The sequence below is a fragment of the Rhinolophus ferrumequinum genome, chromosome 12 (assembly GCF_004115265.2).
Source record: "Rhinolophus ferrumequinum isolate MPI-CBG mRhiFer1 chromosome 12, mRhiFer1_v1.p, whole genome shotgun sequence".
Taxonomy (NCBI): domain Eukaryota; kingdom Metazoa; phylum Chordata; class Mammalia; order Chiroptera; family Rhinolophidae; genus Rhinolophus; species Rhinolophus ferrumequinum.
In genome coordinates, this window is record NC_046295.1 from 44,792,251 (window position 1) to 44,864,339 (window position 72,089).

Genomic DNA, 72,089 nt, shown 5'->3' on the forward strand with positions numbered 1-72,089 from the left:
TCATCAGTTTTATGTGTCAATTATCATTTATGTGCTGAAACATACCCAAATTTACACCTGCAGCCCAGACTTTCCCCTTCAAATCTAGAGTCATACATGAAAGTACCTACAAGACATTTCACTTGAACATCTAATAGGCATCTCACATTTTGTAAACCCAAACAACTTCTGATCTTTCCCCCATAAACTTTTATGTTACGGAGATGGCTTCTTTCTTAAGACTAAGGGACCAACCTCTGTTGGCTTCAAATTTTTATTCTTCAGTTTCTTCACCTCTTTTAGCCTCCACAGAGTTGAAGAGAGTAATGGCCTTGCTCTGAATTAGGCTTTGGCTTAAGGGAATTTGTGGCTAGTTTGACCTTCTATCCAGACCACTAAAACTGTCTCGATATCAAAAGAAAACTTTCACTTTTTTATCATTCATGTGTTCACTGGAGTAGCACTTTAAATTTCCTTCGAGAGTTTTTCCTTTATATTCACAACTTGGTTAATTTTTTGGTGCAAGAGACCTAGCCTTGGCCTATTTTAGTTTTTAACATGCCTTCCTTACTAAGCTTAGTCATTTCTAGTTTTTGGTTTAAAGTGATATATGTGTAACTCTACATTTCACTTGAACACTTAAAAGCCATTGTAGCATTATTAATTGAACTAATTTCAGTAGTATTGTGTCTCAGGGAATAGGGAGGCCTGAAGAGAGGGAGAGAGATGGGAATGGCCCAGTCGGTGGAGAAATCAAATAACACATAACATTTATCAATTAAGTTTGATGTTTTGTGTGGGTGTGGTTCATGGAATCCCAAAACATTTACAATGGTAACATCAAAGATCAATGATCACAGATCACCATAAGAATATAGTAATAATGGAAAAGTTTCAAATATTGCAAGAATTACCAAAATATGACACAGAGACATGAAATGAGTAAATGCTGTTAGAAAAATGGCACTGATAGACTTGACTATGCAGTGTTGCCCAAACCTTCAATTTGAAACAAAAAAAAAAGAAAAGAAAAAAGGAAAAAAAAGTAATATCTGTGAAGCACAATAAGCAAAGTGCAATAAAATGAGGTGTGTGTGTGTGTGTGTGTGTGTGTGTATGGAGAGAGAGAGAGAGTTATTTTTAGATTCAGCTCTGACATGTAAAGATCTTGGAAGTTGTCAGTCCTGTCCCAAAAGGAAAAGTTGAATAACTGAAAATCAACCAACATTTCAGGGACTCAGATGAAATCTGGAGAGACGACAAATCCCGAGCGTCATAGCTCAGATATGCTCATATGGAGCCATAAACTGGTATGTGAACTTAGATGGTAATTTTGATAAGTTGCTGGAGGCTGAGTGTGAACAAGTGTGAGTGAGAAACTTCTAAAAGCCTCAGTCTTAAGGGGACACCCACCACTTCATGGATTTTACCCTCAGGAACTCTACCCAGTTCTCATGATAAGGAGTCAAACAGATACCCTTTTGGCTCTGGCAGGAGCTAAAGAAGAGCAATCTTTATGAAATACACACAGAGCATTTTCCTTAACAAATGCCGTTCTGAGAGAAAAGAATGCGTTCTGAGAAAAAGACTTCAATTGGGTCTTATCTCATCTGCTACAGGTGGACTTTCTCTCACTGTAGTCCTTTCTAGTCTTCCTTAATCTTCCAGGCTTATTAAGGAGCAGAAGAAAGTTAAGAAATACTTTTGAAGGTCACTACTAGGGGACATAGGCACAGTAAAAGACTTAGATTTAGTCATGATATTATGAAACTCTTCCCCCTACGCCAAACACCTTACCACCCCACCAATGGAACTCCAGCATAGAACAGGAGGTTTCACCTGAAAGATCTATATGACAAGATTTGGAGCAGAAGTACTTAGTGAAGCCCAAAGTCAACAGGGGAGACAAAAACAATGATGTAGAGAAACTTGAGTCTGTGGCACCTGTAGCTACAGCAATATTAAACACAGCCAAAATCCTAGTAAAATTAGCTAAATACTCACACTAAAACCCTATCACTAAGTTCCTATTACCTAGTATAACACATCAGACTTTAAACAAAAACATTACAGGGTATGCATAAGACAAGGAAAGACCATTTGAAGAAACAAAGCAAGCAATCTAAAGGAAATACTAGAAATAGAAAAACACTGTAACAGAAATGAAGAATGATTTTTTATGGACTCATCAATAGACTGGACATGGCCAAGGAAAGAGTCAGTGAGCCTGGAGATGGGTCAATAGAACCTTCCCATATTGAAATGCACAGAGAGAAAAAAAATTTTTTTTTTTAAATCCACACATAAGAGAACATCCAAAAACTCTGCATATTTATGCAAAAAGTATAAATTGGAATACCAGAAAAAAAAGGAAGAGTGAATGAAGAAATATTTGAAGTAATAATGTATGGGAACATTCTAAAAGTAAATGACAGAATCCAAACCACATATATATGAAATTTGAAAGCCCTGAGCATGATAAATTCAAAACAAAACCTACATCTAAGCCTATCATATTCAAATTACGGAAAACCAAAGACAAAGAGAAAATCTTGAAAGAAGCCAGAGAGGCAAAATCACCTTACCTATAAAGGAACAAGGGTAAGAATTTCAGAGGACTTTTCTTAGAAACTAAGCAAGCAAGAGGAGAGAGGAGTAAAATATTTAAAGTGTTGAAAAAAAAGACATTTGATCTACAATTCTATGATCAGTGAAGCTTAATCTTCAAAATCGAAGGAAAGATTAAAAACTGTTGAGCTCTGTGTATTACCTATTTTCCTAGCTGCATTTATATGGCTTCTTACTTAATTGTCCTGGGTTTTCCAGAAAAATCAATCAATCATTGTCATTGATTGTGCTTATCCCCAACACTATTTTTATATCTCCTTCCATTTTTTAATAGCATTGCCAAAAACTTGAGATGGATGATGAATAATATTTGTGATGAAGGACATCTTTATCTTGTTTCTATCTTCAGTAAGATTATTTTTAGTATTTACCCATTGAGTATGATACTTGCTTTGACATTACAAAGGTATATACTTTATTTCTGGGCATAAAAATATGTATACATATTTCTATATATGATTATCAGCTTTTCTTGATCAAGAGATTGTCTTTTAGATTGTTGATAAAACAACCAGAAATTGCTATACTTAACCTTGAACATTGAGGAAGTTTTACTTGACAAAGTATGGGGATCTTGGAAAGTGTTGGCAATATTATTTAAGAATGTCTAATTGCCATAGAAGCGATAATGCCGGTTTCGGATATCAAGAAATTTTAAAAAATATATGTTATTAAAAGGGATAGAGGACTGACAGTCCTCAAAATTAAGCTTCTACAAACAAGCACATATTATTTTGTTAAGGAAATAAAGGGCACCAGAAACTAATGTGGCTACACAGGAAGAAGACCAAAGGGCACATGACCAAAAAGAAGGAAACTGAATAATCAAAAGTAAGCATAAGACTTATAAATCTATGTTCAGGTAAATTAGAATAAGGGAAAGTTCAGCTTTATCACTTGAGGCACATGAGAAAATATTTATAAATGAGAGATGAAAATCTGAAATATTCAATTGGAATTTTCCTTTTTAAACTTTCTATCAGATAAAAAAAGATTTTCAATCTAGAATAGATGGAACAAAGTTGATTCAGAAGAGGATTATCTTGTGTTTGGAAATAAGCAAAGGTTTTATAAATGGAGCAGACAGCATAGAGAATAACTAATACGGCAAATGAAAGAATCAGAACTCAAAATGATATCTAATTTCATTAATGTGTTGAAATTGCACAATTATATAAATTTCTGCATTAGGTTAAAATAATACAGCTACTTAAATATAAGTTAGAGGAAAAATCTTCAATGCAATATAATTTCAGGACTTTAGGCTACCACAAATTCAGTATGATATAACTGGCAAAAAAAAGTGGAAGGAAAGAAGGGAAAGGAGGATGGAAGAAAGGAAGGAAAGAAAGAAGGAAGGAAGGAAGGAAGGAAGGAAGGAAGGAAGGAAGGAAGGAAGGAAGGAAGGAAGGAAGGAAGGAAGGAAGGAAAAAAAAAAAAAAAAAAAAAAAGGAAGGAAGGAAGGAGCCAAATGGGAAGAAAGAAGATTATGCAAGCTCAGGATGGACCTATATATCATTCAGAACAAGAAGCTTCGTCTTATAGACTATACATTGTCCAGAACATCTTGAATCATGTGGGTCACACTGCATTTTAAAAGTATTTCCACATAAGTGTATTAGAAGTGGATGGCTAGGATCGAGAAATATCTAGAAACCATGTCATTTAGGAAATAATGAAGAACTGGGTTCCTTTTACTGGGGAAAAAAAAAATTGAGATGTGGGGATGAAAACTGTAGCTATATTAGATATCAGAAAGAAAGTCATATGGAAGATTGATTTATTTTTTATAGTTTTAGCAGGAAAAAATGAGGGATCGAGTTGCAGAAGTACAGATTTCAACTTCATATAAACATTTTCAAAATGTGTTGGCTACCCTGTGGAATGAGTGACTTATGCGCAAAATAGCCAATAAAATGTAGTCAACTATTTCTCTTCTACTATCACCCATATCCTATTAATTGTAAAATTCTGCAAATATCTATCCTTAACGAAATGAACTCTATCCATTCTCTTTCTGGAAACTATTTCAGATCTCATCAGGTTTTTCTCTCTTGTGTACTTCTTAGTCATTGCCTCCCTGATTCTGTCCAACTCCACTGTGTACCTTGAGCCAACTTTCTAATATTATGTCTCATACTAAACTCTCCTGCTCATAGCACTTTAATTGTCCACAGGAAAATATCCAAATTCCTTAGCTCTGTGTTGTGATGTGTCTCCTTCTACATTCATAAACCATTATATCACAATTTCACTACAAATATGTATATAATTCAGCATACTTTCTTCAGCCACATTTTGAATCCTATTTATTCTATATAGTATTTTGAATCCTATTATTCTATGTTATGCATTGCCTTTACACATCTTGTTACCTGTGACTAGCATGACTTCTACTTATTTCACCAGGCTAATTTCCACCTAGTTTATTTAAGGACACAGATATCTAGAAGCTAGGGTCGCAGGGAAGCTGGGCCCGGATGCCGCTAGCCGAAGGGGGAGAAAAAAAAGAGCTGAGAAAGAGCACCGAGAGAGAGACAGAAAGAAGGGACGCCAGGAGCCAGGGGGCCAAGGCCGAGGGGGCAGGGACAGGTGGATAGGGAGGAAAGAGAAAAGTAGGGAGAACAAAAGAGAAAAGAGGAGTAAGATAAAAAGAGGGCAGGGGAGTACAAGTATTTTACCTTCACTATATTTTAATTTAGATATAAATAAAGAAATATATACATAGCACACATAATCACAGTGCAAAAGTAATTTTATGTCATTGGTGCCTCCCTTGCTAAACTATAAAATCCCAGGGAAGAAAATATAACTCCCATTTTGCCCAAAGTTCAATTCATTGCTTGCTTGTAGAATAAAGGGATGGATAAATAAATGAGTAAACAAATATGTGAACAGACTTATAGACTTCCAGAATTTATTGGGTGGGTAGAGCAAAGTTCAAAGCTTCCTTCCAATGTCAAGAGTCCATGTCACCGTTTACTTACGTAATATAGTCTAGTGAAGTGTTCATTTCCAGGATAAATAAATACTTTGGTTAAGACTACTTTGTAACTGTATTTAGAAAACTAAAATATAATGTTTAGTATAATGGAATCTTCATTAAAATAGAAAGCAATTACTTAACATGATGAACAAAATGGACCTTTATCCTTTGTCCTTTTAGGAGTATATTTAACTTTACTGCAAACAGAATTACTTATTTTTAATGAGTAGATCTCAGTGATTCCAGAGACTCTAAATAGTGGCTTAGACAGTGCCTCTCCAAAATTCATCTCTACCCAGTACCTCAGATTATATGACCTTATTTGGAAATAGGGTTTTTGCAGATGTAATTAGTTAAGTAAAGGTGAGGTCATACTGGATTAGTGTGGGACCCAAATCTAATAACTCGTGCCCTTTTAAAAACAAAAATGGACACACAGAGATGCACATTGGGAAGCAATCCCTGTGAGAACAGCAGAGGTTGCAGTGATTTAGCTATAATCCAGGGAATGCCACAGATTGCTAATCACCACCACAAGATAGAAGAGAGGCAAGGAATATTTTCTCCCTCAGAAACCTCCAGAACGAAGCAACTATGCGGACAACTTGATTTTGGACTCCTGGCCTCCTAAATCATGAGACAATAAACTTTTGTTATATTAAACTACTCAGATTATGATAATTTGTTAGCACAGCTCTAGACAACTAAGACACTATATTTCACATTGAAAAAAAAAGTCATGATCAAAGTCAAAGGGATGTTGAACTCATTAATGGTCTCATGATTTTTCATTCAAAACTCATAAATAATGATGTGAATATATGTAACAAGTGGTGACACTGAAGCGAAGGCCCGTCCACTTTATCTGGTAGCATTCAATTTTATTCTGAGGTTTCCCTTTATTGTGGATAATCTCCCCTCACCACACACTGTTCCTCATGGGACTTTTTGGTTTGTTGACTCACTCCAATTGGGCTGACTCTATGGGAAAGCTCTCAGCCCTTGCACTTCCTTTGGGGATCAGGGCTTAAAGAACTATTTGTGATATATCAATCACAGGCTGTTAGAACACAAAGGGTACACTAGAAGTAGGTTTTTGAAGAGAGATTAATAATGAAACACTTTATGAAGACATGGGTAGAAGGCAGGGAAACCAGACGGGACAGTCTATTAGGAGCAGCTGTATTTTAACACTTAACGCCCAAATGGGCCATGGGAGGGAAGGATTACAGGGACCTGGGAAGGGAGAATTCTATGGAGATGGCTATGAAACTGGATGAAGGCCTTTGTGACATTTATCTAGTTCACAGATAATGCCTGTGAAGGGGGGAGGTGGGATCTGTAAATATTTTGACTTCACTCTCCTTCTCTGGCCCAGAGCAAAAGGAAGTCAATTTCTGGAGGCACAGAACAAAGTGGAAAACAGTTGAAGAGTAGTGAGTATATGAAAGGACAAATAAAGAGATCCAGTGAGTCAGAATCACTCTCACAGCAGACATCTTATGTAGACGGTGAGGCTTTTATACATTAATGAAGCTCATTCTATTTGCCTTTCGTGAGACTGGGAAAACAAGCTTCCCAGACAGCCATGCGTTACTTGCATGTGACATTCACTCTTCCGCAGATATTACTTTCGACTAAGATACTTGTTCTCACTTTACTGGGGTGTATGATAGAGTATGTGAGGATACACATAACTGAAAAGTAAATTTTCTTTGGGGGACACAAAGTTTTACGAGGAGATGAATTACATGGTGTACTACTAAATGATGGAATATTTATTTTTAGCTGCACCTACTGCCAACTTTGTAATTCTTGAGTTTGGGCAGCTGGACGTGAAGCCTGCTGAGCCCCAGTGGACAGTGTAAACAGATAGCAAAGTAATTGAGTTGGAAAAAAAACAAAAACAAAACAAAACTCATTCAATGATTAGAAATATTTGAAAGTAAATAAATTATTTCCAATAATTTCTTATTCTAGGAAATTCTATCTTCCTGGAATGGGTTTCAGAGATAAGATACCATAAACTTAGTAGAATTTGAAGGACAGCTTGATATCTGTCAACCCACCCATTCAACAACAGCAATGAAAATGGTTTATTTCTTGCCTTCTACACAGCTAAAATCCCTCTGGTCTCTGAAATAGAAAGCAAGAGTGAGTGAGGTTTTGGAGGAGGGACATTAAACTCAGCTTGCATACTCCAGGGCTGATTTTGAAAGCAGGCCCTCTTTATGAGGGGATATGAAAAGAGCACAGATAAAATCTTTGGATTCCAAACCTTATACTCACTTTAGTCCCCAGACGCTGTGACCCAATCCATTCTATGCCTCTGGCGACTTCTCAGAGACTATATTAATTTCACAGCTTCATCAGCTATCAGTCTCACTTCTGTGGCATCACTGAGGTTTAGTTATGTGAAGGGAGCCTGTTAGCTCATTCTTTCTCTATCATGTCGGGAAATCTGGGTCTCCTTTTCAATATTTTAGTTTGGTTTTAAATCACTTTCAGTGTTTTTTGATTGCTTTTGTTTTTCAAAATCATACAATGATCGTTTTTAAATAAACTCAGCATTCTGGAAGTGAATCATTGGCAAGAGTATCGAAAACTCTGCTGACAATCAGTGGCTCCACTTGAAAAGCTGCAACTTGCATGACCTTTTACTGCCTCTTTTCATAAACTCCGGGAAAGTCAAGGAAATTATTGGGTCACTTGGATGTTATTATCCATGTTTTCTACTGTCTTTGACTTTTTATACCACAGTTTTCCAGGGTGTTAACAGAGTAATACAGATAGTCAAGTACAAGCTTTACTGCTTTATCCCAAAATCTAATATTTGAAGTCATATAGTTTCTGCTTATTACTGATATTAACTAATTTCCCCCAAATATAACAAGGAGCAGACATCAAATCATCTGAAATGACACTTCACTTCAGTGAGCAAAAAAAAAAAAAAAAAGATTTAGTCAATCTTCAAATTTGAGGCAAGTATACCAAGAGAGCTACCTCAAATAATTTTTCCTTTTCTCAAGAACAGCGACAAACAAAGCCACCTTGTACTAAAAAGAATGATCAAGCTTTGTGAAAAAAGATTAAACAAGCATTTTTAGAGTTGTCATTGTTAGGGCACTACGCAAAATTAAGATCACATAAAACCTCTAATAGCATCTATTAATTGCCTGAAGACTGTTAAGTCTTGCAGATCAAGGAGGAGCGATGCTTGTGCTTGCTGGCCACATTTTATAGGCTCCTCCGTCTGGCTCTTTTACAACCACCATCGCCTGTAAATGCTTTGTTCCAACGTAAAGAATTGAACCAAGTGTAACTCCTTTTTTTTCTCCCCAGCTGAGTTTTGGCAAGCAGACTTTAAGTTACTTGCACACTAGGGAACATAGCACTAAAGAAAGCATATGAAAGTAATGTACCTAAGGAAAAGGTAAATGATAATAACCGGTGCACAACTTTTATGACTTGGGCCTTTTAAAGTGAAAAGCACTTTTCTATAACAATAAATGTTCTGTGTTATATAATGTTGCAATAACACACTAAATTACGAACAATGGTTGTAATTTTCCTCACTGAAACAAAATGTGTTCAGAATCAGAAAATTAATATTTTTTCCTTTAAAAATATTGTCAAACTCCAAAAATGAATATTTGAAGCACTATTGACTCATAAGTCATGGTTGGACATGTTTTTTCTTGTTATTTGTTTTAGTTGAGAATCTTATATATAAGCAGCTATAGCCATTGGTTAGAGAGTGAGGAATGACCCCAGAGACTTATATTTAATTCTGTTTGGGAAACTTATGACATTCTATGTGTGGAAAAGAAATTCTCATTATTCAGCTTAGACTGTAGATAGCACTTGGTACTAATGAAATCTTTATTCTCTAAGTCTGTCATGTATAAGACCAAATACAGTGAGTCATCATATAACTCCTTCATTCTGCTCCTAGAAACAAATAGAAGCTCTAGGGAACATACCATTTTATCAAAATACACACAAAAAAACGTCTTAGGTCATTCAAAGAGGCATCAGAAATTCTTTCAATGCAACTTTCATTAATTGAACCCTTTACATGACAACCAGCTTATTTCACACAAGGCAGTAGTTTTCTTAACTACTACATGAACATCAAAGAAAAATTTGGGTGTATGAACACATTCATATTCCCCAAATGCAGTGGCATGAGAGGGCTTTAGCCACCCCCACTGTCTTTATCAGCATTCCTCAATACCCAAAATAAACACAAATAAGATAAAACAGTATGTGCTTCGCAAAAACACTTCAAGACATGTCATCTAACTCTCACTTACAAATCAACAGTATCTTTCTATATAGAAATTCTGAAGTCATTGTTTTTAATGTTGTTTGAGGTCATAACTACAAAATATGGCTAAGGTCCCAGGACAATGGTTTGTCCTGAAGTAGTCGTAATATAATCTTTTGTTCTTTATTACCAGAGAAAAATAATTATTGTTTCTTACCAACCAAATAATATTTTTAATAAGTGTGTTTCTATAAGAGTAGATTTTACTCATCCTTGATTTTTTTAATTAAAAAAACTTAAATTGAGGTATAATTAACATATAGCATTATGTTAGTTTCAGGTGTACACCGTAATGATTTGGTATTTGTGAAATGATCACAATAAGTCTAGTGAACATTAGTCACAATACATAGTTACAATGGTTTTCTTGTGATGCAGACTTTTAAGATTTACTTTCTTAACAATTTTCAAATATGCAATACTATATTATTAACTATAACTGTTATTAACTGTATAGTTAATTCCATACATTACATCCTCATGACTTTATAATTGGAAGTTTGTATCTTTTGACCCCCTTCACCCATTTTGCCCATCTCTAACACCCCTACCCACCCCTCTGGCAACCACCATCTAGGTGAGACCATACAGTATTTATCTTTCTCTGTCTGACTTATTTCACTTAGCATAATGCCCTCAAGGACCATCATGTTGTCTCAAATGACAAGATTTCATTCTTTTTATGGTGGAATAATGTTTCTATATAGAGAGAGTGATATAGATATAGATATAAATGATATAGATACACAAATAATCTGACAAGATAAATACATACATACATACACACACACATACACATACATTTTTCTTTATCCTTTCATCCATAGATAGACATGTAGATTGTGTCTATGTCTTGGCTATTGTAAATAATGCTGCAATGAACAAGGTGGGGGGAAGTTCATATACATTTTTGAGTTAGTGTTTTCATTAGAAATTTATGTACTCCATACTTTTGTTGAGTTTCTTGTCTAAACAGAGCACATATTGCAACAGTTTAGCAAATCAATGATCCTTCAGCTAGTTTGTCAAATGTTTAAAAAGAATTATTAAAAAGAAGAATGAGATATTATGATAAAAAAACCCATAATATTTGGTGTCATTTTTATTTTTTCTCTTATAACCACAAAGAGAAAATGACTTTTGCATCATTTTCAGTAACAAAGAATAAAGGAATCTCAATATAAAGATTATAAAATATGGCCAGCGCCCATGGGGTACTCCTACTTGCCATGCTCATAACAGCCACTGTTAACAAACCATGTCATTCTTTCCTCCTGAGCCTAGGCAGAACTTCCAGTCTGTCTGAGTATGTCACTCCAATCAGCTACTATCAATTAATGAAAGTTGGTATTCATATTGAAACACTTTTGTCTTTTCTGTTCAGTGGTTAAACATTTTCTTCATCTTTTTTTATACCAGTTATAAAAGATTCAACACTCACTGGCTCTTTGCTGAATAAAATGTCTTTTAATCACAGTCTACTTCTTAAGAGATGTTTCTTATTTGAGTAATTTAAAAACCATCATGTATTAGACTATGACATAACAGAGTATGGGCCATGCAGATAGTTTGGTAGTGTCAGAAGAAGAGAGAGCCATAATTTTGTTTGTCCCATTGCAAATATTTTGAAATAAAAGTTAATAATGATTTACAAAGAAATTTTATTATAGTCTTAATCATGAACTTAAGGATCGGACATCTGCTTTAATAACTTTAACATTAATTTCTTTTCAATGTAAATTTAAGCTGGAGTTTGCATTCAAAACATTTTTATATCATTTATTCTTTATTGCTTAAGTTTGTAAAATATGTTTTTTTCAGGATTATTGTGTTATGTAATATTCTGCAGGCCTAAAGATTGACTGTGGCTCAAAGTGACTTATTGAATCAGAGTATAATTAGTAATCCCTTTCATTGATGTGAAATTGTTAAATATTAAGATTATTTTTACAGTTATTAATCTTTAAAATATATTTACTTGTATCATCTCATGTGTCTACCAAATCCTCTTGTATACAAAAGTCAAATATTTGAGCAACATGGCGCTAAAGAATCCTTTGGGTCCAACTGATCTCTAAAATTCCATGATTTTAGATTTGATCTTCCTTCAATTCAATGTTGGTTAAAATGTGATGAGATTTGTGAGATTTTTATATGCGTATTCTGGTATATTTTTGGAAAGCTGTTAGAAAACTGTAACCTATAAATAAAGCTGACGTTACCTTTATGTAAAGTATACTTAAAAATTCTTATCCTAATATTTGCACAATATGTGATGTTTAGAGACAATGTGATTAAAATAAAATACAGTATTTTTTATGTTGGCAATATGGCAAGGAGGTAGCTTATTTGTTTGTTCTTTATTAAAAAATAATAAGAAACAACACATGTTTTAAGAGACCCTCAGGCACTTGAGAGTGGATAATGGAGCTATCTGTTAAATTTGAGAAATAGATCAGTAATAACAATTAAGACTTGTTTATCTTGTCAGATTTGAGAAATGAAAGCTACTCTTTGGATCAGACCCCTGGGAATCTAGAAATTATGAAAGAATTTATTTCTCCGTTAGTACCAATACATACATTGCACCATCTTTAGAAACTTTAAAAATACTGCATCTGTAACAAATCTATTTTGCATTTAAAGTTGTTTCATACCAACTTAAGAGAAAAACTCACTTTTTGCACAGGTGACTGCCTTTGAAAATAACATTTCTTGTAGTACATAGTGAAAAAGATTTGCTTTATTATCACAGGGCTTATGTCTTCTTGCCAAAGGGAAGAGGAAAACAATAAGAAGGAAAATTTGGAGTAAACTTCATAAAAGAAGATATGTAAGCAGCTCACAAACACAGGAAAATGTTTCTAATGTGGAAATGTTATCTTTACCATGTATACCACAAAATATCACTTTACCCCCCACTACTATAGCTAAAATTAAAAGACTGACAACAACAAATATTAGTACAAATGTGGAGCAACTAGAACTCTCAGACATTGCTGGTTGGAGAGAAAAATGGTATAACCATTTTGGAAACCTCATTTGTAGTATCTTATAAAAGGTAAACATCTACACACCCTAAGACTGAAATTCTGCTCTTACCTGTTTACTCAAAAGTAAGGAAAACAAATGTCCAATGTCTTGGAGAAACAACAGACACAGTTCTTTTTCATAAGAATTAAAGCCAAATGCAGCTCATTAGCAGATCTTCTGAGATTTACTTAGGCTATCCTCTTCTTGCACTCATGCTGATTTGCTATTCCTAAGCTCATCTTCCTTGGTTCTCTGTGCACTGACTCATTACTACTTCTTTCTTTCACATACACAGTAAACACAAATTTTTGGTGTGACGCTTGAACTCTCTTTCATACTTGATGCTTGTTTTACATTCCCCAAAGACTGCCATGAGCATAAACTACTCTTATCTTGTCTCCCAGCCTCTCAGGAGCTGTAACAGCTGGATCACCCAATTTCTTGTCCAGGATAATGTGCTAAGAAAATAAAGTGGAAAGAATTAGTGACCAAACAATTTTTTTCTCGGTTTTGTTTTGTTTGATTTTTAGATTTTACTCAGTCTCTTGTTTTTACGTTTTTTAAATCTAATATATCATCCTCTTTGCTTTCATTTTTGTTTGCCTCCACAGCACATTTTGTTGCTCTTATGTTTATTATTTTCTATTTTCTTTCCCTGCTCTTCCCTTTGTACTGTAGTTCAATCTGGCCATTTTCAACCTGTGGTTATTTCTTTTCCACAGTTCCCTTCACTAGATTCACTAGGTTCTTTATTTTTTAAGATGATCACATTTTCGTAAGAGCTGTGGGTTCTCCTTCCCAGAAGCAAACTTTCAAATAAGGATGTGAGCGAGTGCAAAATGTTTAGTTGGGAATTGATTCCACGAAGTGGCACTAGGGGGGGTGGGGCAGTGAGATAGAGAAAGAAAACTTGTAGGAAGGGAGTTGTTAACAAGCGGATGGGCAACTGAGGTGCGATTCTGAGGGGGACTTCTGGGAGACAACATAAATCGTTCCTCAGAGTAACCTCACCTAAAGATTAAGGAAAACGGCATATTTATTCACAAATTCTGATTCCTCACTGAGGGCTGCCCCCAAGATTGTTAACCATACATCCTGCCTCCCAGCACTCCCAGTTTGACCCAGGAATGAGCAGAGTATGCTCTTGTGCACAGAGAAATCACACAGGTAGAGAATCACAGGTGATAGAAGGAAGGAACATTTAACATGTACTAGAGAATGAGTGCTGATGGTTACGATAGGGCATTGCTAGGGTCTACTGAAACAGCCTTTTAAAATTCAAACTTTTAGGGTTGAATGTTTACTACATTGTAAATCCACAGGTAACATTTTGAAAGGTACTTTAGGGACATGGAAATGAGACCAACAGAAGAATAAAAAGAGCGCAAGTGCGTTTCTCTGTTTTTCTGAAATATGAACACCAAGATATGTCAAGATATGTGTTTCTATTTGAATACATGAAAATAGATGTATTCTTTATAGTGGTGAATAGAAACTGCAAATAACTATTTTGAACATTTTATAATACACTTTCAAACATATATCCTCGCTTAGTCTTAGTTACTTTCCATATTGCTCAATTTGCTTTATTCAGTCATTTTTTTTTTTGGGGGGGGGGCATGGTCACATTTCAAAAAACACAGGATAATGTTAAATGCTTAAAAGTACAAACTGTTCCAGCAGTCTTTGTGCTAACACTGCATTATCCATGATAGAACATTGAGAGCCAAAATATGGGGGGTTTTTTCTTGTTAAAATCAGATGTAAAATATAACCTAATTAAGCCATATAAAATTGAGGCTTCAGTGAGAGAACTGTAAAAGCTTCCTCAGAGGAGAGCTCTGACTGTCAAAAGCAGCTCTTCTTAACATAGCATGTTCAAATCTCACGGTTCTTTCCTCTTCTTGGTAGTCCAACACCCCAAACTGAATTAAAGGGACCCATATTGAATTAAGAGGTCTTAAGTTTCAACAAAGCAAATACGAATTAGACTGCATGCTAGGTCAGAGAAGACCAGACCATTTTATACTTAGAGAACTGATGCATTCAAGTGAAGAATAGTTCAGTTTATAGACTATCGACAGTCAGTATTTTAATCCCTCTGTTAGTAATATGCCTTCCTAGAATTTGGTGTAGTGGATTATGATACTTTTGTGATGTGAACTGAAGATTTACCCCCTTAGACTTTAGTCTCTAAATGCCATCACTCACGTGCTTCTATAGTTTGGGGGGAACTGTCCACTTCTCAAAAAAAATCCAGCACTGATTCTAACACTGTGCCAACGAAGACCAGCCATGACAACATTCTGAGAGATAGGGGTACCAGAGATGGACTCACATCAGGACTCACATGGTGTTTTTTTAGTCAGTAATGTATTTTTCAACGGTCCAGACAGTGTTCTTGAATAAACCTGGTTTTTCTGAATCTCATCCTTGACAACTTTTTGCTTCTCTTTTCCCTCCTTTGGATATCTATTTTTTTATTGGATGCAGGGAAAAAAAATTGTATCTTTCCTTTCAATTGTTTTTCAAATCTCAAATTTCCAGCCTTTGAGGCTACCATTTTTTTCTCTAACTTCTTTCAACTTCTCATTCCTCTCCCCACATCTTGGTGATGATCTCCTCTTTGGATGTTCCTGGCACCTTGCAGTAAGAAAAGGGAGTCTTCAAGGAGATTATTGCACTGTGAGATCAGGAGTCCCAGGATCTCTGAGCTCCACAGCAAACTAAATATTTATACAACTGATCTCTGTCAAACTCAAATATGCTGAGGACATTTTAATCTATGTGATATCGCGGTGAGCAAAGGGTAATGAACCTGAGCTCATCAAGCTTGTAGTCTAGTAGATTAGACAATAGAAAGAGAATTTTAGTGTGCTGGGTAGATAAGTGTTTCAAAGGAAAGTGCAAGTATTATAGTACAGATGAACTATAGAAAAGAATTTGAGTGCAGATTTGGAAAGAGAGCAACCCATTAATGTGAAGGGATTGATTGGCCATTATCTAGACTCAAAATAATCTGTCATGTATGCATGAATGTTAAGATATATTACATTTATTGGCTAAAATATAGGCATTTTTAAATGGGTTGCTCAGCTAAAATTGGGTTATACAAAATTAATCTCAGCTTTTCATAATTTCTCTTTCATGATATATTTTATTTCTGCGTTTAACCAAAATATTTTGTGCCTTTTTTTATAATAACGTTTTTCTTATTCATATCTAAGACAATGTGATTAAGACTGTAAAATGCTACAAACAGATCATTTTTTCCTGCTATTTTTTTTCCCCTTAAATAAAATATATCACATAAAATATTCCAATCAATAATGAAATTACTGTATATTCCCTAATGTATTGAAATTTAACTGAAATAAAATATTCACTGATACAAATCAATATTTCAGCCCCATTAACAACTAGGGTTTCAATTTCCTCAGGGCATCTAATGTACTATTTAAAACTTTTACCCTCCCACTCTTGTCCTTGAATGTTTAAGGATTTATTTACGTATTTCTTCATTAACCCAACATGCATTTATTGAGTGCCTGCTAGAAACTGATCAATTCTCTGTATGTTGACCTTATACAAAATCATGCAAAAGAGTGTTCCTGGATTGTCTTGTGCAGTGATGCAGCAAGATGTAATGGATATTCACTATTTTAATAACTCTTGTCATGCTGTTTTAATATTGCTCTAAGCTACTTTTTTGAACATTTTAATTTATTGTATTCTTTACTTATTACAGTTGCACCCTGAGGCTAGCTAGTGAAGGATGCCATTTTGAAAATCTAAGAAATAAATACAAGTTGAATTGCCAACACATTTATTGTTTTGTTTTCAGATTTCTGGGAAACAGAAAGTTATGAGGGATTTAAAGAAACATTATTATGAGCACGTATCTTATTCAACATTCCGTGGATAACACTTTTAATGTGGTAAATTGGTATTAAAGAAACCTAGTCCAACACCCCCAAAGTTATTTGCTATCTCAGATCACGTGTATACTCTGGAGAAAAAACAAAAGTGTTAATCACTGTTATTATTCAGCTCCTTTTGGGGTTTAAATTACTTGAGCATGAGAACTGGTAAAATACACATGGATAGCAATGTTGAGTCATTTCCACTATTTTCAATAATTTACTCTGGCTTCTTAGGGCAAGCCATTTTGAGAACTCAGTGTCACCCACACTGGTTAATAAATAATTCATGTTGGTAATTAAAGAATAAATATGACATACAGATTTTTATCAGTGAGTGTTGGTCAATGAAATCCTGGAGATAATAGAATTGCCCTTAAAATTTTCCAGGTTTCCTAATTGTCTAAAAGTTAAAATGGATACATTAAATAACATAACTCCATGTGCGAACAATCCATCTATATTAGTATGCTTCTTTCTTCAAAGAGAAGCTGGGAAAACCTATGTAGACACTACTAAGTAGGTCCAGTTTTTAGTCTCATATATTTTGATTCATTTATTCTTTACTATGACCCAGTAACATACTTATATTTGAAAAATAAATATTAAAAATAAATACATATTCAAAAGAGAAAATAAGTGACCCTTTAAGTCAGATACAGGCTAGAGAGTTTTAAGACAATTATTTTATATGTATACTTCTTACTGCTGAGGCCAACCGTGCAACATACACTTGATCCATATTTTATTTATCAGGAACATAAAAATGTTATTCTACTTGTAAAATCCAATTATTAAACCTTTATTGCAAAAGAGACAGTGTTTAACATTTAGTAATTAATGCAGTCACTTCAGAGATTTGACTAAGATAAACATTAATAACCAAAATGGAACATTAGCAGCCAATATGTGTGTACAGACAGATAAAATATGTGTGGGTTCTAACTCAGTTCAAACAACATTTATTGAATTTCCTTTATCATTCTAATGTAAATGTAAAAATCAATATTTATATTCTAGGCAAATAGCAATGAACACATTTCTGCCAAAAAAGTTACACAGGAGAGCTTTGTCAAAAAAGCTGAAAGTAAATTGATCAGACAACAAAGAATGAGATTTCCATTTCTTGGAACTCCATTAAGGAACAGTTGCTCTTTATCAAAGATTTCAATATGAAAAATATGAAAATGCAGATTTTAATATTTAAACAGTTCTGATTAGCAAGAATGAATGTGTTGCTTTCCATTACTGTAGGCATCCTCACCATGTAAATACAGAAGCTGTTCAGCATTTCCAAGTGCCCATCAAAGGATGAAATCTGGATAGTTACTATGAAGTCCTTTCTGAAATTAATTTGTCCACAATCACAATGACAATATCCGGGGGTAACTCGGCCTGACATTCGTATCTTCCCCTGGTATAACTTTAATTGTCTGACGTTCTCACCAAAATCATTGATTAGATTTATGCTTTCTGTCAGACAAGCAATGCAAAATTATTCTTTACAGTGTACAGCTTTTCCTCTTTTGTAGGACTCAGGATCCATCAGCAACGAATATATTACCAGTCTTGATATTTCATATATATAAATATTAAAGATTGATGAATATTTCAACTTACTGATGCCATCAGATCCATCACTGTTGGATCTGCGGGCTCTGTACAGCCTGACTGGAGACTTTGTCTCTGGTACACACACCTTGGGTGGTTGAGGTTTCTTAGAAATTTATTATTCAAAATGTGGGCCAATGATGAGCAGTGTGGCTTTCACTGGGGAACTTGTTAGAATGTCGACTCTTAAGCCCCATTCCATATCTAGTAAGTCAGAAATTATAGGTTAATAATTTATAGTTGATTTGTGTGCACACTGAAGTTTGAGAGGCACTGCCCATGAGAAAACTTGTTATATGATAGTTTCTGGCTGCATTTGAATATGAAAACAATAACTGTTTCTTATGCCTTCTTTCCAGGAATACCTATACAATTATAGGTATACACCTAAATCGTATTCCGTAAGCTAAGGCAAGATCTGTGGTTACTATAACAAACTATATCAGATTATTTGAGTTTCTTATGTTTTATAAGGATAAATAGAAAATAAAATCTAACATTAAGAAATTCAGGATGCTCCTGAACCACTCTCACCACCCCAGTGACTAGATGTGAGAAGAATTAGAATGAGAGTTCACTTTGCTTACTTCTCAGAAGATGAAGACTATTGGAGCTGTGTGAACAGTTGTGGATGCAGTTTTGGTGTAGCATCTAATGTAACTGAGAGCCTGATTCCTGGAAAAGAGATGTGACTCACAGACATGACTTAGGTCATTTTTAGCTTTCAGTAAATAGTATATTAGAATCCTTCTGTTCTAGTGAGAAAATTTCAACCAGATTAAGGTAAAATTAGCTCATTTTACTGGATATTCCAGTTATCTGCTCGGTTATGTTTGTTATGCTCAGTTATCTGAGGTTATCTGCTTCAGATGGTCAAGAAATACCACTAACTAATTAGTTTCCATCTGCCTCCCTCCCTCCCATTCCTTCTTTCCTTTCTGCTACACTCCCTCCTATCTAACATGTTTCCCCGAAAATATGACCGGGTCTTATATTAATTTTTTCTCCATTAGGGCTTATGTTCAGGGATGTCATCCTGAAACATCATGCTAGGGCTTATTTTATGGTTAGGTCTTATTTCAGGGAAGCATGGTAGTATTTACCTACCTACCTACCTACTGGTTAATAAATAATTTATATTGATATTTGATATGTATCAAATCTGCCTCCCTTCATGTTGACTTCATGCTCAGGTGTCCAGGGACAACGATGGCTTCTGAAAGTTTCCCAAGCTTGCCTAGGTTAAAAATCTTAGTCTTGTTGAGAGACCTAAATCCCCAGAATCTATGTGTCACTGTAAAAAGACTTTGTCCCCATGTAGATCATATGCCCTCACTTGTAACAACCATACTCTCCAGAGAATGAGTATAATTTACAGCAGTGTGATTTGTGTGCCAAGACTTGGTGACGTGGGGTGGGGAATTGGTAAGGGGAAGGATAGACTGTTTTTCTTAGTCAAATACATATGGGAGGGACACCTTCCTAAATGGAAGGATACTGATCACAAAACAATAGAAATGCATTAAGGTATCTCCATATAATTATGTTTAAATCATTTTGCCAAAAATGGGAACCCTTTTCCCTATTTCTGTTTTGAAAATAAATAAAGGTTTCAAACTGACTACTCCCCACAACTCCAGAAGGATGTGCCCCTTAATGTAACATAGTCATTTTGGAAGGTCATTTTAAATAAAAAGCAACCTTTTGTCAATATTTGTTTTCACTTTTGAAAACTAACACACATATACGTTTTCAAAACGGCTACAGTAAGAAGCGCTATTGTGACTAAGTATTAACACATATTTTTTATTGCACCTAATAATAAACACTTGTTAATAAAATCTATTACTAGTAAATAGATTACTAATAGCCTATTAATGATACATAATGCTATGATGTTTTATTTAAATTATCTGATTGAATTGCTAAGAGCACTATGAATAGGGTACAAAACTTCAATGTGCAGTGTATGAGACCAAATTTTAAGTAAATATCCCTTACTTATAAATACTTCAGAAATATATATTAACAACTTAATGCAGTTTTTTAAAAATTAACATTGCAACATAAGGCGAATTTTGAGTATGCTTGGTAGAATCCAAAAGTATATAAGAATATATAATTGCATAGTCAATTAAGCAAATTCTGGAGCAGCCGTTGTCTCGTTGAATACTAATCTATATGCCTTAATGCATCTTAAAGTGCCCCCCAGGCCAAAAGGCCTGGGACCCAACATCCTCTGTGTTTGTGATTTACTGCAGGTAAGACTGCTTAACGAAAAACATTGAAGTTTATCTTTCATTCATCAAGTATTCAACACATACAAAACACTTCCTGCAAACTTAATCTTATATCACCTTGTTAGATTTCAGAAACTGTCACTATTTACTATTTTAACAAAGGTTTTGGTAGGCAGCCTCAAAGTATAAGGGCCGTCCAAAAACTTGCGTTTTATATCCAGTTTATTGATTTATTTTTCCTATAAAACATTGTGATAGATTTGCAAAAAATTTAGGTATGTTTGAAATGCTGTTTTTGACTACAAATTATATGCAAAAACTCTAAAGTAGAATATTATTTACATTATACATATGTCAATTGTATAAATAGGCTAGGCACTCCTAAGAGCTTTACATATATTATTGTTGACAATCCTCACAACAAACCTAAGACATTGATGTTAGTATTACACACACTCTACAGAGTCACAGGATGGCTAAGTAACTTGCTCAAGGTAATGGTGGAGCTGGAACTTGAGTCCTGTTAGTTGAGCTCCGAGTCTTAAACATCTGCAGTAATACTTCCCTTTGTGGTTGGAGGAGACCTCTGGGACAGACAGGGATAATAGGGTTCAAATACAGGGACCAAGATTCTAACTATCTGCACATGATTTCGTATGCTAAGACTGTAGTCAATTGATGGTACTAAAACTTCAAACATCAACCTACCATGGAGCATCTTCATGAACCAGTTCAAACAGAATCCTTTGGGAGCATCCTCAGTTTATACATATCTGGTCATGAATTCATAAAATAGTTTTGATCTGCATGCTTTAACAATTCTGTTACAGGCAACATTTGAAAAAGAGATTATATTCTTTATCTCTCTCTGCCTTCTCCTGCTCTCCTCTCTCTCTCTCTCTCTCCTCTCTCTCTCTCTCTCTCTCTCTCTCTCTCTCTCTCTCTCTCTCTCTCGTCAATTTCTTTTGAAGAAGTAATCTCATTATCATACTCTGCCAGACCTGTTCATGAACAGGGGTGGACACAAGAATCAAATAGAATCAACAAGAGATCCCTCTCAGTTTTATATACAAAGATTTGGAAAAATAAGAAACTCTTTCCTCTGTGATTGATGAGACCAGAGAAGGTGAGACTAAAATCTATTAGCAGCCATTTTTCTTGCTACATTTAGAAAACACTTTGATAGAGAATAATTAGATGGAAAAAGAAGAAGTCTGGGATAGAGAGAGGAAGAGGAAATGACTTGATTACATTTTCTCAGAACCAGACTTACAGGGAGCCAGCTTTGCCCTGGACTTCACAGTTATTTGAACTAGCAAATTCCCTTTATATCTAAGCAAGTTTGATTGTATTCCAGTCATGCACAACTCTAGGATGTGAGGAGTTCAAACTCAGTCTGAGTCAAGTCCAAAGACTGTGAATGACTCAATGTAATTTTTAGCATGTAATCCCCTGAAATTAAACAAATCGGTTTACTTTTTAAGTGAGTAACAAGCAGTGACCCATGATTTTAAAACTGGACAATGATCCCCAAGCCACCAATTGCCAGAAGTGTTGGTTAGTAAAGCAGTGCAGATACTAGAAAAAAAATTCTCCCCTATACTTTTCTCAAGGATGACAATCTTTTCTCAAGTAGAGGAACCAGGTATAGTTAAACTGGCTAGGAAATCTATGCATGACAAAAGCAAGAAGTTCTTTTTATCCTTGCCCAACAGTATGTTTTTTCACCTTCTTCCCTTTACCCAATAGTAAGAATTTAACTGCAGATTTCCTCTTTTTGCTTTACCTTTGTATTTTGCTCATGTAGGGATCATTAAAATTTTCATTACATTTAGGTTCAGGGTAATGACGAGCAACATTCAGGCCTAAGCATATTTCCCAGAAATAATTAATGAATTTAGGTCTAGTAGAAAAATAGACATGATTTGGGTTATTACCTTCTGAGAAGAAAAAGTTTCAGTTTTATTTGGAGTATTTTTATTACGTTTGGCAGGAACATTCTTAAAAACTGCATATACAGGGAAAGATATATATGATTTGGGGAATCAAGGTATGAAATGGATTTCCTTTGAGAAACTGTCTCGCTTGCATTCCATTTGGCCCTTTTGGGACTTAAATCATGGTCTAATACCAGTTAGTAAAATATCAGTATGCTCCTTTGGATTGAGCTGAGGCCAAGCTTATCATATTGTAATGAAATTTCAAGCAACTAAAATGTTCACAAAAAGATATGCTGCCCAAGTTTTCTTTTGTTGTGTGTATGTATCACAGTAGTCATCCATAGAAAGCTCTCCATAAAATATGTGTTGAGTAACTGTCAAATCCATCTTATGAGTGGAGTTTAGGTGTATCTTAATAAATGTCAGCTACATGCTTATTTGCTCATTTATTCAACACCTATAATCTTATGCAAGCTGTGGAATATAAGAGATGAACAAAATTAGTGTGTCTGTCTTTCAGATATCTGAATCTCTGGGAAGGCAGAGAGTACGATATTAAAAACATATTGCAATATACAACATGGACAGAATGTGATATTTTAGAAAGAGGCCTTGTATTCGTTTTCTATTACCATGAACTTAGTGGTTTAAAACAATGCAGATTTATTCTCTATAGTTCCGAAGGTCAGAAATCTCAAATCAGGGTACTGTCAATGATGCATTCATTCTGGAAGCTTTTGGGGAGAATCCATTTCCTTGCCTTTTTCAGTTCTAGAACCAGCCTACAATCCTTGGCTCATGGTGCCTTCCTCCAATCTTGCTTCCATCGTCACATCTCCTACTACAGATTCTGATTCTCCCTCCTTCCTCTATAATTACATTTGATTTACCTGGATAATCCAGGATAATCTCTTCATCTCAAGATTTTTAACATAATCATTTCTGCAAAGTCCTTTTTACCACATAAGGTAAAATATTCCCAGGACCTGGGAAATATGACATGGATATTCTTGGGGGACCATTATTCATCCTGCCACAGTAGTTAACTGCATTTGAACTTAGATACAGCAGGTAATGAGCTATGTCACCTGGAGTATGACACATGTTCTGTGCCTCAATTTTCTATACTGTAAAATAAACAGGCAAGTCAATATAATCTCCTAACTATGTCCCAGCTCTCACGTTTTAGGCTTTGCAAGCATAGCACCACAGCCCATAGCATATGATATTAAAGATATGACTCCTGAAGCCCAAATAGCACTTCTAGAACAAACCATTCTTGTCAACTAAGGCTGCTCCAGCTTGGAAGCAATTGCTTGTGTTCTATGTCACAGCAATACACATTCCCTCTCATCTATCTACACAATTCTTCATTATGAAGAAAGCAAACAGGAGTATGACCTCTATTCTCTATATCATCTTCCCCTTGTGACAGCTTCGGTCATCAATAACATCCTCAAAGTTCTGAGGAATGTTTGAAGTGGTTTCCATGACGTTATCTGTAACTAAGAAAGAAAAGTGAGTTGACTTTGTTGTTACTCTAAGGTAACATCTCTGACCAAGAGTACAAAATCTAGTTTTACCTTTTATAGCCTGTGGGTTCACTCTGGGATATGTTATATAACAAAAATTAATTAGTATAAATTCAAATTTTCTCTGATTTTTTTTCCTTTTATTTTGTTAGATGTGCTTTTAGAAATGCTATATTTAAAAATATAATGAATAAAAAAGAGTAGTGCATATTGTATTGGTCCCAAATTGTGATAGATTTATTTTCTCCCTATATCTCAGATCCCCTATCAGCATTGTGTATAACTTTGCTTTGTAGACCTTTTCACAGAATAATCTGGAATTATATCATTTAATTACTAACCATATTTATATACTGTGTCATTGTTAGACTTTTTTTTTCAGCATTGTTAGACTGTTTTTTTCAACTGTTAGACTTAAAGTTTCAGAGAGACAATATAAGAATTTAAGAAAAAATAAATTTCTGGACCCTCCAAGGAACATTAAGAATCGAATAATCTTAACATGGCATCATTGTGCCATTAGTTAAAGGGACAGAAACTCTAAACCTCATCCTTCTCACTCCATACGTGGTCTCTATGCTTTTCTAGAAACCAATGTTGATTATATGTAGGAGAAACTGTCTTCCTCTGAGATGTTTTAGACAAGATTTTTAATCAGGGTAGCTTTTTTATCCATCTAACTTCCTGCATACATATGGTGTTAAGCCTTCTCCTATCACATTATATGTCAAGCTTACATTAATATGTATGTCACTATAATATTGAGTTACCTATTTAAAAAGGTACCTGTGATAGAGGGGACAGATCTCACTAAAATCGTGGTGCTCCCACTTACCAGCTGGATGACCTTACCCAACACACATAACCTCCCTGGATATCAGTTTTCTCATCCATAAAATGAAGAGATTAAAATAGAGTAATTAACTTTGAAGAGGTTCCTAGCTCTGAAATTCAAGGACTCAATTTCCTACTTTTTTAGGTTACCTACTTTGCCAGCTTAATTGACTGTCTAGTTATAGAATCCACTTTTGTCCTCTAAATTTATCACCCTTTTCAGTTTCATTCAGAAGCCTATATCATTATTTCTTGAATAGCAACAGTGCTTTCGCTTAGTCAAGTTCAAATGTTAAAGAACATGAATACATCCTTTGACCCTCGGGAGCAAATACCAGATCCTAGATCTCAATCTCAAATTCCACATACTTTTTCTTAAACACAGAGACAGTACATCTTACATAGTAGTTATAATACCAATGATCAGTACCAATTTTTTCAGGAGTATCAGTAGAGAAGTGGGAAAAATTAAATCTCCTCTCTTTTATTTTAATACAAAGAAGGATGTTTCACTGATCTGACTTAGACATGGTACCATAAGGCCCGTGTGGATTTGCCACAGCATTCCCAGGGCTTACTACTAAGTATCTGGATCAAACAGGCACTCAGTGAATGTTGGATAAAACAGATATCGATGGATTTCCCAGGGAAAGAGCTAAGAAAAGCCAGGAACTTTTGCTGCAAAATGATCTAACCTTTATAAGAACTAGATACATACATTTAGAACTATCAAAGTCTTGAAAATTATTCTACTCGAAATTACTCCCTTTGCATAAGAGGAAACCGAAGCAGGGGTAAATAGAAAGCTGGCACAAGGGCATACCAATAGGTAATAAAAACATTTGAATTGAAATCCAGATCTCTCCCACTTGTGTGTTTTGCCAGGATTCATTATTCCAATGTCTTCCCTTTCTCAGAAATTAAATGGCATGGTATTTACACAGAAAACCTCACCTTGGTAGTTGAAGTCTCTTGTGTTCTTTTCTCCTCTTATTTGCTCCCCCTTATCTGCTTTCTCTCTTTCTTATCTAAGCAGTCTCACTCCCTTATCAGGATTGGGGCACTGTTACTTGACATGTAATTTACATCCACTAAAAGAGCAGAGTTACTGTATCAACCCTTCCTCCCCATCTTACAGATAAAAACTACCAATCAGGATAAGGCTTTAGTTCTTAGCTTGTACTATTAAAGTTTACATCTGATTACTAACTTCAAATGTATTATTACATTTGCATATTTGCTGCTACAGATAAATTACTTCGGTGAGGTATCTCTGGGCATCACATTTCCTAAGTCTGTTTTGAGACCTGAATTAAAAATCTTTTGTTTCTCTCCTAGACTAGAAATGTGCCTAGAAAACTACTTACTACAGAACTTTCTTTTTGAATTTGTAGAATAATAAGAAATAAAATATCTCCTTATCAAAATAGTTTCTTTTTAATGGAACTTTCTTTTTATCCCAGTTTCATGACAATGGTTTCATTTTCATTAATAAGTTTAAAAGTAAACAACATTGCTAGAAGTAAACCGTATGTAACACAAGAACCATGAAGTTGTATAGACTCTAAACTTAGCAGGCATGATTAAACTACATTCATAAATTATATATAAATATCATACTGTGTTTCCCTGAAAATAAGACCTAGTTGGACAATCGGCTCTAATGAGTCTTTTGGAGCAAAAAATAATATAAGAGTCGGTCTTATTTTACTATAAGACAGGGTCTATAATATGATATAATATGATATGATATGATATGATATGATATGATATGATATGATATGATATGATATGATAATATAATACCAGTTCTTATATTAATTTTTGCTCCAAAAGACGCATTAGAGCTGATTGTCTGGCTAGGTCTTATTTTCGGGGAAACGTGGTATTCTACAAGTTATTGTAATTTTCAACTGAGTATTTCTGATTACAAAATTAAATTTGTCATTTTAAAAGAACTAGTTCTGTTCATTTATAGTGAGGTTAACTTGTTGAAACCTAACAGTTAATTGCCTGGCTCATCTTACACTTTACTACAGGGCTGGTTTCATGGGCATGCAATCTGTGCAATCACACAGAATCTACATTGAAGGGCTCTGTGCTTGGTTTAATGCTCCAATGTCACCATCTTGAAATTCTTCATAATTTTGTAACAAAGTGACTTGCATTTTCATTTTGCAATGTAACTAGTCCTGCTTGTCTGTAAGTTACGTGAAAGAAATTCCATTGAATGTCAGTATGTAAAAGAATGTGGCAATCACCTTGCATTTTGGTAAATGTTCTGCAAAGATGGCCATGTTCCTTTTTACAAAACAAAGATATGCACTATGTCCTTGAAAATATAAGTAATTCATAACTCTCTGGGAAATAAAGCTACAGTGAAGAGAACCATGTTTTAAAACCTGATAGACAGAGAGAGAGAGAGACATGTTTATGAACAAGAAATGCTTAAGCTGTTAGATACTGTTAAATAGGAACATTTAGATACTATTCTCATGGAGACTTTCTTAAGTAAATGAACAAGCAAAAAAAAGTTATAATATAAGGTATAGTTTTAACTTTTTAAAGTTATATTAGTACAATTCAACATGGAAATATTTTGGTTATGACAATATAATAAGAAACACTCAAATGAAAAACTTTTTAAAAATCTAGATTTTTAACTAAATATATAGATTAAAGAAAAAATACTTAGAATTTTACCACCTACTCTTTTTCACCATCTTTATTCAGCTATTATACATGGCAAAAGAATAGGTTTTAACTTTTACTCCTGAAAAACACAGTCATGGGTTGTATGCATAAACTTATAGATAGAGGGAACAAATTGATGGTTGCCATATTGGAGGGGGTTGAGGGAGTCGGTGAAAAAGGTGAAGGGATTAAGAAGTACAAATCATCAGTTATAAAAATAATCACAGGGATGTAAAGTACAGCATAAGGAATATAGTCAATAATATTGCAGTAAGTATGTATGGTATCAGGTGGGTGCAAGACTTATCAGTGGGATCACTTTGTAAAGTATATAAATGTCTAATCACTATGTTGTACATAGAAAACTAATATAATATTGTGTCAATGGTAATTGAGTAATGAATAAATAAAATAAATAAAAACCAAAAGAATCAGTTCTTGGGATAAAGGACAAGCAGTGACCAAGTAAGAACAATAGTAGGATGCCAGAAACATTGACCTACCTTGTCTTTGGCTTTAAAATAAGGGCTTTTTTGTTTTGTTTTTTTAAGACACCTTTGGGAGTGTCTTTCCAGCCCACAAAATCCTTTAACCTTCCCACACTTATCCACAATGGCAAATTGTGGTCTACCTAAAGGCTCTAAATGACTGGTCTAGAAGTCGGCCTCTGACCCAAGCTGGGTCAAGGAGATTCCCTTTCTCTAGAATCTGTAATTGACAGAGAGGAAGAGAGAGAGAAAGACAAACTGATACAGGGAAAGAGACTTTCTTCAGATGAATACATAACTTAGTAGCTGGAGTATATATCTCTTCCATCATCTACAATCTTTACTGGAGAAAAGCAGCAGTTGTTCTGAAGAAAGAACAAAAAGCAGGGAGGAGCAAAAATAAAAGTAGAAGAAAAAGTCCGGACAAATTTAACTCTCTGATTGCAATGTCTTCCTGAGACAGGTGCAATCCCAATCCTTATGGCTATTTCCTTTAGTCCAGGAAGCCACATTTATAAGGCAAATTCCTTTTGAGAGTGAAAAAGAATGGTAAAAAAAAAAAAAAAGTCATTTTTACAACATAATGATATCAGGAGAGTTCAAATGTCATTCAAAATTGGGAGAAATAGAGAATATCTCTGATGCTTTAATTTCCTTGTTGATATTTGTTACTTAAAATGAAAGGACTTCTGAAGTATATCACTTAATTCCCTCCTTCACTCTGAAATGTCAACAGATTTTCCCCCTCACAGGATATAGAAGCAGAATTAGAGCAAAGCTAAGTATAACACCTAAACTAATACAGCAATTCCATTTGGAGAGATTCAAAACTGTTATTTGTTGGTTTTTCTTAGCCATCACTAGTTTCATATATATCCTTCATTATCTATTTATTGTCTTCTATTATTCTGATCTGAATATTATGTTGTAGTGAAAGGCACAGTGTAGTGATTAAGACCATGAATTCTGGGCCAGGTTATCTAGGTTTGCATTCTTGGTCAGTTTTTTATTTGTAATGGGCTCCAGCAATTTCTCAATCTCTGTGCCTCAGTTTCCTCATTTGTTAAATGAAGATAATAGTACCTAATGGACAAGAGTTCTAGATATATGTTAGTATTTGTAACGCTTCTAAAAACACTTAGCACATAGTAATGCTATGTAAGTTTTCCTAAATAAATTAAAATACTATAAAATTGAATGACTTTTTAAAAATGATCTGTGACAATGGACCAGGATATTAATGCAAAAAAAAAAAAGATTGTAGTACATATAAAAAATTCACATATGATTTTTAAAAAGTCAAAATCTAATAGGGAAGGGATGAGTTATGAGATATTCTATATATTTTATAGATAAATTCCATATATTTTATAGATATATATGGAAAATACAATGACAAAGCCTGAGCTTACAACATGCACTAAAACAAATTACAATGAAGTAAATAGTTAAATGCAAATTAGATGCCTAGAAGAATACATAAGCAAATATTTCACAGATTTCTAATGGGAAATGTACCAACTATGCAAAAAAAAAGAAAAGAAAGAAAAGAAAAACAAGAAAGAAAAAAGAAAAGCAGAGGAAGTAAAAATGAAAGAACATAGTATTGTTATGACCGTAAACCTTTCAGATATCAAAAATCTTAAAATTGAAATGAAAATCTTATACTAAGAAAATAATTCTTTCAATAGGAGAGCTGATAAATTAATATCTGCAATTTAAAATAAAAAAAAAAACTTACAAACCAAGATAAGAAGCCACATGTTAGGAAAATATAAAATAGTTTATATTAATCAGAAATTTATGGTTGCATATTATAAAAATAAGACTCAATCTAGATAAATAAAAAGTAAAAAATAATATTTATTAGCTCTTGTTATTGGAAAAACCGAAGTGGTATATCTGGATTAAGGCAAAATTACATCCAGGGGTAGTAACAGAATTTGTGGAAATGTTTTTTTTCTCTTCATCTTTCAATCCCACTAGCTTCTGCTTGGCTTCTTTCTAAGACATGCTTCTGCAACAAGGAAGTATGATGTCAGCAGGACAGTTCTTGGCTGATCCAAGCCTCTGTTGTCTTTACAGTTCAATAACAGAGCAAGGGAGACCTTCCCTTTTTCAATATCTGTGTATCAATTCTTATACAGAAATCCTGGCTGTATCTAGTAGGAACATGTAGTTATCCAGTGGGGAGTTCATCAGGTCTGGAAGTGGGAGTAGGCTGGGCTGATTGGATCTGAACCACAGATTACTATGGATTAAGGGAGGGAGTGGTCCCCAAAGAAAAGTATACTGCACAGATGAAAGCTACCTGTCCATTAAATTGTAAACAGGCAATCCACCAATAAACTACAAATGGCTAATGAATGCAGAAAAAATTCAGATTCATTATGAAATAAAGAAGTGAACTTTAAGACAGTACTGTATTATTTTTTTTAAATTTCACATTGAAAAGGGTGTTGTATAGCATGCCTCAGAGATACTGATGGAGAGTAATAATGTTTGCAAAGATCTGTGGACAACAGATTTTCAAATGTTAGTATTAAAAATGTTCATAATTTATAGTTAAAAATCTAATTTTCATGTCTAAGAATCTCTTCTAAGACTATATTGGAGAGTAAAAACAATTATATGCAAAGGTGTTTATTATGTTATTAGCTATAATAGGAAAAAACCAAAAAAATCAATGAAAATTAATTGGAAAAAAGATGAAATGAACTATTACATACATACAGATATTATGAAGCCATTTACATTTTAATTTGAGGAATTTTTAGTATTACAAGATTATATAAATAGAATGCAATGTTAAATGTAACAGCTTTTCTCTGGATTATATCATTATTGTTTATTTTTTATTCTTTTTTTTCATTTCAATCTCTCAACTTTATTTTAATAAAATTTGTAATCATAAAAAATAAGTTTTTCTTTTATTTTGTGAACCTTATTTGCTACCAGTAGGAACCCTAACTGCTGAGAAAATTGTTTGAAAGCACAGTTTACATCATGATATATATATAATGATATATATAATCAATATATGGCAGTGAGTTCTGCCAGTTTACATTTAAGGTTGCTACTTCAACATTTCAGAAACTTTTCAGAAATGATATACATAATCATCAAATATAGTTTCCATCAAATACATAGATATATAAAATATAAAGGAGAAACAAATATAGATGGCCTGATTCCACATTCACTATAACATGATGAGGACTTACAAAAAATATGAAGGGAAAGCAACATAGTTTCAAATTCTATTTTTTCTAATCTTTTAAGAATAAAATTATTTTTCACTTAGTATTTTCCTTTGACATATGGAATTTTGCCATATGCAAATTTGCCATTAAGAAATATAACAGACATTTACTAATGAAATACATATGGCGAATAAACATCTGAAAAGAGGCATTCAAATTCACTAGAAAATAAATGCACGTTAAAGCAACAATGATCTATCCTTGTTTAACTTTCACATTGTAAGGATGTTGTTCTAGTTAATGAGTTTTACAAGATTGTAATATTTTTCTCAATGCTGGCCATGAAAATTTTTCTCCAGTTGCATGAAAGAAATATAAATTAATAAAAATAACAACTTTGGGTTCATAAACCTTCTGAGCTCAGAGGGGCCAATGCTTTTGAATAGTCACGAAAAACATAACAGGTTTCACCTGAGAATATTTCTATACTCGAAATAGGTAAATTAGCACAACTGTGCTTCAAATAGCTGCAGGCATTTCTATTCTAATGGCAGAGCATCTCCCTTTAAAAATAAAATTCACGAACAACAAAAATATAAAAGAGCGAGTCAAGGAGGGCACATTATTTTATATTCGTGAGGGAAACAATTAGAACATCTCCTGTTCACCAATCAGGCGCCATACAGCACGTAAGGGACCCAGCGTGTTCACCTGCACATGTGTGTGAGCGTTTCCTGCATCAGTGCAGAGCCAACTTTTTCTAACCAAGCTATTTCATTTAGAAAAAGCAATACAGTGAAACAACACACCATTCTAGAACATCAAGTTGAAGTGGCCCCTAACAGATAGTTTCAATAACTTTTTCTGGCCCCAAAACAACTACTTCAGGATTTGGGGTGTATAGTTGGAGCATGGTTAGTATATTGTACTTGTCCTCATGCCTTGGCATCACAGGATAACTTTAACTTAATGGGTGCATCCCAGGAGGCCTTTTGTATAGTCTCTGTTCATTTTTAGCAAGAAAATGTCCTCTTGATGTTTACTGGGCTGTTTCCTTTTACCTGCCAAATGATTTCATGTGGAATAATCTCCCATGCAACTGTTCATGTAATAATTTATAGATGCATAAGGAACTTCCCTGTAGGAAGCTAGAGATAGGGCAATCACTCATCCCAATCTTTTTGCTCTCCTTCAGTGAATTTCCTCAGGATCTGTTTTAAAGGCTGATTACATCGCTCCATGAGGCTGTCTGTCTCTGACTGATAAAGGGGCAGTTAACAAAGGCAATCATAGTCTCCATGTTTCTTCATTAAAAATATTCTCTTTCTTTTTGTACTTGGTTGCAGGAGAAGGGTCAGAAACTTCCACATGATCCAAAGCAAAATGATTCATCTCTCAGTAAGGAATGCCCGCCATACCAAGATACAACTTTTCAGCAGGGAACACTGATTTAGGTCTCACCCAAAATATTACTTTTTATGGATTCACGTAAATGGATTTTAAATCCACATATATTTGTAGATGATAATGCTAAAGATTTTAATAGAAGAAATTAAGCAATTTGATATAGGAAGAGTTTGGGGATGTTACAACCCTGAAATTTTTAAGAGTGCCTCACCATGGAGACAACACAACCCTCCCACGTGCTCTTCTTCTCATTACTGTAATGACGTCACAGGAGGCATTATCACGCTCTTATTTCTTAGAAATAGATTAAACTGTGGACACCTACCAAGTTCTCTGAACCCCATCCTGACAGTGTTTGCAAATAGGAAATAAGCGTGTTGTAGTCTTCCAAGATACTTAAAATCCTAGCGATGGAGTTTTGCCCAAGTGGTTCGTGAAGGTGCATTGTCAGCCAGGAACAGAGTGTTCCCAGTGTTTCTCAGGCTGGAAAGTCTGGATTTGGAGACCTCCATCCGCTGGAACTGTTCATGGCCAGAGGAGTTTTTCCTGCCAAGTTGTAAATGAGGCTATATCTTCTCTCCCTGGACTCCTGGCCTTTTCCCATCAGTTATGGTCTCCTAACCACACAGCTTATGTCTTGTAGTTTAAATCTTGATTTAAAAATCTAATTAGGCTTTCCTGTCTCAACACGCTGATTTGGTTCCCCTCTACCAGACAGTGTACTGTCCAAGTTCTAATTCCCACATGTTCTGCACAACAGTAATTGTGAATGAAAAGGAAATTGTAAACATGCTGGACTTCCGAAAATTTCAAAAATGAATACTAGTGTCCATCCTACTGAGGAATATGATAGTTTGAGAAAGAAGTAATTTTTTTTAGGAAATATTTGACGCAAAATTAGAATTTAGATAGAACTTTAGTACATAAGACAGGCAAAAGCAGAAGTGAAGTTTCATATTAACAGATGCCTAGAGTTCCACTGAAAACCACTCCAGTAAGCAAAGAATGGAGTTGTGTGTGGATTTGACTGTCTGCCGTCCTACATGGTCTAGATCAGGGGTCACAGACTCAAATGTCTGGGGAATAAAAATTTTAAAAAAATAAAAATAGAAATGAAGCCCTGTACATAGTGCATACCCCATCTATAGGGGCAGCCTCTGATGACATTCATCAATTGTAGCCATAGTGAAACATTTTGGAGCATGAGGGTAGATGTAAGAGTTGTGAACCAACCCAAGTAACCTCTTAGAATCCTGCCACTTTCCCCTTACTCTCCTGGCACATTCTGGTCTTCCTGCTGGTCTTTGACAATGTCTCATTCATTCTGTTTTCAAACTTCTACTTTATCTGTTTCTTATTTGTGGGTTGCACATCCTACAGTGTGGCTTACTTTCTTATTTTATTCAAGTCTCTACTTTTTTAGTGAGATCTTCCCTGATCTCCTTATCTAAAATGAGTGGTGCTCCCATTCTCCATCCCCTTCTCCGTTATTTTCTTGCTTTCACCTATCACTGCTGATATTATTGTGTATGCATCTATTTATTTTCCATCTCCCTCCACAGATTATAAGCACTAAGAAGAAGGAGACTTCATCATTTATCACGCTATAATATCTAGACTGCTCATAACAAGAGCTCGTTCACAAAAAAATGTAGCGCCACTATTACCACAGCCCAGAGACACTTTATGTCTGGACATCTCACTGGTCTTCCATTGTGGTCAACCTACACACTCTCCCTGACTACACTTCCTAAAGCACCAGCAAACCACGTCAGTTCCATATTTGGAATAGTCTATGCTAATTCTCCCATACTCTTTGAGGAGTTCCTCCTCTGTATATCTGTGCACAATTTGGGTTGAACATCTATTGTAGCACTTGTCACACTGTTTTAAATGACCCAGTTCTTTGTCTGTTTCCTTCACTATACAATGAATCTCTAAAGGTCTCATCTAATGAATTGTTTACATTTTTGTAGTTCTTAAAATTTATGGAAGTGCTCACATGTGCATTGTCCAATTTTATGTAGATATTATTAAAATGCCTGTTCATAAGAGAAAATTGAGACTCTGAGAAACTAATGACTTCTCTAAATCATATATCTTGAATGAAGCATAACTTTAAACTACTTCAAATTTCAAGATTATTTTGCCTTTCCTAGTACAATAAAACTGCATTCCAAACAAGAAAATTTCTTATGTTTGGAATTCAAGAACCTTAACAACTTGAATTTAAGCCACTTTACCAAAGCTATTACCACCATCTTTCTTTAGATACTTTAAAGTTTTGAAAAGTCATTACTGATACAAATCTCTCACTTTCTCCTTCCGAGTCTTTTTCTTCCATATTTCATCCGCAACTGTAATACTTCTCCCTTTTTTCCATGTCTTAATCCTACTTTTTATTCAAAGCACAGCTAAAAACCCATCACCCTTAAGGTACCTTTTTCTGATATAGTAACTGATATCTACTTTGAGCTAACATAATATCTCATCTAAAAATTTCTTGAAGAAATATTAAATTTCAAAATTAACTGTTATTAAAATATGCATGAACTTAAGTTCTATGTATATAAAATATATTGCTTGTAATTGAATATTACATTCATGTAGGCAGTGTTGAGTTAAATTCATCATTAGTTGCTCCACAGCTTACATATCTGAGTATCAGTTAAGATTACACTCAGCTGCATGTTGGAGAAAACCACAACAGGGGACTTACATCCAAAGGTAGACGTTAAAGGGTAGCAAGGTGGCTTCACAGTGGTCAAGAATCCAGATTCCTGCAGCTGTTGCTGCACAGTCCATTCCACAAGGCTTCCATTCCCAACGTTGCCTGATTGTTCAAAATGCTTCTGAATTTCTAACCATGGCATTCCATTCTTCTACAGTCTCTTTCAGAGAGTCAAAAGGAAAATGGAACAATCCACAATTGATTTCATGAGGCTAGTATAACATTGATACCATAACCTGATAACAAGAGTGTAAGAAAGGGGAAACATTACTCCTGAATTTAGTTGCATAAATTATATAAATTTGAAACATAAGATTAGCTCATTGAATCCAGCAATATAGAAATACATGAATCCATCACGACCAACTTGGTTTTATCCCAACATTGAGAGCCTTGTTTAACATTAGCAAATCAATTAATGCAAATTATTATATTAATGAATTTAAAAGATGTAGGAAAAACGTGTGATAACATTTGGCACTCCTTTATAAAACCTCTAACAATCTAGAAACAGAAGCTGTAGAAGATGTTTGTGTCGCTCTGCTGCACATGGTTTCTGACTATTTGATTGTGGCACAGCATGTACTTTTTATCTCACCTCAAGCATTTAGCTGGGCATTCTTCTGCCTTCCTGTTTCAGGACTGTGTCTAGAAGACATGAATTCCCTAGGTCTTTGCACAGGCAGCTCGGAAAAGCTAAATAGTTTATACACAGAGACAATGCTCAACCAAAGGGTTTGAGAGTGCTTAGAAAAACGTATGAATAATGCAAATACTTAATAGACTGACCATTCTATAACATTTGCACAGAAAGGCTTACTTTTGGAAGAACACAGAATTTCGTTTGGTCAATAGACGTACATTAAGCATCTCCTTTGGGAAGCACTATGAGTATAAATTGAACAAGACACTATCTGAGTCCTCAGGGAGTTGAAAGTTATGCAAAGGAGCAGCACTGCAAACCAATTAAAACATACTATACGAAATACTGAAATCGAGATCAAGGAAGGTGCGATGGAAACATAGAGAAAAAAGTCTCTGATGTTATCTGAAGGAGTCAGGGACACTGTATTAAAGTTGAATCTTGAACAGTGGTTTGAAGGCTAAATAGAATCCAAAACAGGCAAGGGGGGTGGAATGGGCATTCCAGGAAGAGGGAACACAGATCCAGAGGTTAAAAGAGCATGCTCTAGGAAGAACTGAGTGGATAGTCGGTAGAGTAGGGAGCACAAAGGGAAACCACAAAAACAGGAGTTTAGAGAGACCATCAAGAACTTATATCCTATAGGCTCTGAGAGCTTTTGATGTGGTTAAAATAAGACAATGATACAGTCAGCTGTTAAAAATGATTGTGAAGACAATTCAGTTGGTACAAAGTTTAACACTTCACTAAATAAGCAGTCTTCATTTCCAAGGGTTGAGACAACTGCATAATGTGATAAAAAGCAGGGAGTTCTATAGGATAAAGGATAAGAAACAAGGAAGCGATAAATAGAAAATGAATAAGGAATTAGGATGTAAGTATAGAGCCCAGAGTTGGCTTGGCATTTGGGGTTCACTGAGTCGATATACTATGTTTCTTGTCAAGCAGAACATTTCGTTTCGGTTTGCTGATCTGGAACCCCTGGCAAGAGCAGCTCCATCTTGGGCCTAGAAATTTACTTCAGCACACCTGTGCACCAGAAATGTTGAAAAATAAGTTCTGAGTTGGCAAAGGGAAGTCTAGTACCATTATTATGCCAATAGAGTTGAGTGTAAAGTTTTGAAAATCAAAAGGGACAATTCTAATACATTCTCCTCCTTGGAGAGAATTTGCATCTGTCATTTGTTCTTTTTTTTTTTTTAATTAAAGTTTATTGGGGTGACACTTGTTAGTAAAGTTACATAGATTTCAGGTGTACAATTCTGCATTACATCATCTATAAATCACGTTGTGTGTTCACCACCCCCAGTCAGTTCTCCTTCCATCACCATATATTTGATCCCCCTTACCCTCATCTCCCACTCCCACCCCCCTTACCCTCTGGTAACCACTAAACTATTGTCTGTGTCTATGAATTTTTGTTTCTCATTTGTTTGTCTTTTTCTTTTGTTGTTTTTAGTTCATATGCCACATATCAGTGAAATCATATGGTTCTTTGCTTTTTCTGTCTGACTTATTTCGCTTAGCATTATAATCTCAAGTGTCATTTGTTCTTGAACTGAGTGGATTACAGCAGAAGGTGGAACTGTCAATCAGCATTAACCACACTTTTCTTTTTTTAATATTTAAGAAAGCAAAAACAAATAAATAAATAAAAAGTTTTAAATTTAGATTTATTTGTTTGTTTGTTTGTTTAGTCTACATCAGTGTTGCTCAGTAGACCTGACCTGAGTCAAACATTGATAAGTAGATTCTAAATTCTTCATCAGGTAATGCACATCATTTTCAATAATTTAATTTATAAAACCCTCAAGATTAGATATTAGAAAAGGAAAACCAAGCAATACCAAAGAAAACGTTATGAAAACACCAAAGAACTAATAAGTAGAATAGAACATTTTCCTTCTCCAGTACAGAAAAGTACTTTTGTATTTTCTCTCATGTTGAGGCACTGAAAATGATTGTTTTAAAGTGACAAATTTCATCAGACTGTTAATAATGAGGGTACTCACCTCAAAACACATTGTCCTTTCCTATTACTGCGATGAAAAGGTTGAGGTGACCTAGTGAAGTTAGATACAGATTATGTGTTTTAAGCAGATACAAGCATTTTAAAAGCACCAAAACAAGCATGAAAGAGAACTCACTATTGGTGGCAGGATCATTTTACTGGTTTTTGAAAGATGACATGAACTATAATCTTAGAGTTTACATTTTAATGGTGATGCATTGATTCATCTTTCCACCTATTGCAACCTTTTTCTGGTCACTTAGGGGCATCTGAGTCACCTATTTCCTTGGTGAATATTTGAGCCCAAGTATGTTACTCTTCTTCTGTCAACACTATTTTTACTGTCAGGGTAAAATTTTGAGTGAGAGATTTGGGAATGTGTTTTGCCAGTCAAGAATATTTTGCTTAAAAAATGGACCTTAAAAATTATGAAATATCGATCAAATATATGGTGATGGAAGGAGAACTGACTCTGGGTGGTGAACACACAATGGGATTTATAGATGATGTAATACAGAATTGTACACCTGAAATCTATGTCATTTTACTAACAATTGTCACTGCAATAAATTGAAAAAAAAAAAGTAAATTATGAAATATCTCCAGCCCTCTGTCTTCTCTTCTCCATGTTTTTGTGTGTGGCACACAAAAATTAAATGAGTCCTAGAACACAGTAACAGATATTGTCAAGGGAAGACAGAAATGAAAAGTTTACCAATTTTTAAGTCTTCTTAGATTAGATCAAAGTTTGGCAAACTTTTGGGGTAAATAGCCAAACAGTAGAATTTTAGACTATGTGGGACAAACCTACAGTCTTCAGTACAGCTACTCAACTTTGCTATTATAGCACAAAAACAGCCACAGAGGTAGGTAAATTAATGAGCATAGATATATTTCAATAAAATTTTAATTTTTGACACTGAAATTTGAATTTTGTGTAATTTTCATGTGTCACAAAATATCATTTTTTTGAAATTTTTTTAACCATTAAAAAATGTAAAAACTGGCCTTCTGTCATGGGCTGTCCAAAATCAGGCTGCAGGCCAGAATTGGACACATATGGATTGGACACATATGGTGGGTATGAATCTTTTACATGAGTGTGCAAAACACCTAACATTTTAAATTTCCCCCACAATACAACTTATTTCATAACATAAGCCTCCCTTCTGGTAGAATGAAAGAAATTGTTTGCTTTGGCATCGGGGTTAAAATTTTAGGAAGTTGATATAATGATAACGCAATTTGGTCTGAGTATGGTTTAGGGGGTATCTGTCCTCATTGTCATAAATTTATACTGACATCTCCTGAGAGGTTGATTCTCTTTGGTCCGTGGTTGTTGATCAAAACAGAAAAAGACTGAGTTAGTCTTTGTTTTCAATAATAAGTGTTCTTCCTTCTCTGTTTTATTCTTATGCCATTCTTGTTCTTGCATCACACTCAAGCAAGGGCACAGGCTGAGCTGCGGAGCTTTCTACTTGGATGTACCATGTAACCATGCCACTCTGCAGGCTTCCCGGGATTCTGTATCAGAAGTAGAACACACATTCTTTCTTCTGGGATTTTCACTGACCAATACTCTCCTTTCAGTCAGACTGGGGAGCAGAGCATGGGGCGTTGTTGTCCAGAGGCTTATCCATGTCTGTGCACCCATTGCCATGAGTATAGAACAGGGCAGCTGCGGCCTGAATAAGGTTAGGTTAGGTGGAAGGAAGGGCCAAAGAGTAAAAAGAAACACTAAGAACAGTGATGAATAGTTCAACAAAGTCTATCTTTCTATAAACACAATTTTATACATTGTATTTTAAGTTTTAAATATGTATTGAAATCCTACATGCTAAAATTATTCTAGATGCTGGGAGTATGTGGTGAGCATAACAGGCATAGTTCCTTCCCTCATGAAGTTTACAGTGCAGTGGAAGACATATAGTAATCACTCAGTCTCAAAATTCGTAATTATAAATGGTGAGTCAGCCACATGGGCCAGCTCATACTTTGACTATTGTACATATTTATGCCAAATGAATTAGACAAGATGGTACTAATTAACTTGAGCAGATGTTAACTTTTTGGATAAACTCTGCTGGAAGATTCTCTGTCTCTCTGTCTGTGTCTCTCTCTGTCTCTCTGTCTCTCTGTCTCTCTCTCTCTCTCTCTCTCTCTCTCTCTCTCTCTCTCTCTCTCTCTCTCTCTCTCTCTCTCTCTCTCACAAACACACAGCAACACACACACGCACATGCACACGCACACCTGGACTCAGAGAAACAGAGACAAGATCAACTAGCCATAAATAGATGTGAAATGTCTCCAAACTTTTGATTCTGAAAATTAGCAAGACAATACTAAAAACTAAAGAAAAAAAGAACAAATTTCCTTAGAGTAATGAAGTTTTCTTATACTAATACGTTTATAATTTCATTCTCTTTTATGTGCAAGTGTAGATATTAGTAGACTCCTGGAAACTTTCCAAACAACTAGAGTTGAGAGTACTGCAGATATTCTATAGGGATATTTGGTTTAGGATGCAATGTCATTTTACAGCTTTCAAAATCTGTATGAAGTACTGAATCGAATCAGAGATTTTGCAAATCAATTGAATTAATAAGGCTGTTTTGAAATCTTCTTGATCTCCTGCTGGGCCAGATTACATTTCAGCACAGGAAAAGTTTAAATGTATTGGATTTATTTCTAGTAGAAAATATTTTTAGTTCACAATTGCAATGTGTAGGACAAAAATATTTAATAGGTAAGTTTAAAATATTTCAGAGGTAGATAGTGATTTTGAGACCCTCTGATAATGGAAATAAGAGAGTGTGAAGTTTGCTTTCAATAACCTCTAGAAACATCTTCAATTTCTCCAAACCTATTTTTTCTTTTGCTATTCTACATGCATATTTTAATGATAATGGTTGTTTTACTGGCTAAATAAGCAAATGAAAGATAAATGGAAACTAATGAAGGGAATTCCTCTGAAAGTATTCTAAATAATGCTTAGAATATCTATAACTGTGGTATTTATAGCTGTTCAGTGAGAAACAGTAAAGTCAATGTGATCTCCTTCCTGAAATCCCATTTTAAATGAATTATTTTCATCCTATGCAAAGCATGCATATTTAATTGGACTGCATCAAATTTCACTTGCAATTTATAATCTCTGACCCATTTCCCAAATATCTACTTTTACTTGATCCCACATCTGGTATACTCCCCCCAGACCCTCTCCACTGTCCTCACATTTCACCAACACCTGAGTTTAGCTCAGTCAGAGAAGTCCCAGGCCACACCTATGTCATCACTCTGAGAGGAGTAGAAGGTCCTGTAACCTAGATAAGTCAGGAAATAAAATGTGCATCTTGGTGGAAAATTAAGAACTCACTTTGGGAATAATAATTTATTGCCTAGCAAACTTTTTCTCTGATTCAGATAGTCAACACTCACAGCACCTCCTGTGTCTTACCTCTCTCCATTTAACACTGTCTAGTTGATGATTCCAATAATTGTCACTTTTACTCTGATCATTCCTTATGTACTGTGGGGACTGGCCAAGGGTTAAAGAGGACAGAAAAGTGACAGTTTCTATGATGCAATTTTTTTAAAAGTACATAACTGTGTAATACCTACAATTGATCAGAAATAGCTTTCACAGTAACAAATCTAGCCGAACAATTATGACTGTGTTCACAATTGTTTCCTCCGTACATACACATTCATGAGGTTTCCCTTTATGTTTCTTTTTCACTTAGAAATGCAATATTACAATCTTTTGATATTTTAGGTTGGTTATCAGAGCTTTTGCTATCAGAGCTTTTGTTATCAGAGAAAGGATAAAATATAAACAAGAAGATCTGATTGTAGAGACTGCTCATTCATAAAACATCATTGCAAAAATCTTTAGTCATTCATATTATTCTTGAAAAAGAAAATTAAGTACTATACCTGTGAAGTCTGCTTTAGATAGGGAAGTATAGAAAGGAAAACCCATAGAAATGACATATATTTAAAGTTTGGTAGAGGGAATATGATTCTATTCAGCTGTTTAAACAGATCTTGTCACTCCTGGTTAACTTGCCCCACCCCAACCCCACAAACACAAAACAGATTGTATATTTCAAGAAGGTAAACAAAGTAAATTAGATTAATTTTAATTAATTTTTCTTAAATTAACATTGATTTTAGATACATCAGACTTCTGACAAATTATAATGTACCTTATATGTACCTTATATAATATGTTAAATATTTTTACATAATAAGTGAATACATTCATTACCACATTGTTAAAGAAGTAAGCAGCAGGGTCTGGGAATAGGAAATGTGAGTTTCAGTGTACTCTGTTATACCCACTATACCACTAGCTGGGTGTTCTTGGGATATAAATAAATGAAGTAACGAAGCAAATAATTAATTTATGCAAGATTTTTTGAATAGTTGTGAGAAATACTGTATGTTCTAAAGTATTTAGTATTTGACTCCTTACAGACAAAGTTTATTATTATGGTAACATAACTGGCCTATTATAGATTTTAGTCCGTACTGGGATCTCTTTCTTTTGTGTTCTGACCTGTCCTTACCTTAGAACCTCTCTTTGCTTTACTGACTTAAGACAGTTAAACTTACCTAAATCCTCTATTTTTCTTCATTACTCATCTAAGTGATCTCCTAGTTCCTGGACCTCCTCTACCACTTACCTAACCCCAACCTGCTTGTCTGCCTGGGCCTTGGTCTTAGATTAAATATCCCTAAAACCTCTTCTCATGGATTGTCCACCCACTTTACCCAAGTGTGGAAGTGAAAATTATATTGTAAAGAAGTAACCATAGAGCGGATCAGAGGCTCCTTGAGGAAATTTTTCTAAACGAGATTTGTTTTTCTGAATAAGAATCCAGCATCGAGTGAAGTAGTGATCTAATGTAAAGACATATGCAAATTTGCTCAAACAGTTAAAATGATCATAAATATATTTCAAAATATAAGCTTTTAGCTCTAGAAAGATCTTTGGAAATAATACATTCAAATTTTCTGATTTTCAGATGACAAAACTGAGGTCCACATGCATTCTTTGCTAAGATTATACCTTGATTAAAACACTGGTACGAAGGAATCAATTCATCTCACTGAATCCCAGAAACTTGAGAATGTGGAGTTTTCAGGAACTGCAGAAAGTAAAAGGAAGTTATGGCACAGAGCTAAAGGGATACTGGTTGCATATGGAGCCAGTATACCCTGTGACCCACTTCCCAAAAATCTCTGAATATTTAATATGCAGGTAACAAGCACTTTTTTTTTCCTGGAATAAGAGGGCTCAGGACTTAGGGAAACACTGCTGACTACTAAACATGAATGCAATCAATGCCGGTGGGGTGAACCAGGGGGCCCAAGCTGTTTCTCTTTCCCTTGGTTTCAGGGTCCAAGCAGCCAGACAAGTATCCCAGGGAGCAGATTAAAAGTTTCTTCATGGGAGGAACTGAATGGCTATACATTCTAATGTATTGGAGTCCTCCAAGTGAAAAAAAAACAAAAAAACATACTGTTTACCTTCTGATCACCCTGGAATGGGTGTTGGGTACACAACTCTAGAACTTCTCATCAATTTCTTAGTGTCAAATTCTTTGATATAAATGGAAATACAGGGGTAGACAGCTATGAAATGGAAATAAAAAATAGAAAATCTAGAACAAAAGTAAAAGAGGAATGGAGAGAAAACATTTACAATGCAAAAACAGGAGAATATTTAAAAATATATAAATTAAATGAATTTTTAGGAATAAAAAATCAAAAGTACCATTAACAAAGGAATCGTTAGAATAAAATAAGGAAACTACAGACGTTAAAAATCTGATAGGAATGTAGAAAAAGAAATTCAAAGATTTGGAAGCTAAAGTTGAGGAAATCCTCCAACAGGTAGACCAAAAAGACAGAGAGATGGAATTAAGAAAAGTTATGAAGTTAAATCATTGATCTAGGAAGTCCAATATCCAGCTAATAGAAGTCCTAGTAAGTGGAGAAATGTCCTAGTAAATGGAGAAAACAGGAAAGAGAAAGTTATCAAAGACATACATAAGTAAAATTTCCCAAACTGAAAGGTATGTATTTTTCTTTTGAAAGCACTTGAATGCTCAGTAAAATTAATTAAAAAAATAAAATAACTCAAGGGGTATCATTGATGAATTTAAGAATACCAGGGAAAAAGAGATAAATCATCTTTTATTCACAGAAACAGTATTATAGTGGTAAAATGTAAAAAATGTATGTACGCTTCAAATGGACTTGAATCTTAATATCTTTTGTAAGATAGGAAGAGAATATATAATATCTTATATGACTTCAGTACCCAATGTCAGATTAACTATACCCCTGGTTACTGAAAATATGTACAGTTGTGATTAATGAAATTTTTAGTAATTCTTGGAGATCAGATACCACTAGAAAACGAAGTCTAAGACTCTGAGCTTTGGATGCAGTAAGTTTGTTGGAGAGTTCTCTCAGGAGCAACACCTGTGAGGAGTGGACAAAGCAGGACTTGTCATAAGGAGAAGCTGAGGCAGTGTAACAGAGGCCTCAGAGCTCTCAGAGACATAAGGAGTTGGGTGGGCTCTTCAGAGACGTGTCAGTTGGGGCAAGAGTGTGTAGCCTTTGTTACCATTCTCCACTCGCCAACAAAACCAATTATGTACAACAGCAGTTGTCAGGGAATGGAGTGTACCTTTGGGAGAGGACACTTTCTTTGGCTAAGAACAATTATTAGAGACATAAGCAATAAACATTCTCTAAAACTGGGAAAATGGTTGCTTTGATCACAAAGTACAATCTGTCTGACACACCACAGTATCCACTACAGTTCACCTGTGGCATTGCCCAGATCCATGCTTCATATAGTAGTTTCCCATTATTTGAAACTGGCTCTTCCATAATTCTTTTTGGTCACTTTTCTTGGAAATTATAAAAGGGAAGGCGTAGTGGAACGAACTATAGCCCCTACTGCTGCAGCTGGTCTCAGGCTGCCAGAAGTAGTCATCGTCTTCCTCCTCTACTATCTATTTGAGAATTCCCACACGCTTGGTTGGTAACTAAACTCGTATTACTGATTTACCCAGTAGGGTTAACAAACCACATCCCTGATGGGTCTGAGCCCCTGGTTACCATGTTCTTTTTATACTGCTGTGGCTATAACTGTCCATTTATTTTCAAGATTGAGCAGAAGAGTAACAAGAGATCCCTGGTAGATGATTTGGTTTCCATCTGTTTTCTTCCCTCCTTCCATTGTGTGATCACAGCCCTGTTATCACTTTCAGTATGCTAACTCCTCTTGTGACTACTACATAGAATATATTGTGACTTGACCCTACTTATTGAGTCTGGTGACTAAGATGGGAAATAGATTCCAAAGAGAGCACAAGTTGTCTTAGAAGGCAGAGGCCTTTGCATCATCTTCAAACAGGAGCAATGGTTTATTTCTCTAGGACCAAAGTATTCAGAGAAATAGGAGAATTCAAGATTACCGAGTACATCAATTTAAATGTGAACATCCAAATCTCAAGATCCCTCTCTTTCCTATCCTAACCTTGTAATACTAGATACAAGGGAGTTGATTATTCAGTCTTCTCTGGAACTCTGAAACACTTACATTTCAATTACAGGCCTGATCCTCTGCATTTCTCCCCTCTGGCTACAGAAGATAAGAGTCACTATACATTCTGCAAAGGAGAAATTCTGGCTCATACATTTCACTTTATATTGGTGATTAATCACCATCAGCCTTTCCTTTTCTTTCTTTAATGCATCCATGTCCCCGGAACAGGGATGATTCAATAGTTTTTTAAATTACTAATTCCTCTAAATTTTTCAATTGCTTGAGATAATGCTTAGAGTTACAACACTGTTACCAAGTCTAGGTTAAAGGGACAGAAAAATAATACTGTCACTCCAAGGCTTAGTACAAGGCTTTGGAGGGAATATACTTTACCTATAAGAAATGAATAGGAGTGGGGATGGATGTTATCTGTGTTATCTGATAACACTAAAATTAGAAATTTAAAAAGAACATATTTAGGACATAGATAACTAATTAACCTTGTGCTCTGATAGAAATGAATCTGTTGGAATACTTTTTCAACTTAAGACCACTGGTAATCCCCCATAATGAACAAACTACCCTAAGATAAATTAAAGTAAAAAAGTAAGTCACTATTAGAAGTAGCCACCAGAGGCATAAAAAGAAGAAAGAAGGAGAAGGAGAAGGAGAAGGAGAAGGAGAAGGAGAAGGAGAAGGAGAAGGAGAAGGAGAAGGAGAAGAAGAAGAAGAAGAAGAAGAAGAATTAAGTGCACAAGTGGAAAACAAAATAAATTTAAAGAGAGCATAAAATAATATTTCAAATTATTAAAGACATAAACGAAAAAGCAAAAGAAAAATTAAGATATTAAAACTAATGGAATATTTTTTAAATGATCATAATAGACCTTGTATACATGAAAAATGATACTGAAATAAAGGAAACTTTAAAAACTAAAATAGAAATTTTAGAAACGAAACATGATATTGAAATAAAGGAAAAATCTGAATCATTTAATTGATGAGGAGACTATAACTCAAGGTAGATCTAGTAGGCTGAAAAATAAATCAGAGAAAATAGCTCAGTGTAACATACAGAACTAAAGACATGAAATTGATCAAGACGAATAATAGAACACAAAATATTAGAGATAAAAATGGCAAGTAAAAATATGGAAAAAAGTCAAAAACCTAAAGTATATCTATGGAAACTAATACGAATGTATTGTAAAATTTAGAAGAACTATGCAACTACTTGGATGAATATAAATTATCAAGAATAATATTAGAAACTAAATTTATTGGTTACCATTAAAGAAAATAAATCATCAGTTAAAAATCTACCCATTTAAAAATCTCAAAGTCTATAAAGTTTTACATGTGATTTTCACCAAATTCTAAGAACAGGTAATCCTTATATTACCAAAAAAAAAAAAAAAAAAAGAAAGAAAGAAACTAATGACAGGGCAATTTTATTTGTGAATACAGATACCAAATGCTAAATAAATAAATTACTAACAAATAGAATCAAGCAATTTACAAAGAAAATGAACATTATAAAAATTATGGTTTACTCTGAAATAGATGGCATAATATACAATTATCTATTAATACATTTTACTATATTAAAAGATCAAATAGAGAAAATATGAGTGATCATATCAAAATAATCTAATAAGAATTTTATAAAATGCAATGCCCATTTAGGAGAAAAAATTTTAGCCGAGTTAGAGTAGAAAAGGACTTCCTTAATTTGATATTATTATAAAGGGTAGTTACCAAATTCTAAGGTATATATTTTATTTAATGATAAAATAAAATATTATAATAATTACATTTAAAATCAGGAGCATCACAAAGATAACTAATATTCCTATTTCTATTTAACTCTGTACTTAAATCCTAGCCAAACTTAAGAAAAGGAAAAAGTATAGGTATACTTTTTAAGAAATAAACATAACACTCATTATTTATATATGATGAAACATTCACATATATTTAAAAAGAAACTACAGAAAACTGTTAAAGCTAAGAGAGCATTCAGAAAACTTCCTGAATACAAATTAAAAAGGCAAAAATATATATTCTTATAAACTAATAACAACTAATTAGATAATAAATATTCATAAAATCATCAAAATGAAAGTTCCTAGGAATAAAACAAACCAAAATGTGGAAGACCTTTGGAGATCAATATCAAATACAACAATAATTAATACATTAATAAACAGTAAGTAGTTGGATATACCATTTTTATGAATTCAATATTTTAAACATTTTAATTCCTCCTATTTTAATAAATTCAGTGCAATTGCAAACAAGAACTCATCAGGATTTTTGCTGATTAAATTTCACAAACTAGTACCAATTTTTATATATAAGAACAAAAGAACAAGAAAGTTTAAGTCATTTCAAGATGAACAATATGGGTTGCTTCCCTCCACATATTAACACCTATTATAATGTTATTATAATTTATACAGTATATTAGTAAAACAGAGAAGTAGATTAATATATAAAGTCTAGAAACATACAGTTTTATGGAAGGAATTATAAATTGCTGGGGAAAAATACATTATTTAATAAATGGTGCTAGGAGAATTGCCTACTCTTATACAGAAAAATATATATATATATAAATCTTGTGTGTATATATATATATATATATATATATATATATATATATATATGATTTGCACCATTCACAGATGGTTCAAGGCCTAAGTTTGAAAATAAAAACATTAAAATAGTAGCAGAAAATATTTTTATGAAGTTAACATACAAAAATATTTTTAAACAAGGCACAGACATATAAAGGAAAAATATTAATATGATAACATTATAATGTAAAATCTAGTATTAGTAGTCCCACTGCTGGTATCACTTGCTCCCTAGAGATACTGCTGAAAAAAGAAAGCAAACCATTGAAAGCCTCAGAAAAAGGCCCTATAGGCATATAGAAAATAAAGAACAATGTTTTTCAAGAAAATCTACTAACACAATAAGAATTGTAAGAGTCTGGCATTTGAACCAACATCTATGGCTTCCCTTCCCACTTCCAGCTCAACACAGAAACTCCATCCCAGATTGGTATCTATATAACTTTAAGTATATACCCTTAGAGATGATTTAGGTATGCATATGAATGTTAATATGGATGTGGATATAAAGAAAAGTTAAAAAACATAAAAAGGATACATTCAGCTTCAGAATAGTGATTACTTTGGGGAAGGAATACAAAAAGCATACCAGGAATGTTATAAAAGAAGGGCTCTTTCTGTGCTATTGTATTTCTTTTTATTAAAAAAAAAAAAAAAGCAAACAAAGCAAGATAGCACCAGTTTAAAAAGTTGAGTCTCGGTTTCAAAAGCTGAGTTTAAAAAACTATTCTGTGGGATATAATGAGTAATTTTTTTAAAATTCTATATTTTTCTGTGTTTAAAAACTTCCATAGTGGAAAAGGGAAAATGTGTTTAAAGAAAACAAAAATCAAAAGATAAATAATTAAAGAAGTGGGAAAATTCATCATACTATGTAATCACATGAAATCTTAGTCTGTGTTATATAAATTTAAATGAAGGAAAAGAATATCTCTACAGAATTTTCAGTTATAAAATAATCTGTGGTATCATCTTTAGTTACAAATTCCATATTTTAAAAGATATCCCAAAATTCTAAAGATTATATAAACTCAAATGACCAATGAGTGAGTATTATGAAAATCAAATAGCTGAAGAAAATGTGGACATTTAGCTCGGGCAAAAAGACTATTTGGAGAGGGTTTCAGTCCAAACATTTTAAGGATTATTATGTGGAAGATGATGTTTTAAGTTCTTTAAGTCTCTAAAATGTTGAATTGGAAAAAAAAAATGGGTGGGAATTTGAGGATAACTGATTTGAGCTCAGTTTTAGAAGGGATTGAGAGTGAAAGGAGCTTAGATTAAGAATTGTACACATAATGAAATAGTCTGCCTTACAAAGGATATTTACTTTCCATCACTGGAAGTGTTAGTTGCAGAAACAGATAGTCTGTTAGCAAAACATTCATATACTGGTTGAAGACGAACAGAATTTGATTGGCAGCTAAGGTTTTTCCAACTGTGGTCTCTATGATTTATTTACTGGGACTGAATTATTCCCTTTAAATGGAAATAAAAAATAAATATTATTTTTCAAATCTTGTAGTATATCTTTGACAAGAAGGAATTGGGTTAATCTTCTTGACTTCTCAGCACCATTTCTTTTTTTTTTTTAATTAAAATTTATTGGGGTGACAATTGTTAGTAGAATTACATAGATTTTGTGTGTACAATTCTGTATTACATCCTCTGTAAATCACATTGTGTGTTCACCACCCAGAGTCAGTTCTCCTTCCATCACCATATCTTTGATCCCCTTTACCCTCATCTACCACTCCCCTATCCCTTTACCCTCTAGTAACCACTAAACTATTGTCTGATCAGCACCATTTCTTAATACCATTCCCAAATGTTCCAACACAGGCAGGTAAATCTTTTAACTACCAGAGTTTCTCAGGCCCCAAACAATGCTGTACAACCATTGGTAACAGCAAAATTGGATGTCAGACTGAAAGTTCAGATACTGGGCTGCTTGGTTTGATATGGGATACACAGTAACCCTACCAAGACTCTGAAGTTATTAATTTATCACAAAATTATAAATCAAAGATCTATATAGAATTGCTAGATTTCAGTGAAGACCACTTGTCCTCCATTCTGGTTGCCTGAAACAGAGAGCCCGCTTCGCTCCAGAGCTCAGGTGCAGGTGGACGTTGCAGTCCATCACTAGTGCTCTCTGTCTGCAGCGGCTGCCTTCACATTTTCCAGTGGGTGGTTAGGAAAAGATTTTCAAAATGCTCTTTGCTTCACCACCATTTTAAAAACAATTACAGTGTGGGCGCTTGGGATGGGTTTCCAGGACACCGTTTTACAGATCGTTGCTTCAGTCCCACTTACTGGTACAAGAACAGTGTTCTTGTTTTCCATCTATCCTCACTGTGGGAAGCTAGCTTTTGTGCCAAATATGGACAGCTCTTGCTCTGAGCATCAGGGATACCCAGAATGTTCCCACTTACTGTGGTTACTGGCCTCCTCTTGAATTGTTAAGATCATTATACTGAATATCTTCCTTTTTCAGTCATGTTTCCCTCCTCCCCTTAAATTTAAGCTGAGGAAAAAGAGACACAGAAGACAAAGGGTTGTAGTATGCCCTTCAAAGCCGATAGCCCTTCACCATGCTTCTGTATTTCTCTTAACATGGAGCGAAGTTCCTTTCACAAATACTTTGTGATTGTACTGTCCAGTATGGTCGCCACTAGCTAACATGTGGTTATTGAGCACTTGAAGTGTGACGAACGCAAATGAAGAATTAAATTTCTAATTGAAATGAAATGTGATATGTGTAAAATACACAATGGATCTTGGAGACTTAGTAAGAAAAAATGCAATATTTCTCATTAAGAAGTTTTGCATTGATTACATGTTGAAATTTTGGGTATATTGGGATATGTAAATTATTAAAATAATCTCATCTGTTTCTTTTCACTTTTTAAAATGTCATTACTAGAAAATTTAAAGTTACATGTGTGACTCATATTTCTATTGAATAGTGCTGGTCTATAAAATTGACTATCTCTAATTCTATCTATCTCCCCCATCAATAAAACACTTTAAGGCAGTTGATTATCATAAATACATCAATACTATAATGATAGTGAGATATAAGTTGAAAAATCAGAAGCCAGAAGGAAAACAAAAATACCCAACAACTAAGATAATTTAATTACTGTGATGGTACATTATGTTTAAGAATTGAAGTTCTACAAAGCCATGGCACCTTGAGAAATAGGAAGAATTATAAAATCCAATCACAGATTTAATCATTCAATATTATTTATTGCACTATGTCTGTACATTAGGCCGAGAGATTTTTGAATACATTCTAGATGACAGCTTGCATTCACAACTTATGGATTCTGTTTATGGTCATTTTCTTCTTCAGACGAGGCCTCCAGCTGTCTGTCTGTCCTTCCATAGAGAGTAGCTTTCCTTATTGAGGAAATAAAGAGACATTTTTTTCTCACACTATTTCATCAAATTGGCAGTAATGCCCTAAATGTGAAGCTCTGGCCATGGAGTAGTCTGGAAGGAAGCATCTTGCGGAAGCAGGCAACACTCATGCTGTAAAATCTGGGATTTAAGACTTGGGCCCCAAATCATTAAGTATGACCATGAGAAGCTCCCATCCCTAGCAATTACTGGAACATATTTTCAACAAATTGAACATTTGATTCACCCAAAGGCAGCATAAGAATAATGGCTGAAGAACACAGGCTATGGATTTATACTGTGTGGATTCATTTCTAGCTCTTCCACCATTTGTGCGAATTTAGAAAACTTCCTTACCCTTGCTGTGTCTCAGTCTCTCATCTTTAATGTGAGAATCAAAGAGAACCTATTTTGTAGGGTTGTTTCAAAAACAGATGAAATGGTACATACATATAAAGAGACGGACAAATGCTTGGCACATAGAAAGCAGTCAATAAATAGTAGATGTTACTGGTATTGTCTTGCCAGTCTCCAAATTTCAGTAGCAGTGAAAGTGGGAACTCTTGAGATGAACTATTTGGTAGAAACGGCAGAAAGTGACCAAACTCTGCAACTTTATCAGGCGTTAGATCAGGCGCTAGGGAAATAGCAGTGAAGAAGACAGCCACAGTCCCTGCCCTCACAGAGCATATGGGACATTGTGGGCTTCAGAAAATGAAATGTTGATGCTAAAATTCAGTGTGATGTGAGGGCATAGAGGGTCCTCTGGGAGCACTACAGACGACACTCTAACCTGGGTCCTAGTGTCAGAGAAGGGTTTGCTAAGAAGAGACATCTGAGCCAAGGACTGAAGAATGGGTATGAGGTAATCAGGTAAAGTGCTAGAAGTGGAAAGGTAGGAGTTAGTAATACAGCCATGGTCTGCAAAAAAGGGGATAATCTCTATGAAGGACTGGAAGTGAGAACACAGGTTGTATAAGAAACTAAAAGGAAAGTGAGGGTGGGTGTGTAATTGTGGTTATCTGATGGAAAATAAGGAAACATAAAAGTATTTAGGAAATAGATCAGCAATGTTTAAGACACTCTGATACTTGTGTGGGCCTATGACATTCTTATATTTTGGTGGTAAATTGTTAAGAGACTTTATAAAAAAAGGATTTGGCAATACCTAACAAAATCTACAAAATATATTTGACTCAAAACGTCCACTTTTTGAAATCTGTGGTTAAAGGGAACCAACTTTGAGTGAAGCTGGGGGAAGATGTTAGTTGTAGAGAAACAGAGTGCAAAAGGCTAGTGGCAGAAACCAGGCAAGCCTGTGAGCGAAGCTGGAGCAATACCTGCAGAGATGGTGCAGGGCTGAGATAGGGAACGTGCTATGAGAAGAGGTCCGAAAGGTATGCAAGGACCCAACCCGGTGGGGCCTTGTTGGCCATGCTGAGTAGTTTGAATTTCATTCCAAGCGCAACAGGAAGCCTAAAGCATGATTTCCAGCAGGGCAGAGACCATTCAGATTTTTATTTTTTTAAAGATACTCTGTACATCTGAAACTAATATAATCTTGTATATCTGTTATAATTGAACAATAAATTTTTTTAAAAAAATTTAGAGAGATATATGTGTAGAGAATAAATTATCTGTAGAGAATAAATTAATTGGGGGAGGCAAGTTTTGATAGATAATTCTTGAAGTAATTTTGTGAAAAGCTATGTAAAGTTTGTTCAGTTGAAAGTATCAGAAATCCACTTAAACTAGCCAAAGACAGAATTGTTTTTGTTTGTTTTTTGAAAGGGCCAGGAAGAATGTCAAAAGAGGCCTTGGAGCTGGGAAATTAAAAGCCATCAGCAGTCAAGTAGGTTTTCTTTATATTGCTCTCTAGCTCTATGGAACCACATACACTCTTGTCCCTGATTCTCTTTTGTATCCGTTTTATTCTCTTCTTTCCTTCTCTGCATGCATCCATACATTTGCCTGCCTCTCTCCCTCTCTCCCTGCTCCCTCTTTCTAATTCAGGATTTATTTCTTTTTTCTTTCTTTTTTTTTTTTTTGCATTTTTTTCTACTCCCTTTCATCTTCACTTGGTGTCTGATAACTGACTGCTAAAGTCTTTGTTTCTTCTTTGTTCAAACTCTTGAAAAACAAATATGATGCTACTACTGGTCCTGTGTCCAAAGCCATTCAACTAACTGTAGATAATTATATATATGGTCCAAGCATAAGCCCAACCTTCCTTCAATAGGCATGTGAGGAGAGGGGCTGGGCTTGGAAGGGTGTACAGGCAGCGTACGCATCCTAGAATATGTCTAAGAACATGAGTTAGTGGCTACTTGACATTAGCAAATAATTTAGAAAAACAAAAGGTTTGATTATTATCATATCTCCTAAGCTATCATCTTCAAATAATTATTCTCTCCATCGAGCTTTTGAGAGAAGAAAGGAAGTGGTCCATTTAAAATTATACATTTTGATAACAGCAGAAACACCTAGTCTTGTAATGGTATGCAATCCACTTACTTTCTGAGCCACAGTGTTTCCAATCTTAAAATGGTAATAACAATATTTACCTTTCAGGAAGGTTGAGAGAAGTCGAGATAATATAGTTAATGTATTTATACAGAGTGACTGAGACATAGCTGGTTTACAATAATAATTATTACCTCCACTTTTAAAGATGGAAAAACTGCAGCTTGGAGAATTAACTTGTTTGCTTGAGAGAAAATAGATATAAAGTGGCAGAGGCAGAATCTTAGGGGAACTGTCTGGCCCCAAATTGGTGCCATGTTGTCCCCCAAGGGAAGTCATTAAGTTTTTTTGAATGAGGAAATGACAAATCAGTCTGACAATGACATGTAGAATAAATTATAGTGGGGAAAATGTGGTGGTAACAAAACCTGTAATTAGAATATTTCAATAAAGCAGGGTAGTGTTCATCTTACTCTGACCTGGGATAGTGGGAGTAGGTGAGGGCAGAAGAGGAAAAATGCTGAAGATTACAAATGTAAATTTTCCAAGATTTGGCAATGGATAGCATGACAAGAGTTGTTGGAAGAGCAAAGTCAAAGAGACAAGGAAGTAGATGTCTTGGGTGATTAAGAAAATGAAGAAGCCAGTTACAGCAGAAGCAAAGTCAAGAAGAAAAGTTTATTTGAGAAATTGGAAGTAGGGAGATGTTGAACATTTTCTGAATGTGTTGGTTGGGGTGTCAGAGGAACAATTCGATGGCAACATGTAACTCATCAGAAATAGTTTCTGGTGGCTCTAAACTTTGAAGCATCATTACGGTATTTTGGGGAGATGAGTAGCTGGGTGTGTACATAGCAAGCATCCTGTTTTTATTTGAATTTTATTATTTTTCAGTAGCTCTTGTCACTGATAAGAGATTATGGAAGGTGGTTCCACCCAGTCAACTACCCTTTGATGCCTTTAATCTCTTTAAATCAGAAGCAAGGTGTAGACGAGGGAGTCGTCTGTAAAATGTGGTAGATGAAATCATGAGTATATTTTAGGTTGTCAAAGATGAAGGCAGTAAGTTACAAGGTTCCTTAACACAAAACCTGGGAAATCCAAACCTTCTACCTATGAATATTTTCTTCAATAAATATTTTTTTTTCTTTGCCTAGTTGCCAATCAAAACATCTGCCTGAAGGATTCAGTTTAACTGAGTGTCTTTTTTTTTTTTTTTTTTTTTTTTATTTACAAGTGTTGAAAGAGTAGTTTTGGCTTCTTTCCCCTAACTGGTTTCCAAAATAACAGTGAGAATCGAAATGATAACCCACTCTTATCCAGTTTCTGCTAAATCCATCAAAGAAAGATCATGTAGAACAGGCATCAAGTACAATTGTTGGATTTCCTTGAACCTCACTAACTTCCACTCCTAAAGGAAGACAAAACTCATTTCTCCACGAGGTGAGTGTATTGAGTTGAATTCTGTTTTGTGTCCATAATATTTTTTCCTTTATTCAACCTCTTTTCTCTATACTGCATGGAACTAAATAAGATAAATTTTGGATGCCAAATTCCACAGTGTGTTTTATGAAAGTATGTCATTTCCTCATCCACAGTATATCTTAGCTAAACCTAACTCCAAGGGATTTCTCTATGCTGAACCCAGTGTTCAGGATCAGTACAGTTGTGTATTGTTAACTAATTTGGAGGATGAACACTTGTCTTCTAACTTTTGCATGACAACATGGCAGCTGAAAAATATGGAGACAAAAGAAACAGATGATATCAACAATTTCCTCTTACTGCTAACAGTTTTTAATAGGCCATCACCCTGTATTGGTTGCCTACAACCTTCAAATGATTTTTTGTCTTTTTTTTTCTCCTATTTTCCTATAACAATTTTTAAGCCTTTATACTATGCTAGGCACTACTATTCTAAGTGTCTTCTAAGTTTTTTTTCTGTATATATATATTTTAATTAAGTTCTTTTTTCTTCTAATTCAATGAGTCTTCTAAGTTTTTTTATGTATATTTTTTAAATTAAAATTTATTAGGGTGACAATAGATAGTAAAATTACATAGGTTTCAAGTGTACAATTCTGTAATACATCATCTATATATCACATTGTGTGCTCACCACCCCAAGTCAGTTCTCCTTCCATCACCATATATTTGCCCCCTTTACCCTCTTCTGCTATTCCCTCCTACCCCCATTGATTTTGTGTATTAGTTATACCTTTGAATTTAATATAATGTTCTGATGATAGAAAACGGGTTCTTAATAGCTTGGTATCCCCCATTCTCAATCATATTTGACGTCATTTCTTTAGTGTGTAACTCTAATCCTATCCCAGTGGATTCTCCTAAATATGATAGAATGCTATATAATTGTTATAAAAGTCTTCCTAATCACTCTCCTGTTTTTGTTTGTTTCTCATATTGTGGCAGCTCAGCTTAAGATACTTATTTTAAAAAGTAATAGTCCGTAATATTGTAATAACTGTGTATGGTGCCAGATGTGTATTAAACTTACCAGGGGATCACTTCACAATTTATATAAATGTCTAACTACTATGCTGTACATCTGAAACTAATACAATGTTGAATGTCAACTATAATTGAAAAAAATAAAAATTAAGAAAACCAGAATATCAACTGGCCAACGTTCTATGTTGGTAGGCTACAATCTTCAAAAATTTTTGTCATTTCTTTTTTTCTATTTTTGTATAAAGAATAAAAATCCCAAATGAAGAATAACTTAAGAAATGACTCATGTAGTGGTTATCATAGGCCCATGTTGTTTTTATTCTAAAACTACTGATACTGGAAATTTGTGGGGTTTTGCCTAGAACATTCTGACTTCCCAAACCACATCACAGAGATGTCAGGAGATGGAGAGCGATGCCATCTGTCAGTCCCTGGAGACATTATCAAATAGGGTCAATGCAGGCCTAAGAGTTTTGGGCTTGAATGACAGAAAATTTCTGAAAACATATTTTTCTTCATTTCAGCTCCCATTTTTCCAAGTTCAGGAAGCTTCAAAGAAAATGTAAGAAAGCATGAAACTGCAAAATGAAATGAAGAAACACTCTGGCCAAACTTTGCACACTGAAATCAGCAAGTTATCACATGGATTAGAAAGTTTTCTAGTATGAGCACCGTCTTCCATTTTGTTTCTCTCTCTACTATTTCCTACTGTCTTCCATTGACAACCTTATTTACATCACTTCTGAGAAGTTCAAGGGCCTGGAGACTGTTCGGAATTGTAGGGAGGTTTTTGTGCCTTTACAATATTCTTGAGAGTCACACAAAAAACATTACCAGAAGGGGAATTAAAGCAGCACTTTATTAATATTAGGGCCATAACTCAAGACTCTTATGTAGAACTATTTGGTAAATGTTGGTTTATAGCAGAGCTGTTGAACTTAAGGCCCAATTATGGCTTCATTTTTGTCCTTCTAGACCACCATACTTTTCATTTCTCAAATCCAAATCCTGAGGAAAGGGTTAGGTTTCCAAGCAAGGTCTTGTGCAAACTATGATGAATTTTAGTAAAGCAGAATAGGGTAAGGGGAAGAATTGATAAGCTTATCCATGGGATCTGTTTATTATAGGAGGTGGGAACAGAAATCACATAAAATAGGATGGAAACTAAATTTAGATTTTTTGAGAGACTTCATCATGCCCACCAGATAGATTTGTGACCCAAACAATACCTGACATGTAAAATTAGCAACTTCTCCTCTCCAGGGTGGGTGGTAAAACTAGACAATGAGGTGGGTATATGAGTAACTAGCTAGAAAAGGACAAAAATGCCCATCCTTCAACTTATGCTACTTTATATCTATATTTTAAAGATTGGTAAGGAGTGGTATTAAGGCTATTACTCTCCAGAAAGCTATCTAGTCAGCAAGATGACAAGTACACTCTGACAAATATATTCTGACAGCTAGAATATCCCAATATGAAGCATTTTAAGTTTTCTTTTACTTTGTTTTATTTTTGAAGAGAGATCTAAGGGATTCTTACAACCAAAAAGTATTAATTACCAATAAGATAAAATGGTTGCAAAAATACTTCTAATTCTCTGTTCGTCCCATATCCACACCCATTGAAACATTACTTGAAAGTGTTTCATCAAGGGGTGGAATCTACTTCCCCAGTCCTTAATTCCAGGCTGGACACGTGACATACTTTAGCTAATCGGATGCCATGGAAGTCACAGCATATCAGTTCCAAGCCTAGGCCTCACCAGGCCTTCCATGTTTCCACTCACTCTTTTGGAACTCTGTCACCTTCCTGAGAACAAACTCAGACTAGCGTGCTGGAGTAGGAGAGACCACTCAGAGAAGAGCTGAGTCATTCCAAATGAAGCCATATTAGACAAACTAGCCTGCAGCCAGCTTGTAGTCGGCCATGCATGAGCAAGGCCAGCTGAGATTAGCCAAGCCAGACCCAGATTAAAATGATGACTGAGATGATCCATAAATTGTGAGCAAAAATAAATGTTTACTGTTCTATTCACTCGTTGTGTGGTTATTAGTTAGGTGACATTATTATGACAACCGATGGCTTATATAACCAGCTTGAACATTGCTATGTACTAGGCAAAACAAAGTAGAATTACAGTTAAGATAGCATAAGCCAACAGTATAAGCCAGACCTTTAGAAATGATCAGATCTGGACATTTTGTGAACCAGCCTACACATATATTGCTGTTTCACATATCTCTGAATTTAGTGATGATATGCCTTCTGCTTACAGTATCCTCCTCATTTTTCTTTACATGCATAACTCATTCTTTAAGATTCAGGTCATATACTCCAGGAGACTGATCCTGAACCCACAGACTGGGTTAAATCCTCCTATTCTGGATTTCCAAAACACTTTGGACATGTCTTTATCTTATGTCTTAAAAGTTACATAGTAAGCAGAATTGGGGTCTCCAATGTCTTCCTCTTCTTCAACCCACTTCACTCTAACTTCCACAACTAATGCTCGTTGGAATTAGCTGTTATGAGACTGTAATTATTAACAAATCACCACGTCAAGGAACAGTAACAAGTTCCTATTTCATTTGACCACTCCGCACACTTAGAAACAATTGAACACTCTTCTTGAAACATCTTTTCTTCATGGTACACATATGCAATTATAAGTGGGTGTGGGGACAGAGTCCCAGAGAGCAGTTTCCAGGCTCTCAACCTCACATGGAAAAGTGCTGGCTCGGGAAGTAGATGGCCACCAGCTGTGACTAGTTGGCCATCAGCTGTTACCGGTTAGCCATTAGCCACTAATATAACTTCCACGGCTAAGCTAGCAAGCACGGGTTGCAGCTAGCAAGTGGGGTTGGTTGGTTGGCAGAGAAGCAGATGGTGGATTGCAGATTGTGTGGCTCCTCCTTCCTGTGTCTCCAACCCAGGCGTTAGCGAGAATACAGTCGTGTGACTCCCCTATCTATGGCTCCGTTGGTTTTCCTTTTTGGCCTCACCATTTCCTGTGTTCTTGTGCAGGGAGCAGGACCAGAGTCCCCGCGTAACAGTTGGCTTTTGTTTCTGAAAATTTTTATCATGCTCCCTTTTTACCACTAAAGTCAGAGGGCAGAGACCTTGTCACCCTTTTCTCATCATGGAATACTCAGGGTGCAGTACCCTAGTGCCTGGTACAGAGAAGGCATCAATAAATGTATCAGAATGAGTAAAATCAGGTATCACTTATTACATTATACAAAAAGCATTTTTCTGCATGATCTTACCCCTAGATTCTAAGCTTCCACATGGCAAGGGAAATGAACTATTTTGTACCTAGAGGTCTAGCTGAGGGCCTGACTTTTAGTAGGAATAACAGCTAAAATTTATCAAGTGCTTAATAAATTTTCTGGGCCATTTTAAGTACCTGTAAAGTCCACCTTTACATGTCCTATTTCATTGACCCCTCAAAATAACCTGTGATATATAGAATCTACCCCGATTTTACAGATAAGGATAATGAGGGTCTAGAACTTTTCAAGTATTCGTTAAACTGAACTATGAGCTGCAGATGCAGACCCACAGAAAAATAAATAGCTACTAATATGTGGCTGGAAATTTCTCAGCCAGCCCTGCCCATTTCTAAGGATATACAGTGCTAATTATTATATGTTGTCTCTTCATTAGACTAGTTCAGGTTTGTACAAGAGGGTTCTGTGCTTCTGAGTCCTCTACTTGGTCTCTCAAGAGTGCCCACCAGTCCTCTGCTTCCACATCAGATTCCTCTGAGTAAAACTACCCTTTGTCCAGCCAGCCCCCTCTTCTGATTGATTTCTTCTGCTCCATCACCTCAAGATCTCTTCATCGCTGTACCTCAAACCCTTCGTACAATGCCTGGTCCACATAAATATTTATTAATTAATGAACAAATCACCCCTTAACTTCTTAGAAAAATACATTCTTGACTATCAAGAAAAAAAGGAAGCAATTCTTTTTCCATAAGTTTCATGATATATTTTGTTCTTTGCAATACATAAAACTAAAAGCAGCAATCCAAACCACAATGAATGTGCAGTCATATAATTTTGTCACAGTTGTCATGTTTTCATGCGTGGGATTTCTTTGTTTTAGACTTAAGACAACAGGGGTTAAATCTGGTTAAAATGAGCAAATTGAAGTTTATTGATTTCATCTAGATGATGGTGATGATGAGGATGATGATGAAATGATAGTTTAGTAAATCATCCTGTTCAGGAATTACCACAAGATAGAAGAGAAAGACTATCCAATGTGATATCAGAGATTACAGAGTTGGAAACAGACCAAGTTTTTTTGGAACTAATCCTGACTTTTACAGAATATGCCATTTTTAGAAAGTCGCTTGATCCGTATGAGTTTTTTCTCTATTCTCTGTCTACTGATTCAATATCAGAGTCCATTTAAAATTCCCTCCATCATGTTCAGATGGTGAAGGAAATTGCATACCTCAGGAACCAATTAAAGCTTAACTTACCTCCTTCTGACCATCCCTCAGCAGCTGTTCCCAGAGAAAGCTGGAGAGAGCTCAAAGGAAAGCTGCCTTGGAACAACCTCACCTGGAACGCATGGACTCCATCCGAGTCTGCACTGCCAGGGGCCCTGGTGTTTCTCTCTGGTTGTGATTTCATTTAGCTAGAATGAGGCATTCTGTACTGGGTGCTAAGGGGAATTTAGAGCAGAGATTAGACATGGTTTTTACCCTCAGGAATCTCACAATTTAATGGAGGAAATAAGATAAACACACAGTCAATTAAGAGAAAGTAGATACATATGTACACATAAAAATCAGGAAAGTCTTTTGCATTTTGCAGCCTGCACATGCATGTGTCTAGATGGAAGGAAAGCTCTCTGTGTGCCTGAAGGGGATAGCTCTTCCACAGAGAGATTTCTTTTTTCTCTCCACTCCCCGCGCCCCACAAAGGGCCCTGGGCTGGGGAAGCAACTCTATTCTCAGAGACTGTAACTCATGTCCACGTGACATGTGGGTCACTGGATGATGCCATGGAGATATTTTCACTTGGCCTTCTGGTAATCTGGGATTAGCCAGTTTAGAATAGACTTGATTTTCTGTCCCTGGCTCTTTACCCATCAAGTGAGATAATGCAAAATAGTTTATCTCTTTCATTAAAAATATAATCCTGGCATATTTGACAAACATATTAATGTATTGTCCATGGTTGAGGAAAAATATGTAATTTCATATAGGGAGAATCAAACTTGACGTTTGGTCTCCTGGAGCCTATATTTCTCTGGAATTTATAGCCCCTCCATGATTGCTTTTTGGCTCAGGATGGTGTGCATGGAAAGTGGCAGCCCAGGCTTTGTACTACAGAACTATCAGAAGTCTGGGGACTCCCAGAGAGTATCACCCAGAGCCCTGCCTAGACCTCTGCTACATTCTATACTTCTTACATCCCATTGGAATAACATAAACCCCATTGAACAAACAGAATGAAGCAAAGTACTTGGTGTCTGTGGGCATCTGATAAATTGTCTTTTCTTTTTCAGTTTTCAACATTTATGGAGTTAAAATTCACATTCTCTCTCTCTCTCTCTCTCTCTCTCTCTCTCTCTCTCTCTCTCTCTCTCTCCTTTTCTCTCTCTCTCTCTCTCCCCCACCCCTCTTCCTTTCACTTTTCCCAATCTAATCAAAGATTGCTTTTGCTTTCCCCCTTGGGGAGCTGGGGGAGAAGAGACAGATGGTATCGTTTGCAAAAGGAAAGCTGAGAAATCACACATATATTTTTCAGCTTTGTGGCAAGTCTGATGCCAAGATTCTTGCTTGAAGTGTGTAGTGTGATGCAGGCACAGAGGCGTACCAGAAAGGGTGAGGCCAGCCATGGAGGAGGGCCGTGCAATAAATTGCCGTCGGCTGATCCAACAGCAGAACATGGGAGCTATTACACTTTGGCAGCTATTTTATTTTTCCCTTATGGAGTTTCAGACCTGTCCTGTACACTGAGATAGCTTTCATCTGGTTAAAACTTGTGTCGTGTTCAAACTTCCTTCAGATCCATGGCGTTGGAGGCGGGGGTGGGGTGGGGTGGGGGGAAACCCTAGCGTAGCCCGTAACACACTGAAATGATGTCGGGGGTGGGAGAGGGACCGTAATTGTGCCCAGATAATGTTGTCATACTTTGTAAAGCCTTTAATGCTGGAATTTATTTATTAATGATGCATGGGTTATTCCCCACCATCTGTCTTGCGTTAGCAGTGGGCTGTTTCAGATTATGGTAATGTGTTTCTGATTTGAGTTGTGTTGAAAGCCAGAACAAGGCATCTCATGTGCAGTCCTCTTTGAGGCCTGCTGTTTTCAATTCCTCTTCACAGAAAGGGCTTTTATTTGATTTGTTATGGGGATTTTTTCTTCTGTTGCCAAAACAGCTGCAAGCCTGGAAGGGAATAAGACACAGGGCCACATCAAACTTGTTAGCTTGTGAAAAAAAAAAAAAAAAAGGAATGTTCCAGGAACCAAAAAAGGGGGGAGGTGATGTGAGAGAGTAGATGGAAAGGAAGGGTGAGCAAAGAAAAAACTTTAGTGGCCTTTTTGATTGGCTTTCATGTCAAGAATATACCAATATATTTTGCTATTTTAAGTATTACAGGTCAGATTGCTATGTACTTAGTGTATTATGACCATTCACACCAAACAAAATGGCTTTCTTTTGAATAGCTTTAACAGCCTTTATACTCGCGCAAGGCAAAGGTAAAAGTTCCCAATGAGCAAGCCACCCCCCTCTAGTCATCAAAGCAAACACCTAATAAATAAATCTGATTTTTTTTTTAATGTACTGAACAGATTTGGATTTGTTCGTGAATGAGAAAAGAAAAAAAAGGAAAGAGAAAGAAGAGAAATTGGTAACAGGCGAGCATCTCTTGTCTGCTATGCATATTCACCCTGATCTGAGTTCTTTGTTTCTCTCTCTCTCTCTCTCTCTCTCTCTCTCTCTCTCTCTCTCTCTCTCTCTCTCTCTCTCTCTCTTCCTCTCTCATGGCCATGGATAGGCAAACTATCTTTCTAGACCACTGCTATCCAGCAGCAATGTTGATGGAAGTGCTCTATGTATGCCCTGTCCAATATGGTAGCGACAGTCCAATATGGCTATTGAACACGTGATATGTGGCTAAAGTGATTAAAGTTTAATTTGATTTAATTTACTTAGTTTACATTTAAATAGCCACATGTGGCTATGGACACAATTAGAGAGTATAGTTCTAGGATTAATTAAAATAAGTGAAGACTCTGTTTAGTCTCTCTGATACAATGTAAAAGGCATTGTATGCCAGCTATGGTTATGGCCAATTTTTGACCTGAAACATTTGTTTGAAAGATTCTTCCCTGATGTATGAGTCAAGGTGAGTAGCACTAGGGCTTTCTCCCAAAATGTCCCTGACAAGTTCTTCCTTGAAGCAAGTGCAAAAATGCTTCCATCTAATGAAATATAGATTTACAAGAAAACTTAATGTTCACATGATAAACAAATAAACCATGAAAAATGGTAACCAAAGTTCTCAAACAACAAATCTACTAATGCTAGGGATATTCAAAAATTTGTTTTAAATTTACTGGCAACAATTCTCTCAATTCATATTAAGCACAGACTTATTGTTTCTAAAACATATGGTGTGTTCATAGAGAAGCCCATAACCATGTAAAATTGACTTTGTACACACAAAGACTACACTGTCTAGATTTTAGTTAATCCATATTTTAGAAATTATGAGATATTTATTAAAACTTATAAACATATTTTGGGATGTCTTTTGTTGTCAATCTGTTTTCCCACAGCTTTTCCATTGAGGAAGAAGAGACTAGAGAGAGAGATGATGAGAATAAAGATAAAGCAGGGACAGGACATATGTTTACCACTCCTAGACACTTTTGCCACCTGGACTCACACTTAGACTCCATTTCCCAGCCATCCTTGCAATCATATGGGACTATGTGAATGATTCATCTGACTAAGTTCTAGTGAAATGTGGGTAGAAATAATGTACGCCATGTCGAGTCCTGACATTAATATACTCTGTCTGCATAATTCTCCTCTTTTTTTTTTTTTGTCATATTCAGAAAATCAGCAAAGAACTGGGGCCCTAGAAAGTGGCCACTACATGAAATGAGCCTAGATCCCTGAATGACAGACTGCAGTAGAGCCATCTCTTCCCAACTAAGATTTTAGTTAGATGTAGACTGTGATTGAAAGAAAAAAAAAATGAATCTTTGTTCTGTTCAAGGTGACTGAGATTCTGGAGGATGTTTTGCAAATTAGCTCTCTGGGTGATACAAGATTGACATCTTGGAGAAGGAACAGTCAGGGCAAGGAGAACTTTCCATAGTGTGATCTCCATGTTAATTGTTCTGTTGCTTAATTTTGCTGTCAAACCTTACTTCTAATAGTTTATCCACAGTTGTTCATATTCAGGGAGAAGAACTTACGTTTTCCAAGTAAATAAGATGCTAATGTATGAAATGTAAGGTCAATTTACTTAATATGTTTATTTATTACAAAATATAGAACTGCCATACAGATTAAAATATTACCGAAAACATACCTTCCATTTAGTAAAGTCCAAATATGTAAGTAAAGTCCAAGTATGTCTTAGTGGGATAGACCCTCTAATAACATCATCTGCATTGCCATCAAAAGATGACCATTGTTTTGTTCCTGAGGTTTTGAGTCTTTTTCTTGCTCCTCTTACCATTCTTATTTTGGATACTTTTACTCTTGGCAGTTCTGCCCTTGCAACTTCACTTCTACTTGGATGCTCTTTCTCAGCCCATCGCATTCAGATTGATAACTCAGCTGGATGGCCTGCTTGGTTTGTTATTTTGAATTCTCCATTATATCCTGTTTAACTTTTATACACCAAAGCCTATGAGCCTGTCTTTTCTTTTCCTTTACTGACCTGAACTCCTGGTACATCACAATCCCAGCTCAAAGACTGTCTCTATACTTCTGGCTCATCTGGGGTGAGGGCAGGGGTTCAAATTAAACAATAAATAAGAAGGTTACTGAGAAGGTATTATGAATGCAGTATCGACCCAAAATAATCATACATTGAAGCCCACTGCCCCCCAATGTGGTGGTATTTGGTGACGGGGCCCTTGTGGTTTCTATGAGGTCGTGAGGGTGGGGTCCTCATAATAGGATTAGTACTCCTATAAGAAAAGACACCAGAGAGCTTGCTCTTTCTCTCTGCACACATGAAAAGAAAGAAGTCATGTGAGCATACAGCAAGATGGCCACCACATACAAACTCAGAGAAGAGGCCTCAGAATGAAACCTAACTTGCTGGTACCTTCATCTTAGATGTTCCAGCCTCCACACTTGTGAGAAATAAATTCCTCTTGTTAAAGTCATGCACTCTATGGTATTTTGCCATACCAGTCTGAGCAAAATCATACAGCAGATGATTAAAGCAAGGAAAGATTGTTATCTTACTTGTAGTGGTTGATAAGCTAAATGTGGACCACATGCCAACCAGATTCTGTTGGTCATTATGAACTGTTTTACAATACTGTGGACACATTAAATTTGGTTTTAGGATTCTCCTTGTTATAGAAGTGATGTTGATTCCCTCCTTTCTATTAATAGTTTAATTGTTTACAAGTTTTGATGCCCTTCATTATGTAAATTGCATTACATAATACAATTGTATCTTACTCTGATATCACTGAGATAAGACTCTGATTAGGGTTAAAACACCTTAGTTGTTTTGTTTCCAAGGTATTGTGTGTAAATGAATCCTCATATTTATATATTGATTAAGACAGTCTAATATATATTAATATATCCATTTGAAAGATTTCTTATAAGTCAAAAAATAAATCTCAATCTTATTTGAGTTCCAAAAGCCACCTTTTGTAGTCAAAATATAAGGTGATATACGTGTATACATCAGATGAGTAAATCAAGGATATGCAAGAATAATGCTCGAGACCCAGTGTGAGAAGCATTGCATTAAATTAACCTATGAACTGATCTTGAAAAATTTAGAGGGGAACAATTTGTTATACTGATACTCAACGGTACCAAAATGTGTTATGATCATGAAAGAGCAGTTTGTTGGAATAAAAACTAAATTTAAAGATCAAACATTTAAAGCCTGGAAAGACTAGCTAGTTAAAATTTTTAAACCTTATTTCTGTGTATCGAATGATAATGCCCACTGAACAGATGGAAGCAGGAAACTTGAGGTCTGTGCCCACATGTATAGAAAAGCAATATAAAGCAGGAGGCCTGGAGTCAAGCTATCTTTTAAAGAATATTGGCATATCAGTAGCTTGAATCATATATTATGCTTCCAATTTAGTGACATTTTTACATTTACAGAATAAATTACTGAAAAGCACCTTGTATTACTTTGATAATCAAATTATTATAGAATACATATTTAGACAACATGTTATCATTTTAAAACTTCCTTTTTAAAGATTATCAAAATGCTAAAAAGCCTGCAAAATCCCACAATTAACTAAATATAGAAAGGAGACAAAAATAAATTACAAATTTTAAGTTTTAAAAAAATGTTAAAATATAAGCCCCAAAGTAAATGTTCCCATAAGGATAGTTTTATTGGCATTGGAATCATTTGCTTTATGTATTCAAATGATGAATATAGAGTTGCAAGAAAGAACTGTCTAATTAATGCTTCTCAGCCCCCATATGTATAGAAAAAGTATGAAATCTATAGCATTTCCAAGGGCTTTAGCTGTGCTGTCTTTAGGCCGTTTGCCCTTTTTTCACCCTAGCCTTTCTGTTTCACAGGGATGTTGATTCCTGCAGGCTGTGTATCATAGGCTCTGTCAATGCTGGATTCTACCTGGATTCAGACATTGGGTGACACCGGTGGGGAGACTGGAGAGCCCGAGTTTGAAAGAAGCCATTCCATTTCTCCCTCATGTCTTTGCCTCCAGCAGCCTCTGAATGTAGCTGTGTGTCTTCCATATTCTAACGTCTCCCACATGAAACACCCTGCCACGGTTCCATACTCTTCCTGGAATCCTCAAACCCCAGGCAGGCCCTAGTTAACTTAGCTCTTGTCTTTACCCACAAAGAGTGGTCTCAGCTTCCTGTTTATTTAACCTCTGAGTTTTCTCACCACCCCCCTATAGAGCTCACCAGCTCTTTCATCACTTACTTGGATTACATTCCCTTTGCTTTAAATTTTTAGAGATGGGTAAGACCTTGACTGATGCATTAACTATATTTGCTCTAAGATATAGAACTTTACTACTGTTAGTTAGCGCCCCTTCAGAGACAAATATAAAGGCATACAGTGGATGTGAGTAGAAGCACAATAAAATATCAAGTATTTTCATAGAATGAAAGAACTCAGTCACTCAACTCAATAAATTGAAAACCTAGGTTATTTGTAGAAGATATTTATTACTCCTTAATTTACTACAATTCACTAGAAAATAGGTAAATTCGTCAATTTAGTCCAAGATCAGTTAAAATTTTAGCAATTTAAATGAACTTTGTTATAGTATTCTATATCCCTAAAACCACCTTGTGCTGACTAAACAGTTTAGGCTTTTGCCTGGTATAAATTTTTAGGTTAAGTGATCTCTATTAAATAGCATTTTCCTTTTTTTTTAACCACCAAAGGCTAAAAAGGAGGTTCGTGAGTCACTTCATTCTTAAATATAGCACTACTCAAACAAGCTAAGCCAAAAGGGGAAAAAATGCAATAAAATAATGGGCTAATATCTTGTCTTTCTTGTAGCATAGCAGATGAGAAAGTTTTTATAGTACCAATATCTTTACCCTTATATAAAATCTTAGGAGGTAACATTATGGAACCATCAAATTAAAAATTGACCAAACATTAATGGGTCTCTGTCTATAGTCCTCAACTGTGAATGTTTTGATAAAGCCCAAGCACATATGTTTCATCTATTAACCTTCAATACTGTTACCCTCATAATGTTTGTCCTTTTTTTTTTACTGTTTTCATGCCACCTATTTGCTCATTACCTACAATACTATTAATATAAATATGTTTTTTCTAAGTAGTTGAATTATTTTGCTAAACAGAAATCGAGTTATGCCCGTGATTAATACCATTTCCTGTCTGAAAGTCTTCAATAATGGCTGCTAAGAAGATGAAATATAAAACATTACCAACAGTGGCGCAGTAGGAACTCTCTTTCATTGCTGATGGGAATGCCAAATGGTACAGCGCCTTTGGAATATAGTTTGATGGTTTCTTACAAACCTAAATATGCTCTTACAATATCCTCCAGTAATTGAGTTCCTTGGTATTTAGCCAAATGAATCAAAAACTTATGTCTACACAAAACCTGTATATAAATGAATGTTTATAACATTGCTATTCATGATTGCCAAAATTTGTCCAAGCAAAAACAAGCAGCCAAGATGTCTTTCAGCCTGTAAGTTGATGAATAAACTGTGGTACATTCAACCAATGGAATATTACTCAGTGCTAAAAAGAAATGAGCTATCAAACCAAGGAAAGACATGGAGGAAACTTAGATGCATATTCTTAAATGAAAGAATCCAATCTGAAAAGTCTGCACAGAATGTCCAACTATATGACATTCTGGAAAAGGCAAAATTATGGTAACATAATTTTTAAAAGATCGGTGGTTACCAGGGGCTTGGAGGAAGAGAAGGATGAACACATGGAGTATAGAGGATTTTTAGGGCAGTTAAAATACTTTATATGAAACCGAAATGATGGATACATGATTTATTATACATTCATCCAAACCCATAGAAGGTACAGCACTAAGAGTGAACCCTAATGTAAACTCTAGACTTGGGGTGATAATGATGTGTCAATGTCTGTTCAGCGATTATAACAAATGAACCACTCTGGGATGAGATCGAAGTTGACTACTTATTTAGTCACCTGAAGCCCCCAGTTTCTGTCACATCACATTCACTGTTATCCAACTGGGTCATGTAGTCAGAAATCAAAACATCCTTACTTCTGATCCGTCCAACTTTATGTAGCCTCTTACAGCCACGTATATAATATTTATGGTTTGGGTGATTTACAAGCAGCCCAGCTCAGAAGGCCTGTGCCTACAGTGATTTATACTAACTGAGGCCTAGGTTTGCATCAGACAAGCAGAGGTGCTGACCTGTGATCAAACATAGTCTACAATCCCAACTCTACAGCTCAAAGCAGTTTTCATCCTGTTCTTCATCACCTAAACTCTATGACATTCATGATTATTTAAGACTGAATGTAGCTTTGGCTAAAATTAAGGTGGTGTCTGACAAACAGTAGGTGTTAAATAAATATTTTTTTGGATTACTGACCTGCATCTCCATCTGCCAATTTCTTTTTCTCATGATGTTTCTATACTTCTCTCATATTTTTCTCTTGTGCAAGTTTCACTTTAGTGTGTTATACAGAAAGATTATCTATGTTAGTGTTTCCTAACTAGCCAGTACCCTCTTTCAATAGTACTCCTCTTGAATTCTTCTTAAAAGTTCAAAATCAATATTGTAACAAAATACATCAAATCAATACAATTTTAGGGAAGAGAAAATTTAATTTGAATTTGAAAGATACAAAACTTTTTTCTTCTTTGTTCACATGATATCAATGTAAGCATTAAGTTTGCTTGTCATAATAATTCTTTTCCCAGGTTGTATATAACAGAGCAAACCGGCCATGTAAACTAAACATGCTTTGCTTTATTTTAGAGCCAGAAATAAAGTAAAATGAAGCACTGCACGTTATATAACATCACATATATAACACAGGATATATTAATACGTTGAATACTCTTTCTTTCAATTTTGCATGCTCCCTTACTCCCCTCTCTGCCACACCCAAATTCTGCTATGCCTCATCAGGATCATATCCTCTCTCTTCAGCAAATACTGAAACAAGGTCTTGGATATGCACTGGCTAATCGACAATCATGTGTTGATTGTCGATTAAAATGGTCCAAAGGTACCATTTTAATTTAATTTTGAAGATTTCATATATGTACTTCAGTTCTGGTGACTGTTCCAACTTCTTATATAGATAACGGTCCATTAATAAGATACATAAGAAATGTATTTTCTGGTTTGATTAGAAAGAAGAATATGTAGCCTCTGCCTTGTGTTTGTTTTATTTTGTTTTCCAGAATTTTTAATTAGTTATTTTTTTAAAAACCTGAGATTTTTAAGAGTCACTACAGCTTCAGTTAACTTTAAAATTAATACCAAGGTTTTGGAGGATGGCACTTTCTAAATTATTTGCACAATTGTAAACAGAGCCTTTAAGTTTGGTACAATTAGAATCAAGTCTATCATAGACTTTATCTTTTATACATCATGTTGACCAAATACAAGTTTCAAATGGATGAATGGTTCAGCTTGGAAGGGATTCAAGAAATGGTCTAGCATAAACTTAAGTGGGAAAAAAGTGATATAAAATACGATAAATTGGGAACTTTTTCTTTTAAACAAAGTTAGTCTCAACATGAAAGAGTTAGGAAAAAAATCTGGTTTACAAATTTTTACTGTTGGCTTGATGGTGGTATTAACTGAAGAAGAAAAGGATCATAAAGAGAAAGCAGAGGAGGAGAGTTAGCAGAAGTCTTCGTTGATCTCACATACTGGCCTCCAATAGGGTTACAGGTCCAATCCTGTTTAGGAGTGAGTTAAATCTCCAGCACAAACATGATCAGTCATCTGAAAATGAAGAAGCCACCCCTAATCACAGATACATATGTCAGGAAAACAGCTCAAGAAAAGTGGCAACGAATAGCACAAGAGCAGACTGCAGAAAGCTTCCATGATATAGTTTCCTGCAGCCAGGCATATGAATGACCTTGCGCATTTATGCAGGGACAGAATCTTTGTCTTAGAACCCATCCTACACTTTTCATATTATTTCGTCTTCTAATTTAAAACAAACTTCTATTTGTAAATACAGTATATTCTAAGAATAGTCATGTTTTCATTCAGTCAAAATATTTTATTGAGCACCTATTATTTGCCCAGCACTGTTCTAGAAGATGGTTCATCAGTGAACCGCTCAGAAAAAAAAAAATCTTGCTAACATAGAATATTCCAATTTAGAGTTAGTAAATACAAAAATGTATTTTTATGTATGTATAAATATATAATAATATATAGATATAACTTATATATTTGTGTGTGTATATATACAAATATATAAGAGCCAGTGAGGATAATGCAGTATGGTAGAGTAGGTCTGGAGAGTTGGAGTGGAAGATTTGCTAATTAAAAAGAGAAATCAAGGAAGAATATCACTGATAAAGTTGTATTTAAGCTGAAATCTAAAGAAAGGGAGCAGGTCATGTGGACATCC